This window comes from Equus asinus, chromosome 16, assembly GCF_041296235.1.
Source record: "Equus asinus isolate D_3611 breed Donkey chromosome 16, EquAss-T2T_v2, whole genome shotgun sequence".
NCBI classification, from domain to species: domain Eukaryota; kingdom Metazoa; phylum Chordata; class Mammalia; order Perissodactyla; family Equidae; genus Equus; species Equus asinus.
The window spans coordinates 43,737,921-43,801,697 of NC_091805.1; the positions used below are offsets into that span (position 1 = coordinate 43,737,921).

The window sequence follows — 63,777 nt, forward strand, 5'->3', positions numbered from 1 at the left end:
AGTTAAGATTAACGACCACCTGTTTGCTATTTATCAGCTCATATGGCATTTTCACAATTTTTAAAAGAAGGTTGAGCATATCAGGATGATATCATGGGTGATACTAGCCATTAAAGGTACACTACCTGTGATATGCAGAAAACCACAGCAATTTCACTAAAAAGCACGATTTGTTCTAGAATTAGATCTCATATCAAACATTTATCAAGAACATCTTATGGACAAGATACTGTGCAGAAAACCTAGTTGTACTGAGCAACTCCTTGCTCTCAAGTTTACCAAATACAGAAGGCAGATTTGAGTTGAGAAGTTCATCACTCCCACCTTTCACATGTCTACAGAAATTGTGAGGTCTTTCTATTATCAAGTTCATTATTTAGACAGGCTAAATGTCTGTGTGTGACTAACGGCTCCAAGCAGAGCATAAGGAGGAGGTTTCTGATGAGAGTGCCTCTCTTTTGCTGTGGCTGCAGAATCGGTCTGCTCCCAGCATCTCGCTCTGCATCATGGGCACCTGCTACTACTCTTTTCGCTCTAATGTGTGTGTTCATCTTTGATGTCCCAGGAACCAAGTGCACTGGGTCTCCTTTGGGCTTAGATCCATGTTGTCTATAAAATAATTGCAACATCTACAGTCTTTGGAATGCATTTGGAGAAACATTCTCAAGAATTAAAGAACTGAAGTTGCATAAAACATGTTTCCATCTAAATGCACTGAACAATAAAAGGGTTCCCAGGACCTCAGGCATTCCTCCAGGAAAGGACTACTACACCACAGAGGAATTGGATTTTTGCCTAGCGGCCTTTGGAATGACCTGAACTTTATATACTTTTTCAAATAGATGCCCTGCATAGTGACCTGGCAGCAGGAGAATTTTCCCAGTCTACACTATGGAAGTCATCTGACATTTATATTCCTCTGCAAGATTTCATATATTCTCCACCCCAGTGAGCTCAATCTTCAGGGCCAATACTAGAGGATTTCTCCCACTTGAGCTTTCCCTTTGCCAATGGCAGTGATATCCCGCCCTGAGCAGCAGGTCCTTGCCTTGGAGACATGAAATTCCTTTCACTTCTATTAAACTAATTTTGACAGATGTTATCCATGTGCCAAAAATTGTATTTAGCCACTGGAAGTTAAACAAAAGAAGAAGAAGATCTGGTCCCTGATCTTGAAGAGCTTATAGACAATTACTCTATAATATAATGTCTTAATCAAACAGCATAGACTGGGGACCATTGGAACTCAGAAGAGAGACTTGTCACCCAATGTGGGGGTTTGGGAAAAGCTTCTTGGAGAAGATGACAAATAACCTAATTCCTAAAGGAAAAATTAGGAGGAGTCACTCCCAAAAAAGTGGGAAAGGTGTTCTTGGCAGAGGGAACAGTATAAGCAAAGGTACAGCAGCATAAGAGAATGACCTGTGATAAGAAGTACAAGCAGTGAGGCATTAGGTAAGAAGTTATAAAAGAAGTACAAGGTGCAAGATGGGGACAGAGGTGAACAAGGCAGAGTAAATCTATAGAAGATGGGACATGGAGCACTATGATAACCTGCTAAAGAGTTTGGACTCTATTCAGTACCCAATGGGGACCCATTGATGAGTTTTGCATTGTTTATGTAGGGAGTTGTTTGAGTGGATAGTATTTTATTAAATTTGCCTTTTAATGTTTTATTATCTTTGAAATTAATATTCATTTTTTTAAACCCTAGGAACTATAAATACAAATAGGCAAAACAATTTTGAAAAAAAGGAAAAATGGGGCCCAGCCCCATGGCTGAGTGGTTAAGCTTGTACGCTCAGCTTCAGCGGCCCGGGGTTCACCAGTTCAGATCCTGAGCACAGACCTACGCACTGCTCATCAAGCCATGCTGTGATGGCATCCCACATAGAGGAACTAGAACGACTTACAACTAGGATACACAACTATTACTGGGGCTTTGGGGAAAAAGAAAAAAAAAAGAAGAAAAACGTTGGGAGTTTCACATTTCCTGGTTTCAAAACTTACTACATAGCTACAGTGATCAAAATAGTATGGTATTGGTATAAAGACAGATATATATAGACTAGAGAGCCCAGAAACAAATCTTCAGCTATATGGTCAAATGATTTTCGACAAGGGGGTGAAGACCATTCAATGAGGAAAGAACAGTCTTCTCAACAAATGCTGTTGGGAAAACTGGATATTCACATATAAAAGAATAAAGTTGGACCCTTACCTTATACTGTATACAAACACTAACTCAAAATAGATGAAAGATCTAAACATAGAAGCTAAAACTATAAAACTCTTAGAAGAAAACGTAAGGCAAACCTTCATGACATTGGATTTGGCAATGATTTCTTGGATATGACACAAAAGCAGAAGCAACAAAATAAAAAATAGCTAAATTGGACTACATCAAAATTTAAAACTTTTGTGCATCAAAGGACACTATCAGCAGATTAAAAAGGCAACCTATGAAACTAGAGAAAATATTTATAAATCATATATCTGATAAGAGGTTAATATATAGCCTATATATATATATATATAAAGAAGTTTCCCATTTCAACAACAACCAAAAAAACCCACCAAATTAAAAAATGGGTAAACTGAGTTGACTAGACATTTCCCCAAAGAAGATACACCAGCAGCCAATAAGCATATGAAAAGATGCTCAAAGTCACTAATCATTAGGGAAATGCACATCGAAAACACAATTAGATACCACTTCACATCAATTAGGATGGCTATTACTAAAACAAAGCAAAACACACAAATGAAGAATCCAGAAAATAAAAAGTGTGGGTGAGATTAGAACCCTTGTACACTGCTGGTGGGAATGTGGAAAACAGTATGGCAGCTCCTCAAAAATTAAAAATAGAATTATCAGCAAAATAGATCCAGCAATTCTACTTTTGGGTATACCCAAAAGAATTGAAAGCAAAGACTTGAACAGATTTTGTACATCCATGTTCATAGCAGTGTTACTCACAACAGCCAGAAGATGGAAGCAGTGCAAATGTCCATCGGCAGAAAAATGGGTAAGCAAAATGTGATATATGCATACAATGGAATATTATTCAGCCTTAAAAAGAAAGGAAATTCTGATACATGCTACAACATGGGTGACCCTTGAGGATATTACGTCAAGTGAAATAAACCAGTCACAAGCAAACAAATACTGTATTATCCCACTTATACAAAGTAACCTAAAGTAGTTAATAGTCAAACTCATAAAAAGAAAGTCGAATGGTGGTTGCCGGGGCTGAGGGGAAGGGGGAAAGGGGAATTAGTGTTTAATGGGTACAGAGTTTCAGTTCGGGAAGATGAAAAAAAATTCTGGAAATGGATAGTGGTAAGTTTCACGACCATGTAAATGTACCGAATGCTACTGAACTGTACACTTAAAATGACTAAAACGGTAAATTTTATGTTATTTAAATTTTTCCACAAAAAAAACCCCCCGAGGAACACAGAAAAGCAAGAACGCTCATAACCTTTCACAATATCCCCCTATTCCCAATCATAACACTCTGGAGTAGTAAATGGGGGAAGAGGATGTAATTCAATTTGTGCTTGAGGTAGTTTACTCCAGCTGTAGGAAGGAGGATGGATTTAAGCAGGACAAGATAAAAGGCAGGGAAACTTGCTAGGTAGTGACAGTAAGAAGGCAAAATTTAAGGAAAGCCTGGACTAAGGAAGTGCTGGTTCCCCGCTAAAGAAGAACAGACATATTGGAAATATATTTAGGACCTAAAATAAGCAAGATTAGGTGAGCCACTAATGATGATGATGGAGAGGAATGAATCCAGGTACCCAGCTTTAGAAATTTAGTGAATAGTGCACCATTACGTGAGACTAGATATACAGAGAAACAGAAAATATGATTAGAATTTTAAATTCTAATTAATTTTAAATCCTAACAAATCTGTAATTTGTTAACTTGGTTAAAATTCTCTTTCCAAGAATTCTCTTCCCTGTATGTTTCTGATCAGGGTGGACCATAAGAGACATTTACATGAACTTTGGAAGGTGGAAGGGGAGCAGCAGCCATAACGTTTTGATGCACGAAAGGTTGGGGCAGGAGCAGAAGGCATTGGTGGAGCTCACACATGTTGTCACTTATCTACTGGCTCATCTCCTTGTCACAGGGCAGCAGCAGTCCTCCAGCTGCTGCATCTCCTCTTGGATCATCCTCGAGCTTTTCTGACTCCTGTTCCAGGTGAGTATTTAGCTTCATGACAAAGTGTCAGCTCCTCCTGTAGAGGTGATGAGAAACTGACACAGTTTCTAGTCCATCTTCGTGGGTTCCAGCTGGAGTCTCCAGGTTCCAACTCATTCCTACTTCTCTTCTCTACTTTACATCCATCTTCCCTTCCTGACTACCTGCCCTGCAAACTTCATGCTCAAGCATCAGGCACAAAGGCCACAGCCTCACAGAGACCGTTTAACCACATCTCACAGTTGTGTAAGGTCAAAACTCTAGCGGTCTTGTTTCTTTGATCGAACCATGCCTGATAGAGAATTTGATGCTGCACATGATTCCGGGGGTCTAGTTGGGTTGGATATGTTCTCTGAATAGCTTCTGGATTGTCTGGAATTCATGCTGTGGTTTTATTACATTTCAAGGTATTAATAGCCCTGTTTCCAGTGGTAAAGGGGACGCTAGCATTACACGGCAATCAGAGGCGAAACAATTACACAGATTACCATACATTGACATTTTTAATCAAATACCTACAGAACAGGGGTTGGCAAACTTTTTCTCAAAAGGAACAGATTATAATATTTCAGGCTTGAGAGACACAACTACTCAACTCTGTGGTTGTAGCTCAAAAGCAGCCAGCCAGACAATAAGTATATGAATGGGTGTGTCTGTGTTCTAACAAAACTTTATTTATAAAAACAGACAGCAAGTCAGATTTGGCCCGGAGGCATAGTTGCCAACTTTTGCCATACAAGGTAAAGCTTTGGATGAACAAATATTTGCTGTCATAGGATACTTAAGAGACAATACAAGCCATAATAAGATTGGCTGGAGAACCACTTCCAAGTGTGCTGGAGAACTTAGAGAAAGAAAACGATGAGCTCAGGGTTCTACAGTCTTAGCTCAAGGTCCATACAGGGGCTCTGAAATCTTCTATGAGCACCCTACAAGAATCCTAACTGATACAGTGATGAGAGAACTGAAATCAGTAGGTAATTTGCAGGCAAACTTTAAAAGGAGGAATAAATTTGCAGAGGAAACAATGTGGGACATGCCAAGTTTGAGGTGCCTGTGAAATATTCAAGTGGAGGTGCTTAGCAGGCATACACATGTGCGTCATCATTACAGTCATGAGGATAAATGAGATAACCAGGGAAAGGAGAAGGAGGGAGAAGAGCAGTGGGCTAAGGCAAAACCTGGGGAACCCAACATTCAGTGGATGCGCAGGGGAAGAGGGACCCATAAAAGAGCCTTAGAAGTCTAAGACCCCAAGAGAGCAGCCTCACAGAGGCCAAGGAAACGGAGAGTTTCAAGCAGTAGTGAGTGACTGCTATAAAACTGGGCCTGGCTGAGGTTCAGAAAAGTGTTAAGTCAAAACTGAAAGAGACGGGAAAATGCCTTCAAAAGAAACAACTGGAGAGAAAAAGCAAGATGTGAATTTTCATGAGGTCTGTGTCACCAGGAGCGCGGTCATTCAACTAGCATTCCCTTCTTTATATAGCCGTTGAACTTGGGGACGATGCACAGAGTTTAGACAGAGAAGTGGATGTGTGGCTCCTTTCCAAAGGGGTGAAAAGACTGTGCCGGATGAGAGCGGGAAGCAGCAGGAAGTTGCCTGACGGCCTCCATTTGTTTGATGAAGTCCTGGGCACAGTCGTGGAGAGAGGAAGCCGAGGGTAGTGTAGAGAGCTTGAAGAGAAGTGAAGTTTTGGACCAGTCACCTGAGGGTCGGAAAATTTTATTTAAAGCAATACAGACTTCATGCAGCACAGCCATGTGAATGCCTTTTCGTCCGTGACACAGAATGTGAAGGGAGCATTTCTCTTAGGCGCAAACTTACAATACCGGACATGTTTGTCCACATCCAGACCGGTTCCTAGATTCAACATTTGTCATGTATATTTCTTTCAGTAACCATGAATAGCGAAAGAACAAATAAAAATGTTTCTCCTTTCTAGCAGCTCTGAGAGCATCCTTTTGAATTCCTAAATCTCTAAGGAAATTCTCTGAACACTCATATAGAAGAGCTAAGCAGACCTGCATAGAGACAACGGTATAGACTCCCACAATATCTTACCAAAGTGTTACCTGCAGATTTCTGTTTATTTCACTGTGAAACTTCCTGGGATTTGTTCTAGAAGAAGTGCAATCAGCCCTCTTGAGTTGCCAAGTGAGTAACTGCGTAGCTGCGAATGTCTGCTCCTTGACAAACTCAGTTTCCTCCTGATAGAAGAAAACATAAACACATAATTTAGAATGCGATGGGAAACCGAAATCAAAAGTTTATTTGCAGATTTCCCTTACTGGTTTATAATATCAAACATTTCTAAAGAAGTTTCTTTTGCTAAACACACACACACGCACAACAGAAGTAAGAGTTCTTTGGTAACTCAACTGTGAAATGCAGTTTTTATGAGTATTCTTACCAATGAACCAAAAAATGTCGAACTAAAGTGATTCTGTGTGAACGCAGGTGTATATATATATTTAAACTTAAAATCAGAGAAGAACTTGATTTTGAAAGAAAAACTGAAGAATTTCATTTCTAAGAGATTCACTGCCAAAAGGGAAAAACCATACTGTCTGGTTTCCCTGAATACCTTCTCCCATGGGTTCTCCACTCAGCAACCAGAGTCATCTCTCAGAAACGTAATTGAATAAAATCGCTCTTTGGCCTAAAACTCCCAGTGGACAGTGTTCACCAAAATGTTAACATGATCATTTCTTGGTGTCCAATGCTTGGAGGAAATGAAAAGTGGATTTTCCTCCCTGAAAGACTGGGCCCTGCCTTGAGGAGGAGGAGGCAAGAAGCCCCAGTACAGATGGGGCAAAGCTTCAAATAAAAATAGAAGTACCCCTATTCCTACATCATCATCCGTCTTGCCAACCCAGAGTGGGCCATTTTTGAAGTTGGGTGGGGTTTTACTTACTTCAAAGCCTGGGGCCTTCTCAGAGACGGAGGGCGAGAACAGGCTGTGATCTGCCAAGAAGAGGCCCTCTTCCTAGCAAGGGCTTCATTCTCCCAGTCTCTACTATACTCTACATGGAAGGTTCCCAAATCTTATTTCTGCCCCTGAACTCTCACTAGACACCTATCAGAGGTCATAACGTCCAACCAAATGCAGGCTTCAATTTGAAGTCAACATGTTTAAAGTCAAATTGGCTATTTGTCCTCAAATATCAGGGTCTTCTTTCTGACTTATTCATCTCTGTCAATGAAATGATTCTCTTAATTACTCAGACTTGAAACCCAAAGGGGATTCACTCATCTTTGATTCCTTCCTTTTTTTTTTAAATTGAGATCAAATCCACATAAAATTCACCATTTTATCAATTTTTAAGTGTATAATTCAGTAATTTCCAGCATATTCACAATGTTGTACAACCATGACCACTATCTGATTCCAGAACATCTCCATCTCCTACAAAGAAACCCCATACTTCTCAATTCCCTCTTCCCCGGACCCCCTGGCAATGGCTAATCTACATTCTGCATCTATGGATTTGACTATTCTGGACATTTCTGTAAATGGAAAAATAGAATATGTGGCCTTTTGTGTATGAAATTTTTTACTTAGCTTATGTTTTCAAGGTTCATTCATGTTGTAGCATGTATCAGGATTTCCTGCCTTTGAAAGCTGAATAATATTCTGTTGTATGCATATACCACATTTTGTTTATCCATTCATCTATTCACGACACTTGGGTTGTATTTCCATCTCTGGGCTATTTCAAATAATGCTGCTATGCACGTGGATCTCTAAATATCTGTTTAAGTTACTACTTTTGATTCTTTTGAGTACCTACCCAGAAGTGGAATTGCTGGATCACGTGATAATTCTATTTTTAATTTTTTTAAGAAACCACCATACCATTTTTCATAGCTGCTGCACCATTTTACATTCCCACCAGCAGTACTCAAAGGATCCAATTTCTCCATATCCTCACCAACACTTGTTATTTTCTGTCTTTTTTGTTTTGTTTTTCTTTTTTGATAATAGCTATACTGATGGGTTTAAAGTGGAATAACGCCATCTTAACAGGAATTTATTCATATTTTATTCTTTTTGAGGGTTATTATAAATTAATTTATAATTCTCTTTTTTTTTTTGAGGAAGATTAGCCCTGAGCTAACTACTGCCATTCCTCCTCTTTTTGCTGAGAAAGCCTGGCCCTGAGCTAACATCCGTGCCCATCTTCCTCTACTTTATACATGGGACGCCTACCACAGCATGGCATGCCAAGCAGTGCCATGTCCACACCCTGGGATCTGAACCAGCAAACCCCAGGCCGCTGAGAAGCGGAACGTATGAACTTAACCACTGCGCCACTAGGCTGGCCCCATATAAATTAATTTATAATTCTTAATTTCATTTTTGGATTGTTCGTTGCTAATGCATAGAAATCAACTGATTTTTGTATATTTATCTTGTATCCTTCAACTTTGCTGAACTCATTTACTAGCTCTAACAGTGTGTGTGTGTGTGTGTGTGTATTCTTTGGGGTTTTCTATATTTAAATTGTATAGAGATCATATCATCTGTGAATAAAGATAGTTTTTCTTAAATTAGGAGTCTTTTATTTCTTTTCTTGCCAAATTGCCCTAGTGAGAACTTCCAACAGAGTGTTGGGTAGACATGGTAAGAGCGGTCGTTTTTGTCTTGTTCCTGATTTTAGGAGAAAAGGTTTCAGTCTTTCACCATTAAGTAGCCTGTTAGCTGTGGGTTTTTCTTAGATTCGCTTGAGCAGATTGAGGAATTTCTCCTCCATTTCTGGTTTAGTTGAGTGTTTCTATCATGAAAGAGTGTTGAATTTCATCAAATGCTTTTTCTGTGTCTATTAAGATGATCCTGTTTTTCCTCTTCATTCTGTAAATATATTACATTGACTGATTTTTGTATATTGAATCAATCTTTCATTTCTGGGATAAATTCCACTTGGTCATGATTTCTGTTCTGTTAACTTAGTGGTCAGCTAATGAATGTACAGAGATTTTCTTATAACACCTGGAACAAAAGAATCTTCCAGTCTTTGCAGACGGATTCTTTTTTTTTTTTTTTTTTGAGGAAGATTAGCCCTGAGCTAACATCGGCCTCCAATCCTCCTCTTTTTGGTGAGGAAGACTGGCCCTGAGCTAACATCCATGCCCATCTTCCTCTACTTTCTTTGTGGGACGCCTACCACAGCATGGCTTGCCAAGTGGTGCCATGTCCACACCTGGGATCCAAACCGGCAAACCCAGGGCTGCAGACGCAGAATGTGCGCACTTAACCGCTGCGCCACTGGGCCGGCCCTACAGAGGGATTCTATGTGTTTATTGGGGCATGCCTTCAACACTCAGCCAGGAAATTCAGAACTCTGCCTTGGCCCTTGCTTCTAGCTTGTGCAGGTCAACTAGAGGTCCAAGCTTAGGACTTTTCTCTGGTCTTCCTTGAGCATGTGAACAGCCCTGGGCCTTCTAGATTGCCAGAAATATGTCAGAACTTTCCAAAACCCTGATTCCCTAAAAGCATCTTATTCCCCAGCCTTTTCTCCAAAGGTATTTGATTAATCTATTGTTTGCCCTAACTGGTGTCAATTGCCTTAGAAGCAAAGGCTAAAACATTTGCCTGTAAGTGTTTTCAACAGATGACCCTGGGTAGCTGCTCTAGGGCTAGGCAAGTTCCAAGTTAAGTGAGATAAAACATTCCTTTTGAATGACTCCAGGGAGTCACAGGCAGATCAACCAAGGATAAATAGTTGCAAGTGGTGTTCATTCTGCTTCCTCTGGTACTAGTATAGAATGCAGGCTTTGATTTTCAAGGCTACCCCTGCGCTGGGGAGCTGGAGATGGGACTAAGTCAAGTTAAAACACCACAAAACATGCTATTCTTACCAAGATTCAGCTGTTTTGCTAGAATATGTTCTTCCAGAATTGCTGCAAGCATATAGTTAGTTTCCAGCATTCTGAAAAAGTTGATTCTGACAGTTTTTGCCAAATTTTGAGTTGCTTTTATGGAGAGGCGGGCTTCTAAAGTACATCGTTCCACCATTTTCATTAAAATCAAAACTCCCCTTTTTTTTATCCCCAATATCCAGGAAATCACCAAAGCCATCCAACCATTCCTTTAAAAGCCCCTTTTATCTGTCTTTTCAATAACCACCACCACCAGGCAGGCATTGAGAGGCAGGTCATCATACTAGTTAAAAGCACAGATTCTGAAATCATATATTGGCGTTTGAATCCCAGCTCTGCCACTTCCTGGATGCGTAATCTGGAGTAATTAATTAAAACTTTCTATGCCTCAGGTTTACCATCTGTAAAATGGGATAATAAAAGTACCTATTGTTATGAGGATTAAACGAGTTAACACTTCCCAAGTGACTAGTACTAGTCCTGGCACATAATAAACACTAAAAAATTGTTAGGCACTAAACTCATCTAGCAATTATTTATTGAAGGCTTATTTTACACTAACCTTTTGGACTATTACAGTGAACAAGACTGACAACAGGTGTTCTGTCAGCTTCGGTTGCTATAATAAATTATCATAGACTGGGTGGCTTAAACAGCAAACATTTCTTTCTCACAGTTCTGGAGGCTGGGCAGTCCAAGATCAAGGTGCCAGCAGATTCGATGTCTGTTGAGGGCCCTCTTCCTGATTTGGAGATGGTATCCTTCTTGCTGTATCCTCACATGGCAGAGATCATTTTTCTGGTGTTTCTTCTTATAAGGGCACTAATTTCACTCATAAGGGCTCTACCCTCATCACCTGATCACTTCCCATAGGCCCCACCTCCAAATACCATCACACTGGGGATTAGCTTTCAACAGGTAAGATCCTTGCTCTCATGGAGCTAACATGAAATGTCCCAAACACTTCATACTCACATGGCTGTTTTTCAGATTACTTCCGTTGGGAAACAATTTTTCACAGCTTTCTCATGTTGGTCTCCATCTTGCAAGCAGAGGCACAGATGGCCTTATTTTCGCACTGTCTCCCTCTAGAGCAGAGAACAGCTCTGTGTATTGTCTAGTACAATGAAGATAATATCTCCTCCCAGGCAAACTCAGGCAGATATTTTTGTAGCCCATATAAGAGATTTGAGTTTCTTTCTTTCTTTTTTTTTGAGGAAGATTAGCCCTGAGCTAACTGCTGCCAATCCTCCTCTTTTCACTGAGGAAGACTGGCCCTGAGCTAACATCCATGCCCATCTTCCTTTACTTTATACGTGGGATGCCTACCACAGCATGGCATGCCAAGCAGTGCCATGTCCACACCCAGGATCCGAACCAGTGAACTCCGGGCTGACAAAGAGGAACGTGTGCACTCAACTGCTGCACCATGGGGCCAGCCCTGAGATTTGAGTTTCTTAAGCTTGAGGTTCCTCAGCTGTGACACAAACCTACAGTGTATATAGCATTCCCTCTGCATCACCTCTGGGGGACTTGAGGAGCAAGGAGAATGGATGTGAAACTGAAACACATGCCATTTGCTGTGCCATTAATAATCAAGTCCTTTGTCTCTGACTCGGGAGTCTTGTGTCTTCTTGCAGCATCATGCAACACACTAACTTTTTTGCTTGCAGGTGGTGTAAAATGTCAGCCCCTTTACAGTTTTTGATAACTTCTATCCAGTATTCTGTTACAAAGATATCTTCCTTAAACCTGATTTCTACCTATTGTAAGTAAATTTCTTTATCTGGCTTTCAGGCTCCTCCACACCTATCCAACTGAATTACCCATTTCTTCCTGAAGAAGACTTTCTGCTTCATGAGCCAGGATTTTCAAACGTATATTATCATGCTCATTTCTACTTCTGACATTGGGCTTATATCTCCTCCCCTTTGGATTTCTTCCCTGTTCCATGTTCTTCTGCTTAGTCAATTCAATCCATTTCTCAAGAACTATTTCAAGTCCAAAACTGGCAGGAAACTCCCCATTGATCACCCTTTCTGTAAACATCTTTAATACTTAAGAATCAGTACACATAACAAAGAATTAGTGTATATATTGCATTGGTTTCTAATGGTTCCATATGAGTCTGCATTGCTTCCTCATTCTGATTGTAAGCAGGAAAGAAGAGTGCTGGGCACAGAACAGAAACTGAATATGATTGATGGAAGTCCTTAAGCGCATGTGCGCTGAAGGCAGAGTTCCCAGATTCAAATACCTACTACTTATTGGCTATATGACCTTGGGCATATTACTTAACTTTTCTATGCCTCAGTTTCTTCATCTTTAAAATGGAAATAATGGTAATACGTATCTCACAGACTTGCTGTGAGGGTTACAATAATACACATAAAGCGTACACCAGAAATCAAGTTAGACACATCACAGCATTTAGAGCTGTGATAATTCATGGAGGCATGTGGTATTACAGAGAATTTCACATCTGAAAAACCTTTCTGCTGTAAACCTCTCAAAACCACCAGGTTAAATTTAACTAACATCTCCTGTTTGACAAGAAAATAAAGGTCAAAGATGAAACTGCAGCACGAACCTGATGAGGAGGGCACACGCTAAAGCTGGGGGCTGTTCTAGAGCATTTGCTGACCCACAGTGTTCTATTGCATTCGCTAATTCACAGTCATCTACAGCACTTGTTTTAATGGCCACTTGGAGGCAGCACAATAAGTCTCAAGTCCACGTAAGTTCAAGAGTAAGATCAGAGACCCAAACGTTTATCCAGGAGTTGCAAAGGATTAAACACAGAATGAATAGTTAAAAGAGACCCACATATACCTCTCAAAAGAATGTAGTGGAAAACAATTAATGTATCAGTCATGGCATTTGATACAAGGTCCAAAAGTCTCCTTTGTGAATTTTTAACCACATGTGAGAACTCAAATAAGTTTGGGGGCTGAATCCAAATTTTCTTCTTGTTCCAAAAAAACCCGAATCAAAAATTTAGTCAAAGTAGTCCCAGATTGGTAGCACCCAAGCCTCTGGCAAAAGCAAACACAAATTCTCTAAGAATTCCTATAAAGTTCCAAAGAATGTTAGCTCACCATCAAAAATCTCGAAATACATGAGGACACAAAATTTCCTGAGTGAGAGACAGCAGAAACAATATGAAGGGAAAAAAATCACCTGCCAAGACTTTAAATATAGGTATCAATGGTTACAGAATATCAAATAAGTATGTATAATATATTTTAAAAGTAAGGTAATTAATTTAAAGTATAAGTAAAGAATAAGAGATATAAAAAATGACCAGGGGGCTGGCCCAGTGGCATAGTAGTTAAGTTTTCATGCTCCACTTCAGTGGCCCAGGGTTTATGGGTTTGGATCCTGGGCACAGACCTATCACTGCTCATCAAGGCATGCTGTGGTGGCACCCCACTTAAAACGGAGGGAGATTGGCACAATGTTAGCTCAGCGATGATCTTTCTCAAGCAAAAAGAGGAAGATGGGTAAGAGATGTTAGCTCAGGGCCAATCTTCCTCACACACACACACAAAAAGACCTGACATATTTGGAAAACAACTAAATAGGTCTTCTAGAAATGAAACAAATGTAAAAATTGCATTTAAAATTTGGTGGACAGGAGCCGGCCCGGTGGCACAGCAGTTAAGTTCGCACGTTCTGCTTCTCAGCGCCCCGGGGTTTGCCAGTTCAGATCCCAGGTGCGGACATGGCACTGCTTGGCATGCCATGCTGTGGTAGGCGTCCCACATAGAAAGTAGAGGAAGATGGGCACAGAGGTTAGCTCAGGGCCAGGCTTCCTCAGCAAAAAAAGAGGAGGACTGGCAGTAGTTAGCTCAGGGCTAGTCTTCCTCAAAAAAAAAAAAATTGGTGGACAGGTTAAACAGTAGACTGACTCAGAAGAAAAATTGGTAAAGTTAAAAAAAAGCTGAAGGGGCTGGCCCTGTGGCCGAGTGGTTAAGTTTGCCTGCTCCGCTGTAGGCGGCCCAGGGTTTCGTTGGTTTGAATCCTGGGCGCAGACATGGCACTGCTCATCGAACGACGCTGAGGCAGCATCCCACACACCACAACTCGAAGGACCCACAATGAAGAATATACAACTGTGTTCCAGGGGGCTTTGGGGAGAAACAGGAAAAAATAAACAATAAAAATTAAAATTAAAAAAAAGCTGAAAAGATTATACAGAATTAATATTACAAAGATAATGGAATAAGCAATATGGAGGATGAAGTGAGAAAGCTAAATCTGTGTCTACTTAGCTCTCTAAAAGAGAGTCTACAAAGGAAGGAGGAGAGGCAAGATTTAAAGAGATAATGGTCTTTTCGACAAATGGTGTTAGAAAAAGTGGATAGTCACATGCAAAAAATGACCCTTACCTTTTACCATATACAAAAATTAACCAAAGTGAATCAAAGTCCTAAACAGAAGAGCTGAAAGTATAAACCTCTTAGAAGAAAACATAGGGGGAAACCTTCATGTCATTGGATTTGGCAATGATTTCTTGGAACATGACGGGTAACAAAAGAAACAACAAATACATTGGACTTTATCAAAATGTTAAACTTTTGTGCATCAAAGGGTACTATCAAGAGAGTAAAAAGGCAACCCATGGAATAGGAGTAACTATTTGCAGATCATATATCTAATTAGGAATTAATATCTAGAATAGATAAGGAACTCCTACAACTCAACAACAAAACAACCCACTATTGAAAAATGGGCAAAGGACTTGGATAGACATTTCTCTGGAGAAGATATACAAATGGCCAATAAGCATATGAGAAGATGCTCAATATCATTAGTCATTAGAGAAATGCCGATCAAAACCACAACGAGATACCACTTCCCAGCCGTTAGGATGGCTGTTATCAAAAAAGGCTGGCCCCGTGGCTGAGTGGTTAAGTTTGCACGCTTTGCTTCAGCAGCCCAGGGTTTTGCTGGTTCAGATCCTAGGTACGGACTCAGCACCACTCATCAAGCCATGCTGAGGCAGTGTCCCACATGGCAGAGTCAGAAGGACCTACAACTAGAATATACAACTATGTACTGGGGGCTTTGGGAAGAAGAAGAAAAAAAAAAAAGAAAGAAAACCAAAACCAAACGGAAAATAACAAGTGTTGGTGAAGATGTGGAGAAATTTTGGAACCTTTATGCACTGCTGGTAGGAATGGAATATGGTGCAGCCACCATGGCAAACAGTATGGGTGGTTCCTCAAAAACGTAAAAACAGAATTATCATATGATCCAGCAATTCCATTTCTGGGTATATAGCAAAAGAATTGAAAGTAAGGACTCAAACAGATATTATACCCCATGTTCATAGCAGCATTATTCACAATAGCCCAAAGGTGGAAATACAACCCAAGTGTCTGTCAATGGATGGAAAGGAAAAACAAAATGTGGTATATACATACAATGGGATATTATATTATCCAGCCTTAAAAAGGAAGGAAATTCTGACACATGCTATAATATGAATGAATCTTGAAAAAAGTTATGCTAAGTGAAATAAGACAGTCATGACAGAATACATGCTGTATAATTCCACCTATACGCAGTACCTAGAGTAGTCAAATTCATAGAGGTGGGAACTGAAATGGTGATTGCCAGGGGTCGAGGGAGGGGGGAGCTATGTTTAATGGGGACAGAATTTCAGTTTTGGAAGATGAAAAATGTTCTGGAGGTGGATAGCGGTGATGGTGGCACAACAATGTGAACATATTTAATGCTACTGAATTGTACACTTAAAAATGGTTAAAATGGTAAATTTTGTTATGTATATTTTACCACGATTTTTTGAAAACTTGACAAAATGATAATGGTTAGTAATTTTCCAGAACTGACGAAAGACACAAATGTTCAACTTAAGCAATCACAATGAATCCCTGGTAAGAAAAAGAACCAGATTTCTAGACACACTGGAGTAAAACCACAGATTCACAAGAGAAAACGTTAAAACAAGTCAAAGCAAAAGGTATCATCCACAGAGAAATGATATTTCGACTGACTACAGATTTCTCAGCACCACAATGGAAGCCAGAATAGAGAAGTATAATGTCTACAAAAGACTGAGATGAAAAATTGTTGTCGCTAGCGCATGGGGTTGATTCCCACTCCTGGTGACCCTGTGTACAGCGGAGTAGGACCCTGTCCAGTCTTTCTGCGCTATCCTCTCTCCTTCCGGTGCTGTATCAGACAATGCTCCACTGCTATTCACAGGGTTTTCACAGCCAGTTTTTTTGGAAGTGAGTGGCAGGTCCTTCTTAGTCTTTCTTAGTCTGGAAGCTCCGCTGAAACCTGTCCACCATGGGTGACCCTGTTGGTATTTGAAATAGCAGTGGCATAGCTTTCAGCAACACATGGCTGCCACAGTATGACAACTGACAGACAGCTGGTGTGGTTCCCGGACCAGGAAATGAAGCCGGGCAGCGGTGGAGAGAGCAGTGAATCTTAACCACTGGACAGCAAGGGCTGGCTCAGATGAAAAGTAATTCTACCTAAAAATGTATATCTTATTTTTTTTCCCAAGGATTGGCACCTGGACTAACATCTGCTGCCAATCTTTTTAGTTGTTGTTGTTGTTGTTCTCCTCAAAGCCCCCCAGCACATTAGTTGTATATTCTCGTTGTAGGTCCTTCTGGCTGTGTTATGTGGGACGCCGCCTCAGCATGGCCTGATGAGTGGTGCCATGTCCGCACCCAGGATCCAAACCAGTGAAACCCTGGGCCACCAAAGCAGAGGGCACAGACTTAACCACTCAGTCACAGGGCCAGCCCCTGTATATCTTATTTTTAAAAATCTTACACACATAAGGGGAAAATATACCTCATGTCATTTTGTACATAACTGTTAAAATAGCACATTCAGTGTTTCACTATAGTTGGTTATGTGTCTGTCTCCTGCTGAAAAACATGAGGTCAAGAACTGTGGCTTGGGGCCAGCCCAGTGGCTTAGTGGTTAACTTCTCACATTCCACTTTGGTGGCCCAGGGTTTGCGGGTTCAGATCCCAGGCGCAGACCCCCACACCACTTGTCAAGCCCTGCTGTGACGGTGTCCCACATACCAAAAAAATAGAGGAAGATTGACACAGATGTTAATTCAGGGACAATCTTCCTCAAGGGAAAAAGAAAACAAAACTATGCCTTATCTTTGATCCCTAAAACCTACCACAGAGCTCAGTAGTTTCAAAACTGCTGATTGTATGGATAAATTAAACAAATAACCAAATAAATAAAACATAAGGCTAATCATTTTTGGTGATGTACGATAACACATCTATAACTGTACCCATCAAATTTTCTGAACAAAAATCAAGATACATGGTCTAAAAATGGGGCAGATGATTTGAAATTGGAAAATACTCTCAAAAATATGATGGCTCATACCTATATCCCACAACCATCCCATCAACGTCTCAGGACTAATTTCCAATATCCCCTTCCTCTACCCGAACCCACTGCCATTCAAGGGAGATTTATCAGTTGTCAACCGAAGAAAATGAATTCCTTTTTTATTACTGTTGAAGTCTGTGCCTGGGTCAGGAAGCCATAACTCTTTCACTTGCTATTGATAAACTGGGAAATTAAAGCCAAAACTGGCCTTGAATTACTCTTTGCTTTCTTTGCTTTACTTCCAATTCTCAATCAAGTATTTTGGGAAAATCCAATACTAGCATGTGCCTAGTGGTGTGCTGGCAGCGATTGTTCCAAAGGGACAATTGATTAGGCTCTCACTGTGTACTAGGTACCGGGTTAAGAACTTTAGATGCATTATCTCTTTTAATTCTCACAACAACACTTTATAAACGATATCATTGTGATGTCAATATTGTGAATGAGAAGACTAATACTTAAAGAGATTAAGTAACCTACCCAAAGTCCTACACAGCAAGTAAGTAGCAAAGCTAGGATTTAAACCCAGGACCAAATGACTTTGAAATCTGTGCTCTTAACAACAAGCAGCTTACAGTCTATCTGGGGAGAGAAGAAATTCGCATATGAAATCACTGGAAAACAGTATTCGTTGAAATGCCAAATGTAGCTTCTTAAATCACAAATTATGATGGTTCTCCAAGGCCAGATTGAGTCGTTTTTCTGAATCCTTGGGGACCTTCAAGAAGAAAGAGCCTGAGTTTTATGACAAAATAAAAGTTTACAAGAGCCCTGAGTTGTATACAACCAATAAATTCAATGATTGAATGTGTAGGGTGGGCAGACAGGAGAACTCACGGCAAAACGACCACAGCTCTAGTAACTTGTATCACAAATACCGTACAGTTTACAGAGCACTCTCATATATATCTTGTCATGTCATCTTCACAACAACCCTGTGAAATACAAATTATCACTATTTTACAAGTAAGAACAAACTGATGACCAAGTGGTTTGCCCCTGTCACAGAGTCACATTCCAAAGCGGTCAGTAAGCGGACTCAGACCTAGATCTTTGCCTCCAGCTCTTACACCCCCTGTGAGGCCTCACAGCCCCTCAGACCTGGGGCAGCCCAGCATCCAGTCTGACTGCTTTTCTCAGGAGCTTTCCTACCTGCCCCTTTCTGTTTCACGTGTCCTGCTGGAGTCCCTTCCATCAGTCCAACTGGCAGTCTCCTTTACCAACTGCCATGGAAGCTTCCAGCAGCCACATTCCACGCATCCAACCCTTCTGCCTTTAGAGAATCAAGGGTTCCCTCGTTCTGGCGGCATGAAGCCTCGATCTCTTAACACTCATGATTATACTTCTTCTGCAGCAACTTTTGTGCTATAAATCAAGGAAAAGCTGATCATTGGGTAACTTTCCAGTGAACATTTTGAAATTTGAAGTGGGAGAAATGTTGAAATTTCTGGAACTCTGCTTCTGAGTGCCTTATTATCTTTTTCCTTTCCCTAAGTTCCCCTATGATAGCTAGGCTAAACTTCTTGCACTCAATTTTTTTTTTTTTTTTTTTTTTTTTGCTGAGGAAGATTAGCCCTGAGCTAACATCTGTGCCAATCTTCCTCTATTTTGTATGTGGGTCACTGCCGCAGCATGCCTGATAAGTGGTGTAGGTCTGCGCCCAGGATCCAAACCTGGGCTGCCGAAGCAGAGCAAGCCAAACTTAACCACTAGACCATGGGGCTGGCCCCTCAACAAATACTTATTGAGCTCTGATTAGGTGCCAGAGACTCTTCTAGTTTCTGGAAATACAGCACTGAACAACACAAGAAAGTACCTACTCTCATGAAACTTGTATTCTAGTAGGGAGAGTCAGATTCATGAAGTAAATAGCATGCCAGGTAGTGATGGGCACCGTGATGAAAAATAAAGTTAAGGGGTTCGAAAATGACTGGCAGATTGAGGCCTATTTTCAAAAAGCGGGCCAGGGAAGGCACTTTAGTGAGATAACTAAATGCAATGAGGAAGCAAGCAAAGCCGACTGGCTCTCCAGGGGAAAGGCTTTCCAGGCACAGGGAACATAGTGCTGAGGGCCTGAGGTTAGCACATACGTAGGGCATTCAAGGAATGGCAAGGAGCCAGGGTGGCTGCCCCAGAGAGAGCAAGGGGAGGGTGGCAGGAGAGGAGGTGCTAGAACAAGTCAGGGATCCGATTTTACTGTGCTTTGAAAGGCCGGGAGAAAATCCTCACTGTTCAGGCATTCAATCTCATTCGAACAAACCAGCGGAGCAGCTATTTTAGGCCAGGATTGCTGGGTGCTGAAAATACAAAGAGGAATAAGAGAAAGTCCTAACTGCCAAGAAGCTTAGAGTCTAATGAAAAGCAGAGACAAGTAAGTAGGCAATTACATCACAGCGCAATAAGTACTGTGATCGCGATGAGCACAAAATACTGTAGTAACCTCTGGGAGGGCACCCCAGGCAGACTGGGGATGTCAGAGAAAGTGACACGGAAACCTTTGCTGTCCAATAGCCACAATAACCCCACTAGTCACATGGGGTTATTGAGCACTTGAAATGTGACTAGTATGACTGAGGAAATGAATGTTTAATTTTATTTAATTTTAATGAATTTAAAGTTAAAAACTGAGGCAGTGTGAAATGTTTTTCCATTAAACACAACTTCATTGTTTTAGCAGGACTGCATTCCACTTTTGCTGTTGTATCACGTAAGATATTATTGTCATGCGATAGTGCTCACGTACTTTTTACTTTTTAACATGTGGCTACCAGAAAATTTATAATTAAATAAATGTGTGGCTCATGTAATATTTCTATAGGAGAGCACTAACCTAAACTGAAAGTGAAAGAGAGTCCGGGCAAAGTCGAAGGAGAAGCTTCTAGACAGAGGGGGCTACGTGTGCCAAAGCCCAGATGGTAGAGAGAGCTGGGCACCTTCGAGGAATGACCAGTAACTCAATACGACGAGCCCTGAAATGCCAGTGAGGAGTTGGGGAGACAGGAAGGAAAGGCAGTCAGCAGCCAGGTCCTGAGGACTTTGCACGTAGTACCACAGAATCTGAGCTTTATCTGGAGTGTAATGGGGAGCTAGCAAGGGAGGCAAGCATGGAAGCTGCGTGATCAGCTTGGAATTGTAGCAAAGGTCACTCTGGCTGTCGTGTGAAGGATGGATTGAAAGCAGCAAGAACAGAAGGAGGAAGACCAGTTGGTGCTGGTTGCAATAATTAGGCAGGAGACCAAGGCAGCGATGGTAGAGGCGAAGAGAGAAGTGGGCTACTGCGAGACATTAATGAGAGGTCGGGTTGGCTAGACTTTCGATTGAGCAGGTGTGAGGAGCAAATGACCACTGGCCCCCAAAGCTGAGTGTCCAGCAAGTGACTGAGGCCCTAAAGGCACATAGGGTGCAAAGGCTGACCCACGGGACTGTGCTGCGCCTCTCTGTGATGACCATAACAGTTGGAGGGAAGAAAACTGTCCTAGAATCACACTTGGGGCATCTTATTTTTTTTTTTAATTAATACGATTTTTGAAAGTCAGTTTATTCCATGCTGCTAGGCACACAGCTCCAGTATTTCCATTTCCTTTGATCAAAATATGGCTGAGTGACTAGATTATATCTCTCAAAAAGTGTCAGGGAAAGAGAAATGTATTTGAGGTGCTTCCAGTGGCAAACAGAGGGGAAGCAGTGTTAAATACAGCAGAGAGCCACACCCCATCTCAGTAGCCCAGGGGCATGCCTAGGTTTTATGGAGCCCAAATTATAGCTTTTTTGGTCGTGGGGCTGGGAGTGGCGGGAGGGGGATCTCTTTAAGGAAACGAATATTAAATTGTGACTTCAAAATTGCTGGGTATGTCCACATGCAAATAAGGGGCCCTGATGCTTAAGCTTCATTAGCTTCATGGTTTATCTGACTCAGTCTCAACAGCTTTAGGAGGCCATTTTTTTCATCCATCTAATGGGTTATGGGCACTGAGCAGGGTGCTGGGCATATAAACACGAATGAGAGGAGATGTAAGCCTTGTTGGCAAGAAATCCACCACTTATTGGAGGAGATAGATAAACAGGTCATCACAGAACTACATCAGGAATGCAAGGGTAAGAGCTCCGTCCATAGGGTATTGTGGGTGCAGAGAAGAGGGGCACCCAACTCACCCGAGGGAGGGGTGCTTTGGGTGTCCTGCTGAGGGATGTGGGTACTATTTTGTGTCCTGTGAAACTGCAATATTTGTCAACTAAAAATAGAAGGGCCTTGAATGGCAAACCCAGTTCTTGCTAAAATCTCATCACTGCCAGGATGAGTGGCTTACCAATAACTTGAGATCCTCCACCAAGTAAAATGACAGCCCCACTGTGGGCTGAACTGTGTCATCTCAAAACTCGTGTGTTGAAGCCCTACCTCCCCATCCTGACTGTGTCTGGAGAAAGGGCCTTTAAGGAGCTAATTAAGGTTAAGTGAGGTCAAAAGGGTGGGGCCCTGATCCCAGAGGACTGGTATCCTTATAAGACAGATAGATAGATCCTTATAGATAGATCTCTCTCTCTCTTTCCCTCCCTCTGTCTCCGGCAAGCCCGGAAGAGAGGCCTCACCAGAAACCAAAATCAGTTTCTGTTGGTTAATCCAGTCTGCAGTCCTTTGTTATGGCAGCCTGAGCAGACCGACCTCTAGAGCAAGTTCTCACTAAGCCTGGCCTCTGGGCAGAAGAGCCAGGAGCAGTGGGGCCTTGCTATGCCTCCCTCCATATTTCCAGGGGAAATGCAAGAACTGTGGTTGGTGACCCCTCACTGTCTTGGGCCCTATTCCTTCCTCCTGAAACCTTAGCCCCTCTAGGCTGCTCTTCCTCAGTCGTCCCCCAAGGGTCACGTTCACAGCTAGCAAAAGATTCTCTCCTCACAGATTAAGGAAGCAGCCTAGTATTGCTGAACAAGTGCTGGTAATGCTTAGAAATAGCCCAGCTTGGCCACTGTCCTCCATACAAGGCCCCAGGACAATCAAGCCCTGTCTCTGAACTGTGAAAGGAGGGGACTGGGCGAAATTATCCCTCAGCTCCCTTCTACCTCAGTGATTCCAGGATCCTAAGCTATTGTCTCTAAGGGTTCATGTTCAAGGGCCTCTGAGGCCTGATATGTCTCCAGATCCCACACGAGGGAATCATTCTCTAAGACTGGGAGGTACTTCTGGCCAGGAGGCCATCCCAGCCGTCTTCAAACCACCCTTGGGTGCATAGGTGACTGCTCCACCTACTCAGAAGTCTCAGAGTCCCCTGCTTTTTAGCACTTTTGAAGCCACAAATGTTTTTCTGGGAGATGGGAATTCAGAGGTCTCCCTGGAAGTTTCTGATTAACAAGAAATATCAAAAAGTCTTTTCCCAGTTAGAGAAGGAGGCTCGGTGGTGTTCTTTTTTGGAAAAAAATTAAAACAAAGCATAAAATGTCAGGAGGAAACTGCTGAGTGGCATGGGGAAGTTTCTTAATTTCCCAGAGGGCATGCAAACGTTTGCCAACCTAACCTTCATTTTGGCATGGGGCCTCAAGTGCTCTGCGAGCAAACAATGGCTATCACCCAGCTCTCGCGGCCGTGCCAGCACTGCAGCTGGTCAGAGTGGCAGACCCTCCTGAAAGCAGGCTCCGAAACCAAGGGCCTCTGAGGCCATGTGGAGGTAGGAGCCATCTCGTGCCTCTTGCTCTTCTCTGACAGCCCTACAGTCTGTGCACCTTAGAGTATACATAAATTGAAACTATATTGAAGTTGAGAGAGACTTCAAGGTCAAATCAAGGTCTAAGGAGATGTAGCAGTTCACTTGTTGAGCACTTACCAAAATGGCTGTGAATTGTGCGATTTTTTCATGTGCAATTGGATTGTAAACCCTGATAACCATCTATTATTTTTGTCTCTCCTACTCAGTGCTTCATATGTTCATTGCTGAGTGATGTTTTCTGACACCAAATGTGTGAGAGTTTTGCACACCAATGTTCTAATTCTCCTGCACCAACTGGGTGTCCAACAATTCAATTCAGTGCTGATGCTAAGTTAGCGTGAGACCCCACAGGTTGAGGGTACAGTCCCACAAGTCTGCCTTCACTACAGACGTCAGCCTAGGCTACCCACACTTGTGCTTGGCTAACTACAAATTTGAGGGTTCCCACAATCGCCCCCTCTCAGGATTCATAATTGCCTAGCACGACTCACAGAATTCAAGAAAGCACTCTGCTTACATTTACCAGTTTATTATGAAGGATACAACTCAGGAAGCTGTCACCTGGAAGAGCCGCATAAGGGAAGGTATGCAGTGCCGGGGACGGGGGTGTGTGGAGCTCCCATGTCGTCTCCGAGTACACCACCCTCCCAGCACAGCAGAGTGTTCACCAATCTCGAAGCCCCCTGGGTTCCACTGTTCAAGAGTTTTTATAACCCATCTCTAGCTCCCTCTCCTCCCTGGAGGTCAGCAAGTAGGGCTGAACGTTTGGTCTTTCTTGTGACCAACCTCCTTCCTAAAGCCATCTAGGGGTCCCACGATGAGTCATCTCATTAGCAAAAACTCAGGTGTGGTCCCAAGGAGCTCTCTATGAATAGCAAAAGACACTCCTATCGCTCAGGAATTCCAAGAGTTTTAGGAACTCTGCCAGGAACCTGAGACAAAGACTAAATATATTTTTGATGATCCCACAGTTGCACACAGTAGGTTCCTAAACATGTGTCAGTTAATTCCTTGACTAACTTGGAATGCAGGAAGCATAATTAGGGACTAAATATATCTAAGGAATCCCCTTTCCTCGAAATCAGAAAGATTACGGGAGACCCTTGATTTTGTGACAGGCCATTCTGCCAGGAGAACGTATGGTCCCAATTCCATAGACAACCTTGGCTTTGGTGAGAAAATCGATAAAATGCATACATTTTGGCTATTTTTTTGTTAAAAAGCTAAATTGCTTATTTAGGAGTTTCCATAGATTTAACTAATTATGAGGCTCCCTGACTACTCCTTATTCCCTCACCCCTTCATCGAAGCCTCGAGGGCTAACAGAATGACAAAAGGCAGAGCTGGAGGACAGTGCGCCTGGCACCTCTCCAGCTGAGGAGCCTGCCATTTCCATATGCGGGAGCTTGCCAGAAGCCTCATCTAAGCGAGTCCCAAAGAGACAGTGGGCAGCAGAAGATGCATCAGCACCAGGGAAGTCCCCGAGCAGGTCTGCAGGGCTGTGCTGCAGTTATCAATTATGCAACAGGATTTGGCTGCCTTTCAGAAGCTCCTTTCAGCATATTCCAAGGGCTCTGGCGTTGGAGTAGGCACTCTCTGTTCTCCCAACATGGCCGACCCACAGAGGACTTCCTGGGCCATCCTGGCTCCTGGCTGGTAGAGCTCTCACATGTTGTTAACTGAAAGTGAGATTACTCTCCAAGGAAGGACAGTTGGATATTTGGGACTCAGGAATTCCTGCGTCCTGCGCTGAGGAGGCTTGAGAGATTATCTTGTTCATTCATAGCATCATGCTTATGTGGAGAACAGCTGAGGCTTGAGATGTTCCATTTATCTCCTGATTCAGTTCCCGTCTGTGGAGACAATAGGCTGACCTGACCTGGACCGTTTCCACAGCAGCAGTAGAGAGAGGCCTGGGTAAAGCTGAAGCCTCACTGCCCCATCAATCCATCTTGATTCTGAAGCTGGGCTCTGTTTGTATGACGTCTGCTCCTTCCTCATCCTCTGTCTCAGCAAGGCACAAGGCAGGAAATAAGAGGGGGACCAACTGTGATGGTCTGCCTGGCGCTGAGGAGGTTCCTGAGTGCTAAAACCAGGAAAGCCCAAGTCCCAGGGAAATCGGGGTGAGTTGGTCACCCTAGGAAATGGCCAGGACTGACCTGAAGACACTATAGTCCCACCTAGGTGTCTGTGAGGCTGGATGGCTTCAGAGCCTGGTTTTGTTTGGAAAGTCATTATACTGTTCTCTTGAATTTGGCAATAAATAATGGTGTGAGGCTAGACAAAAATGAATATCTGTAACAGTAGAGAGGGTAAGCATATAGATTCAAGAATAAAAAATAATCCACAAAAATGGAAGTTTTACGAAAGCAGGAAGCATGATTTCTGTATCCCTATCACACACTGCAATGCAAAGCACACAGCAGATATCCAAGAAGTGTTTGCTAAATAAATGAGTAAGCAAACTCACGAGGAAACAAAAAATTCCAGCTCTGGCTCCGTCATTACTAGCTGTGCGACGTTAATCAAGTTGATGAACTTTTTAAAACCTGTGTTTCTTCATCCATAAAATGGGATGATAATAATTAGCCACTTTATGGATGTTATAAGCTGAATTGCATCCCTCCAAAATTTAGATGTGAAGTCCTAATCCTCAGAACCTCAGAATGTGACACATTTGGAGATAAGGTCTTTAAAGACGTAATTGAGTTAAAATGAAGCCATTAGGAGGCCCCTAATCCAATCTGTTTTAGAAGAAGAAGTTTGGACACAGGGAGAGAGACACCAGACACACGCACACACAGAGGAAAGACCACGTGAAGACACAGCAAGAAGAGAGGAGAGAGCTCTGCAGGCCAAGGAGAGAGGTCTCAGAAGAAACCAGACCTGCTGACCCCTTGATCTTGGACTTTTAGCCTCCAGAACTGTGGGAAAATAAATTTCTGTTGTTTAAGCCGCCAGGTCTGTGGTACTTTGTCATGGCAGCATGAACAAACTAATACAATATTTTTTTTTTTTTAAAGATTTTATTTTTTCCTTTTTCTCCCCAAAGCCCCCCATACATAGTTGTATATTCTTCATTGTGGGTCCTTCTAGTTGTGGCATGTGGGACGCTGCCTCAGCGTGGTTTGATGAGCAGTGCCATGTCCACACCCAGGATTCGAACCAACGAAACACTGGGCCGCCTGCAGCGGAGCGCGCGAACTTAACCACTCGGCCACGGGGCCAGCCCCCAAACTAATACAATATTGATTAAAAGAAATAACACGTGTAGATCACCCAGCACATGAATGCTCAGTAAATATTTCTTGTCCTTATTAGTATTTACTACCAATAAAGCTATCTGTGAAGGGCACTGAAAAAATACATAGTATGTACAAAAGCATACAAAAAGGATCAGTAGAATTATTGCCTACACTGGAGGATCTTGGGAGACAGAGAAAAGTGAGCCTGCCCTGCATACGGACCACCACACTGGCATCACAGAAGGGTCTGTGTGTCTGCAAACAATACTTCAGCCCAGAGCTTTGCAAACTTTAAGAAGCATATAAATCACCTGAGCATCTTCTTAAAATGCAGATTCTGATTCCATGGGTCTGGGGTGGAGCCTGCAAATCTGCACTTCTAACGAGCTCCAGAGTTGGTTCTCACGCTGCCGGTCAGAGGACCACACCAGGCAACACTGAAGAAATAGGTTGCTTAGTCCCAAGGGGAACTATAACTATTCTGATACACACGATACAAAACAAATTACATCAAGTGGCTAGAAAATACTTGCTAAACTGCATCCTGTATCTACATATAATGATTAGGGTCGGCAGTATGGGTTAAGTATGTATATAATCTCAGGTCACAGAGTTAAGGTGCTCAGGCAGGTGAAGCTACTTGGAGAATTCCTGGAGGAAGGAAAGAAGGCATTTGATTCAGCATCGGGAAATGAAGAACGATTTCTCTGTGGGAGAACCTCTCTGGGCCAAAGCAACTTTAAACAGTCGAGGTGGTATTCAGTTCTTTATTTCCCTATCCAAATAAGGACAGGAGTGGCATTTTGCTGCTCATTTGAAGGGGTGAGGGGAGGAAGGCGTGGGTGTGTTTACGGCACTGTTTGCTACCAGCTAGCTAATGTTTGGTCTCCTTATCTTAGGAGAGGGTAATGGCTGGTGCCAGCATGGAGGCCGCCTGATCTCAATCTGACTCTAAAGTTATTAACAGAGCTACCAGGAGGCAGGCCTCCGTGTGGGCCCGCAGCCAGAGCTTCAGGAAGAGGGCCTAAGGAAGAAGAACAGACTTGGCCTCTGGTTACTAGGTAACCTAAGAGGAACATCTTTTAATAGAGCCCCAAATCTGCATCATCAGGGCCTCCTGCTCTCACTGTGTTCCAGGAAGTACTCCCTTCCAGGTACCTGAGCACACACAGGTCAGATTTTCCTCGTCTCTGAGACCCAGGAAGTTCCCTAGGGCGAGCAGATGTGGATCCAGCAACTAAGGGAGGTTTCTGTTTTTAGTGTTTTTCTACAGTTGGAGGTGAGAGGATGGATTGAGAAGGAGTAGCAGAGATCTCAGCCCCTGAAAACTTGGATTAATCAACTGACATCTGGGTATTCTTTTGCAGGAATCCAAGTTTCTTGTAAGGTAAGTGGTCAAGGTGACCCCTGATGGTAATTTCTCTCTGAATAGATTTTTGAGGACTTCATTCAAACTGCAGGGTCAAAGACATTATTGTGTTTAGACCAGCAGCTTCAATTTTGGAAGCTTACTAGCTGCCTGATCAAGTCGCTTAACCTCATTAAAGTCTCAATTTTCCATATTTACAAAATAATAGCACTTATTTCCAAGTATATCATGGATTAAATGAGAGAGAAAGCATATAAAGTGTTTAGCCTTTATTCCAATTTCTTCTTTCTTCATTCCATTTAATCACATTCATCTCCATGATGGGATCTCAAGCCCCAGAAAGGCAGTAGGCACTCTGCTTACTTCCCTTCCTTGCTCCCATCCTAGAGTCTACCACAGTGCTTCTCAGTTAGATAAAACTTAAATGAGCATCTCCTACATGCCAAACAAAAGACATAGTCCTTGCCCTAAAGGAGTAACACAGTCTCTTAGAGGGAGACAGATGAGTCAACAAATAAATGTAATCAAGCATCCTAGATGCTCTAACAAAGATCTAAATGGGCAAAAAGCAACAAAGCAGAGCATGTTGACTTTTAGTTTGGAGACTAAGAGATAGAAAAGGGTTTAAGAGCTTCCAGGTTGGTGAACATGAGGAGATGTGGAGAGAGTGGCATATGGATGCTCTGCACCCTTTCCTTGTTCCTTGCCCTGTACATTTCTTCCATCTGGCTGTTAATAAACTAGCAATCTAGACTACTGGCTCTCTCTCCTTTACAAGCGCCTGATCAGCCCCAAAGTTTTTGCTGTGCACGTGGCTGGGCTCCAGAGGAAGCCATGGCCAGGCCGAGTGATCTGGAACAAACTAAGAATTTATGCTCACTGCACAAAGTACAACAACTATGATCATGGACCCATTACACTTTTTATCAGCAACCTGCACCAATCAAGAGAGAAAATCAAACTGGTCAGGACAAGCTTGTACACCAGTATCTGCTGCAGCCCTGTGGACGGGAGGGTCTGAAGTCCCATCTCCTCTCTTTAACAACAATAAAGGAAGGTATTGGAGTGTCCAACCCGCCACATCAGAACTCCTAGACTGACCGAGTATAAGTCAACAAGCATTAACGTGAACTACCATCAAAGGCAAGAAGGCACTGAACCACTATTGAAAATTAAGAAATGGAAACAATTCTGTCTAGCAGGTGAAGGGACTCCAGCACACAGGAAAAATAAAGCTGAGAAGGATGCATGCTAAAAAAGAAAAGAAACAGAAAAGGGTTCAGAGAGGATGTGTTTGAACTGAGTTTTGAGAACCGAGAATTAGCCAGATGTCCCAGAGTGTGTGTCTAAGTGTGGACTTGTGTGTGGGCACAGGATGGAAGGGGAGGGGTGGAAGGCATGGGTCAGTCCCCAAACAGAGGAACAATTCTAGCAGAAACAGGCAACAGCCTGGCCTCTTCAGGGATCTGGAAGAGGTTTTGTGTCGCCAGAGTGTGTAATGTGGGGGAGGAGGTAGAGCAAGAAATAAGGTTACACAACTAGATAAGGCCAAATCACAGAGGATCAAGCCATTCTTAGAGGTTTGGGCTTGACCATGAGGGCAATGAACAGCCAACAGAGAGGAGTGGCATGATCAGATGCGCAGGTAAGAGTATTTTAGCAAAACCTTTTTCTTTAGTTGCAAAAATGATTTCAATGGGAAAAAATTTAGAGAACACAAGAGAAAAATCACATAATAATCTCATTGCCCATACACAACTCATAATGTTCTGGAGTGTGTCTTCCAGAAGAAAATAACAGGGAAAGGGAGCTAACACTTATGGAGTACGTACTACGTGCCAGGTGCTTTACGGAGGTTATCCCATTTAACTTAACACTAAGGTTCGCTGTTCTATGTGGACTACAGCCAGTGGGCTGTGAAGAGGGTCTGGACAGGGAGGAACTGACTTAGCCTTGCGTGACTGGGTGACCTAAGATGAACATCTTTCCTAAAGCACCTAATATCTTATCACCAGACCCTAATGCTCACACTGTGCTCCACTGGGCAGAAGAGATGAGGCACAGGAAGGCGGGAGGAGAAGCAGCTTTGGGAAGAGGAGATGAGGACAGTAAGTTCTCTCTGAGATGTTTGTGAAACACCCAAGCAGATATATGGGTTTGGTACTCAAGAGGGAAATCTGGGCTGGAACTCAAGGTTTTGGAGTTGGTGCTTATATTCTACTAAAGCCTTGAGAAAAGGTGAATGTGTGCCAGGGAAAGAGAAGAGAGAAGACCAAGAACAGAGCTCTGGGAAATGACAGAATTTCAGACTCAGAGCAAAGGAGATGCCAGTAGGGTTTGTAAAAGAGGGTCAAAGAAGACCCAGGAAAGAAAGACACCCTGGAATTTATCAAGTGTCAAACGTCACAGAGGCCAAGCAGAGTAAGCAGTGGAAAGAAGATACAGGGTTTAGCCATTTATCAGTAAGAACTTTGCCAGAGCGCTTCCTGAAGGGGGTGAGGGGAGCCTGACGCAGCAGGTGGAAAAATGAATGAACAGGGACAAGAATGCAGCCTAACCTTTTGGAGAGCTTTGCTGTGAGGGAAGAGAGTTTTGTGTTTGATTGATTTTGCTTTGAAAGACTTGAGAAAATATCATATTTTTATGAAAGGTGCCAGTAAGGCTGAACATGGAGCCTAGAGAGAGGAATAACAAAGGGAGCACAGTGCTCAAGCAATTTTTCTCATCCAAGGTGCAGTCAGTGTCTGGAGATACTTCGGGTTGTCACATCTGAGTTGGGGGGTTTGTTAGCAGCATCTACTGCGTAGAGGTCAGGGATGCTACTCAACATCCCAAAATGCACAGGACAACCCCTGAAACAAAGAACTATCTGGCCCAACTGTCCAAAGTGTCAAAGTTGAGCAACCTTATTCTAAAGAAAGCAAAAACATATCGAGAACACAAGTGCTAGGATTAGCTGCCATCTGATGTCATTCAATACATATTTGTTTCATAAATAAGTGAATTAAAAATTCCCTCTGGAAACCCTATAGCTTAGGCATGGCATGAAGAATTTGAATGCTATGTAGATATTCAGTCTCAGAGATAAGACACAGGATCCTACTCTAAGTTTTGAATGAAATGATGCTGTCTAGAAAATTAAGGAGGGCTTGGAAGATGGGCCTGGCAGAAGGTAAACTGACATTTATTGAGTGTCTACTGTATGCCAAGTACTTAATATAGTACTGTGACTTAATATTCACTGCACTCCAGTGAGCAAGGTATTAGCTCCATTAACTGAGGAGGAAATAGCCTCACAGAAGTCAAGTCAACTTGTCCAAGCTCACCCATCAAGTAAAAAATGGAACCAAGATTTGAACCCAGTTATGCCTCACTCTAAAGTCCAAGTTCTCTCCACTATACTGTGCTGTCTTCATGCTATAATCAAGTCAAGTGACAGCTCAGCTGTGAAGGATGAGCAGGAATTTACCAATAAACAAGCAAGAAGAGAGAAATAGGGGCGTTCCAGGTGTTGTGGAGCATGTGTAAAGGCCCTGTGGTGTGAAACAGCCTAGCTAGTGAGGCTGTGTGACTGAAACAAATAGTACATGGCTAGGGCAGGGGGTGGGAGTGGAACCTGGTGCAAGCGGCAGATGAGTATTGTGTCTGCGATACACATAAGTCTTTTCTAGAAGTTAGCAATTCTTAATTTTAGCCTTTCCTAATGCTATTCAACCAACCAGAGCCTCGCAGTCCTTGGTTTTACATGGTTTTACGTGGTTTTCCTTTTGCCCAGTGCTAAATTTTCCATATTCCATGCACAGATGTATCTAAATATTGGTTTAGGGTTTAGGAAAGCAAAAGAGGACGTCTATGTAACCCACAACTCCCCTGACTGAGACACTCATTTTACAAGGCTAAAGGAGTTAGAGAGTAATTTGGGAATATTTAAACACCTGTTAGACAGCAGTGGGCACACAACTGCCCAGAACCTAAAACCAGGGCGGTCAGGGAGCAGCTTCAGCTTGCTAACTGCAGTGCCAGATAAATGTCATCCTCTGCTCAGGCTTTTTAATAGTTTCTTAAAAAATAAAAATAAAGTACTCAGTTGTACTTCCTAAGGCATTTCCTGTTTACAGGGTATGTGTTCTAACAGCTGTGTTAGAAAGCATGACCTAAGGGCTTTCAGATCAAACTGTCCTTTGAAGCTACTAGGTGCTAAGCTAAGGGATTTCTCCCACCCAGGCCAGAGCCTGGTCTCCTGGCCCCGATCCTGGATGTCCTGGGTTCCTGGCTCCTCTAACCATACAGTCTTGTAATGACTGCAAGAGGATGAACAGTGCATGGAGGCCTGGAGTCCACTCTGTCTTCACAGAATGTATCATTTAACTGGAAAGGCAGGAAAGAATGATTTTCACAAAGCATTTTACAGAAATTCCCATCTTTTCTGGTCACAGAGCAGAAGTTGCCAGGCACAGATCACCTCTGTTTCTTCTAACTCTCCCACGCTCACCCACCCCCAATGTCTTTCCCTGTTCTGGAAAAGTGTGAAAGGGCAGGATACATCCTAGGCTGCTGGACATAGGCCCAATTATTCTCTGGAACAAGGAGTCCACCCCTGATGGTGAAAGGTAAATGTATATGCTTACAAAAAAAAATCCCTCTTTTTAAATACAGTCGGTTTAAACACAATTTACCACTTTTAGGCCACTAATTCACTAATTCTCATTTCTGTATATTTGAAAATACACAGCCAGGGCTGGCCTGGTGGCCAAGTGGTTAAAGTTCCACGCCCTCCACTTCAGTGGCCCAGGTTCACGGATTTGGATCCCAGGTGTGGACCTACTCTACTCTTCAGCCATGCTGTGGAGGCATCCCACATACAAAATAGAAGAAGATTGGTGCAGATGTTAACTCAGGGCTAATCTTCCTCAAGCAAAAAAAAGAAGAGGATTGGCAATGGATGTTGGCTCAGGGTAAATCTTCCTCACAAAAATCAATAAATCAATAAATCAATAAAAAATAAAAATACCCAGCCAGCCTAAAGGAGTTGAATCTCATTTCACACAGAAAAAAAATTAATGCATAAAGATGTTCATCACAGCAGTATTTATAATAGCAAAAACCTGAAAACACCCTAAAGCCACAATCACAAGAGAACGGGTTAAAAAAAAGTATGACACCTTCACAGTGAGATATTATGCAACTATTAATAGTTATCCTTAAGAGTGTTAGTAACATAAGAAAATGCCTACATAACAATGTTGAGTAAGCAAAACAAGACACACAACGTATATACAACTGATATTTTAACTTTGAAAAGCATGCATAGAAAAAGGATCAGAAGGATACATAAGAAGATATACTATGGGTCAATTTTACTATCAGAAAACAGGAAACCTCTCCTATATTGGAAATGCTGAAAGAGAAAAGGAGCCTAAAAAGGAGAGAGGAGGAACAGCATCCCTCATAGTGTCTGGTACATCCTTCAGAGAAATTCACTTATAAATAGGAGGTAATTTATAACTGACTGGTGTGGCTGGTGATCAGAATGCCATTACTTAGTAAGAGTGGAAATAGTAGCAGCTATTATAACCAAAACAAACAAACAAAAAACAAATTTGAGTCTTATTCAGTTAAGATGCTCAACCTAGGAAGATGACCTCCAAACACTAGCAATAAAATTCTCACCACAAGAGTCTGCAGCTTTCCACTGCAAAACTAGAAAATTATCTTTCATCTTTATTTGCACACCCTCTACTATATTTTCTTACTAATATTAGGAGCTGTGTACAGTAAACAAAGAGATTGCTTCTAAGATGGTGTGGACCGGAAGGAATGGGGCTGGAAGAGATAACGCTCTGGTTACTCCACGGCTGTTTCATCAGTTGGACAGGATGGATACCACTGCGCTTCTTGGTTTAATCCTCCCTTTCAAGTTTGGACACCTGCTTTCCTTAACTATCCCAGCTCCAGGGAAGGACTAATAGTGAAGCAACTTAGTTTTTTAGGTATTGAAAAAAACTATATCAAATAATAGATTGCTATCGATATCTATTTTAAAACCGACTTATGTATCTTGAAAATTTCTTGGGAAAAATAAAAAGGGACATAGAGTGTCTGCTCTATGAAATATTTAAGCTATAATATTAACTATTTAATAACCAGCAAGGCCAGTCATTAAGGAGATTAAATAGATAAGATGGTGGGCATAAATCAGAAGCATATTGTCAAAGATTAGTAATTATTAAACCCGTTTATTGTCTTTCCAATAGGAAAAAAAGCAATCATAGAGTTTTTAATGGAGGTCTGGCCATTAAGCCATTGTGTAATTTTTATCTTTTCTTGCTCCTTTTGCCACAAGGCATGATAACACCCTCTTTAGTAAATACATTTCCTCTGCCTCTGAAAAGCTGTGGGGCGTAATCCTGGGCCAGACACCTACCTCTTGCGACTCACTTTCCTCATTTGGAAAGGAGGGTGTTGGTTCTTGTGATTCTGACATTCTCTGTTTCTCTGAAGGAAAATGTTTTGATAGTTCTAGGACATGAGTTATCATATATCATCATTCTAAGACACATTTAATTGTAAGACACACCATAATTTTATGTATTACTAAGAAAGAAAAAAATCCTGCCAACTAAACTATGACCCAATGCCTTAAGCATAACCGTGTGACCCAGGAATCACTCATACCAGCCTCTCACAGCTTTGAAATATGGGACAATTCTCCCTGCCTTCATTTGGCTTATGTTAGGCAGTTCTTTCGTGTATATATCAGTAACAAAACATAACCCAATTTAATTTGCTTGTGGATATTTTGTCTTTCACAGATCCCATAAAACACTTGGTTCTTGATTTTTGCAATAAGATATGGAATTGTGGTAATTTCTCCAGTGATAAATGCCTGCTTCTGGCATTCACTAATATGAGATTCATGTCCCACTATTTCCATGCCTTCTGCAAGTACAATTACTTTTCATTTCAATGCTAAATCACAGTGTAATTTTTTGTAATTTCAACAGCAACTAAGGTCAACATGTTATTACCAACAGTGTACTTAACTCAATTAAAGTAATGACAACATGAACAGCTATGACTAAGTCTGAGTCTAGGCAGACGATGACAACTACATCATGACTGCGGCCTGGCTGACATCAGTGTAAGATGCATCCCAATTGATTTCAGAGATCTTAAAAAAAATTGGAGGGGGAGCAGGTAATGTGCGTCTTAGAACTGATGAATTGAGATATGTCTTATTTACCTCCAGTGATGGCCTTCTGGCACACAGTGAACGTTCAATAAATATTTTTAGGTTATTGAAGGATTGGCATGAAAGGGTGGATGAACAAACAAGAACAAATGAGTAGCTAATTGGGAATGCTGAAAGGACACCTCACTGCCTTCTTTCAGATTGTTTCTTGTTTGGTGGCAAACTACCCTGCAGTCTTGAATCATCAGAGCTGGCTGGAATTATGTGTCTCCCAATCTTCACCTAGGACTTGGCATCAAGCTCACAGTCCTTCCCTGTTCTCCCTGCCCCCAGCTCTTATGCCTCTATCAAACTGTGAAACTCCCATGTCTGTACGGAAGACTCATGTCACATGATCTTATATTTCCTTGGCTCCTCAACCCCAGTGGCCTATCCTCTTATCCTCTCCAGCCACCTACTCCCAGCCTTCTTCCTCCTTGTCCTTGTATTTCAACCATTTTATAACATTCCACCCTTGATTATTGACTCCCTGCCTTCTGCACTTCTGCACCCAGGCAGCTACAAGCCATCACGCCAATTCCCTTGCTTCAGCTTCAGGGAGCTCTCAAGCTCCCGCTAATCTGCTCCATCTATCTTTTCTTCCCAATAGCTCTTCCACCCTTTCCATTTTTTCCTCAAACCCTCAACATCTTCACTCTCAGCAAATCATCTTACTTTCTGCTGCGTGAGAAAATTAAACCTATCAGCTTGGAACTCCCTGGGCTCCTTCCTCAGTACCTAAAAACTAAAAACTCTAATTCTCTCCTTCCCTCCTGATGCAGGGTAACTTTTTCTCCGGTTCAAGGCTAATCCCTCCACCTCGTCTCTGCTTCCCCCTCAGGAAACTCTCACGCTATTAATCATCCCCTCTCTCTCTGTTAGTCCAAACTTCCTCCTTACTTGATCTTTCCTGGTAGCACACAAATAGGTTCATCTCTACTCTCTTTAAAAACAACTTCCCCCTTCCACACTCCTCTCCTAGTTCTAGCCCTTTCTTTCTCCTTCAAAGCCAAGTTTTTAAAGTTCACCTATTATTGTTGTTTCCACTTTCACCTCCCATTCGCTTGAAAGTCTACTGCAACCCGGCGAACGTCCTCACCATGCCAATAAAGTTGTTCTCTAAGGTCACCAGTTACCTCCATGTGGCCTATTCATATCTCACCTTACCACTCTATGGAACTTAGTACTGTGGAATACTCCCTCCTTGACATTTCTTCCCCTTTGATTTTTGTGATATCATTTGTGATATCCTCCTTTTTCATATGTTTTTATGTTATTTTTTGATCAGACAGAAGGCGGCTCTGTCTTCAGCCTTTGGTCCCCCAGCCTACTTGTGAACTCTCTTTTGTGGTCTTCAATCAAACATACTGCTTCAGCTTCCATACATGACCCTCAGCCCCAGATCTGTACCAAATGTATCCAACTCAAACTTCTCTCCACATCGATGATAACAGGTCTGCATTAAACGCATCTTCCTCTGTAAACCTGCTTCTCTTCCTGCCTCAATGACCATCCACACAGTTGTTAAGCTGGAAACGTGGCCATCCCCTTGGACTCATCCCTCCCTCATCCACACACCTGATCAGTTATTTAGGCTTCTAGAGTCTGTCTCCCACCATCTCTTGAATTCATTTCCACCGTTTCTACTTTAGTGAGGCCTTTGACATCTGTCACTTGGATCATAGTTGTCTGCTCATTGCTGCTTCTTCAACCTACCTGCCACACTACTGCCAGAATAATCTGTCTAAAATGCAAATCAGATCATGTTATTTCCCCGCTTAAAATACTTCAATGGCTTCCCAATAGTTTTCAGGATAAAATTAAAACACCTTAACACACAAGGCTCTTCATGATATGCCCCTGCCTACATCTTTGGCCCTGTAGAACACTCTAACACTTTCTTTTCTCTGATCATACTTGACTATATGCACAGGATGTTTCACGCCCCTGAACTTCCTCTTGGGATGCTCTCCTACCCTCTCCTCTTTGGTCTAGCTAACTAAGGATGCTGCACATCCTTCTCAGACATCTCTGCCTCTAGGAAGCCTTCCTTAACTCCCTGATTAGGTGCTGCCCCTCTGTTTTACAAGAACATCCTCTGCATACCTCTCTTACCTCTATTGTCATTGCTGGTTTATTTATATGTCTTATTCTAGAATATATGCTCCATGAAAGCAAGGACCACGTATTACCTGGCTTAGGCTATCATAAATATTAGTAGAATGAAGTGAATGAACAAATGAATCACTGAGCTTTTAAGTCTAAAAATAAGGTCAAGTGAATAAAAAGTTGATTTATACTCCAGACAGAGGAAAATTGTGGATAAACTAAGTAATGATAATAGTGAAAGAAGCATGAAGAAAAGCACTTAAGTGAAGCAGATATCTGCATTTACTCATATCTTTCTCTAAATTGTATCATTTCCTTAAATAAGTCTGTTATTATTAATGTTTTGGTGTCTTACTGATAAAAATTGAATTAATTTTTAAGTGAAAAAACCTAATTCATTAAGAAAATATCTTAAGCGGCACTCCCAAGGAAATAAATTCAAGTAGAGCCTAATTACTTGGAACACAAATCCAGGCAGCACAGTACATCTTGCACAGTTTTGATTTTTCTCACCCAAAATTTTAACTTGGTATTTAAATTTCTCCAAGGTTTTATCCCAGACTGTCTTTCACCATTCTCCTGTACTCAATCGATATCCCAGTCAAACTGAACTTCTAAACGTTCCCTGAAAATGGTCCACATTTCCCAAATGCTTTATTTCCTCTACCTGGGCCTTCATTCTCTCCACCAGGAATCTCTTTGCTCCATTTCCAACTATTTAAATATTAAGTGCAACTTCATGCATGAACACTTCTCAGATCCCTTTTGGAGGGATTAATTTCTCCTCTTTCAGGACTCTCATATCATTTTGTACCTCTTATTATATTCAGTTTTATTTTTTTAACTTTTGTGTAGCAAAAATTAGGATAAATTATCATATTTGATTTTATATTGAAGTTTTGTTTAACATTTTTTCAACGTCTTAAAGACTGTATATAACTTTTAATGACATATTTCAAGCAAATATATTTTAAGTAAAGAGAATAATACAATACTCTATCCACACTGGTACATGATAGTTCTAAATCATGCATGTTAACCAGCATGTATTATTCCATTGTAAAAGTATTCCACAACCTACCTATCTACTCTCCTACTTCCAATTTGTTGCTATTTTGAAATAATAAACATACTTGGAGATGATCTCTTGTGAAAAAGCTTCTCTAGGATATCTTCCTATGAATTATATTCTTACGAATCTTCAGCTTTACTGGTTCTTGCCCTCAGCTCCCTGCAGTGCCAGGCGCTATTCTAGGCTCTGGAGATTATGCCTGTGAACAACAGGAAGTCCCTGCTCTCGTGGAACTTACATTCTACTGGGAGGAGGGAAACCATAGCAAGCTGTATGCATATAAGCTCCCACGTCCTCATCAACCCTCAGACATTTTGTCTTCATTTTACAAATCTGATAGGTGTAAAAGGATACCTGCTTGCTTTAATTTGCATATCTCTGATTAGTAACACACTTAACCATTTTTTCTTATGTTCACCAGTTTTAGGATTCCTTTTTGTGAAGGATCTGTTCATATCTTTTGCTCATTTTTCCCCGTTGAGTTGTCTTGTTCTCAATAATGTATGCGATATATTTATTCATAATGCAATCTTTTTTGGTTCTATACATTGTACATATACACTGCTAGCTGCTGGTTTGACTTCTCACTTTGAGTCTTTTTGTTGTAAACAAGTTTTAATTTAAATATAATGAGGGGTCAGCCCCGTGGCTGAGTGGTTAAATTCGTGCACTCCGCTGCAGGCCACCCAGGGTTTCATCGGTTCGAATCCTGGGCGCAGACCTGGCACTGCTCATCGAGCCACGCTGAGGCAGCATCCCACATACCACAACTAGAAGGACCCACAACTAAGAATACACAACTATGTACCTGGGGGCTTTGGGGAGAAAAAGGAAAAAAATAAAATCTTAAAAAATAAATAAAATAAATAAATAAATAAATACAACGAAATGTGTCAATCCGGGCTTTTATGATTTGTGCTTTTTCTATCTTATTTTAGAAGTCATTTCCTTTCCCAAAGTCATAAAAATATCCTCCCATATTTTCTTCTTCAAATTTTAAACACATTTTTTTTAAGGTTTTTTTTTTTTCCTTTTTCTCCCCAAAGCCCCCTGGTACATAGTTGTACATTCTTCGTTGTGGGTCCTTCCAGCTGCGGCATGTGGGACGCCGCCTCAGCATGGTTTGATGAGTAGTGCCATGTCCGTGCCCAGGATTCGAACCAATGACACAATGGGCTCCCTGCAGCGGAGCGTGCAAACCCAACCACTCAGCCACGGCGCCAGCCCCTTCAAATTTTAAAGTTTGTCTTTCACATTTAGGAGTCTAATCCACCTAGAATTAATTCTTGTAAATGATATGAGGTAACTATGTAGTTTTATTTTGTTTTCTGTGTGGAAACCAATTGTCTCAGTACCATACCTTGACTGCTTGGTAACACCACCCACTTGTCATAGGTGCATTTCCGTATAAGTTTGGGACAGTTTCTGGGCTCTCCGTTCTGTTTCACTGGGCTATTTGCATAGCCCTTGGTCAACCTCACACTGTCTTAATTGCTATTGATTTGCACTAACTTGATATGTAGTAACACAAGTTCTCCCAACCTTGCTTGTCTTCGAAATTGGGTGGCCTATTTATGGCCTCTGAATGCTCCACCTTCTGAATTTACATTGAGCTTATCAAGTGCCACTCAAAAAGCCAAAGCAAAACAACACTTGGGGATTTTGACTGGAATTGCACTGAACTTATAAATTACCTTCTGAAGAACTGGCATCTATATTGAGTCTTCCTTGCACAAAACAGAGTGCTTCTCAGTAGCTGTTGAGGTATTCTATGTCTTCCAATATGGTTTTATTTCCACAATTGTTGTACACATCTTTGGTTAGAGTCATTCCTATTTTTTTAAAATTTTTTGCTGCATAGGAAATATTATTTTTTTATTACAGTTTCTAATTACTTGTTTCTCCTATACAGGAACACAGCCGATTTTTGCCTTTTGGTTTTGTTTGTATGGATTTTGCTAAACTCTTTTACTTTAATAGTTGTAGATTGTCTTGAATTTTCTGTGTAGATAATCACCTTGATTGTGAATAACAACAGTCTGTTTCTTACTTTCAGATCCTGACACATCTAATTTCTTTGTATCCTGTGGTTGCTTGCTAGGCCCTCCAGCACTCGATTTAATAGAAGTAGTGATGGCAGACATCCTTGTCTTGTTCCTGACTTTAAAGGGAATGCTTTGGGGCCGGCCGGGTGGCGCAGGGGTTAAGTATGCACATTCTGCTTTGGGGGCCCGGGGTTCGCCAGTTCGGATCCCGGGTGCAGACATGGCACTTGGCACACCATGCTGTGGCAGGCATCCCATGTATAAAGCAGAGGAAGATGGGCACGGATGTTAGCTCAGGGCCAGTCTTCCTCAGCAAAAAGAGGAGGATTGGCAGCAGTTAGCTCAGGGCTAATCTTCCTCAAAAAAATAAATAAATAAATAAAGGGAATGCTTTTAACAAACATTAACCATTAAATATATTAAGTATATTATTTGCTGTAAATTTTGGATGGATATCCCTTAACAAGTTAAGGAAGTTCATTCTGTAATGAATTTGCTAGAATTTTTACCATGAATTAAATTTTATCAAATGTTTTCTCTGCATCCATTGAGAAGATGATTTGGTTTTTTTCTCCCTTAATATATAAATGTAGTGAGTTATATTAATAAATTTTCTAATGTTTTAGTATTGTATTCTGGGATAAACCCAAACAGATCATAAATATTAATTCTAATGCATTGCTGGATTTAATTTTCTACTATTTTGTTTAGGATTTTTACATTTGCATTTACGAGAGATTGGTCTACAATTTTCCTTTCCTATCTATCCTTGTCTGGATTTGATATCAAAATTCACCAGCATCATAAAATAAGTTGTGGTCATCTTTTTCTTTTTCTGTTCTCTGAAATAGATTTTACAAGATTATGATTATCTTTTTCTTAAGTGTTGGTTAGAATTTGCTTTTAAACCCCTCTAACCCTCACGTGTTTTGTTTTGTTATTGTAGGTAGATTTTAAACTACCAATTCAAAAAATAGCTATATCTCTCTAATTAGATTTTCTATTTCTTCTTGAGTCAGTTTTAGTAAGTTTCATTTTTCTAGGGAACTGGTCATTTCATATAAGTTTTCAAATTTAGTTGCGTGAAGTTTCTAGCATTGTCTTATTTTTAAACGATTCTGTTATATATGTAGTGATTTTAATCTGTCAGTTTTATTAGCCTTCTGAAAGCACCAGCTTTTTGTTTCCTTGATCATTTCTATTGTAACTTTGTTTTCTGTTTAATTTCTCCTCTGTATTATTTTTCTTTTACTTTTTTTGTGTTCTGCTGTTATGTTATGTTATGTTTACTTTTTTTGTGTTCTGTGTTATGCTGTTGTTCCTTTATCTAGTGTCCTGAGTTGGACACCTGGTTCATTAATTTCTAGTCTTCTTTTTTTCTAAATAAGCATTTTAAAGCTTTTGTAAATTTCTCTCTGCAAATTTTTCTGCAGCTTTTTCTGCATCCCACAAGTTCTAAAATATATTTTATTACTTAGCTCTCTATATTAGCTAATTTTAGTTATGATTTTTTCCTTTGACCCATCAATTATGATTTATTCCTAATGTTACTTAGAAGTATTTTTAAATTTACTAATGTATGGAAACTAGAGTAAACTATTTTTTAATAGATCAGAGGATGTGATCTATATGATACTGATTTGTTGTTGTTTGGGCTGAGATGGTGGAATAATGCTACCTGGATCCTTCTATCTTTCTGTTGCATCATCCTAATACATGGCTTCCATCATATACCTTTTTTGCATTTCTCACTATTTCCAGCAAAATGGTTTGCATATAATCGCTGTTAGGTACAATCTACTATTTTAGCATACCATGCTGCATAAGAATGAATTAAGAGCCCAAACTCAAAAATCACAAGATTTACCATGAATCAGTCCTCCCTCTATTCTTACCAGTTTCTTTCTCTTATATAGAGGTCAGACTCCTGTTCTAGAAATGCCCATCAGAAGCCTCAGCTTTATCACATGCCTGAGCTCTGGACCTGAAGTGCTAGCTCCAACATTAAGCATTTGAGGAATATTTGTTGAATTCAAGAATGCATAATTAGAAAGGAATGAATACTCCCAGCATGCTAATCTTGCAAGCCCCAAACTAGAAACGGATGGGAAATGTCACAAACAGTAACTCAATACTCTTACTAAAGAGATTGGAACTAGAACAAGGCAGGCTTACAATGCAAGCAGAAGCCTCATGCACTGCATAGTCTTAGGGGGAAACAATTTAAGGAAAATTAATTTCTAAACAATAACTTTCTGGAAGCCTCTCTAACATATATATTTATGAATCTTCTGGCTGACCTTCCGGCTGACCTGTCACACATGATTTTTCCCTTGTTCACAACATAAGTGGTGTCTTTCTGCTCAGGACAGCAGCAACTCCACAGTGGATTATTGTCCACAGAGCAAATCTAGATAGTAGAACCAAAGGCACGTGGAGTGGGAGTGGGAGACTGAAGGTTAGGGCAAATGACTTGGATTGTATTTTGTAGGCGGTGCTTGGCTGTCCCAGAACTGCACCCTTCCACCTTGCTTTGGCCGAGTCGACACAGCTTGGGTGTGGTTGCTCATAAATATTCCCAAAGAGCAATGACGATCCTTGTGAATTCCTGAACACGCCATCTCCGTTGTGGAAGAACGCTGGGGTGTGTGTCCAGGCCTCTCAATGAAGTTTTAATCAAAGCCCTGTTTCCTTCCCATTGTTGCTTTTGGAGTGGCCTTGTTCTCTGAGCCCAAGCTTTGACAACAGCACCTCCACTGAATTTTTCCATAGCAGCTCCTGGATTTCTGCCCCACCCCCTTCCATCTGCACGCCCCCATTTCCTCTCTTCTCTGTTTTGGCTCTGTGTGGTTCTTCTCGGTAAAGTGGCTGAAGAGTAATGAACCCAAAATACCCAAGTAACAAATCAGTCAGCACCCTTCAACAGCAGAGCTCTGCAATCAGCGGGTGTGTTGGGGGGTAAACAGCAGAGGAGGTGGCTGCCCAGAAAGAGAGAGAGGGAGAAAAATAGAAACAAAATGAACGAGTTGGCAGAGGTGGCTGACAGCAGCTGAGTGGGCGGAGGGGGCGGGGAACTTGGTTGGCTTGCAAAGGTGAGATCAGCGCTGCTGCTGGGCCCGCCCTGGCTGACTCAGGCTAAGCTGGGGCTCCTCAGGAACTGCGAACACTGGGCTGTCTAGTAAAACTCAGCTGGACAAGTCACCTGACTGCTGTCCTCTTCTCTTTACAAGTTCTGAGTCCTAGGGCTTGGAATTCTTTGTTCAGGTTGCTACAAGGCTGCTAATCAAGATGAAAAATGATACTGCTCCAGGGTCATTCCTTTTCTGGTCACATGATATCCGGGTGACAAGAATCAGAGCACGATTTAAGTTACTTCTTTGTACTTCTCTGTTGGGATTTTTTAGAATGCATCCTTTTCCCAAAACCTTATCTTGAAGCATAATAGTGGAGCTAGATGGCCAGCTCAAGGCTATGGCTAGAACATGGGGTGAACACGATGGGCAACTTGGGCGATGGCTTTCCGGAGAGATCGGGGATGCAGCCTCATCAGGATCAGCTTGGCTTAGAAGCCACTGGGCATGTGTCCTGGTAACTTAGGACATAACTCCTACTTTTTACACTTTTCTAAGTGAAAAAGGAGTAAGGTATGCTGTATCCTTGGAACATGCCTAATGGTCCGATTTCATGGGGGTCAGCCTGGCCAGCCCACAGTCCTTCTTGAAGACTTTTAAAATGTCGCAAGAAGCCAGAAAGGAAAACCCTGTGTGCAAGGAACAAGGGCTAAGATGCATCCAGGAATATTAATGTTGTATGGCTGCCAGGAGAATCTTTTGGAAAAAAAAATATATAAAATGTCCCCGAGAAAGGTTGTCTCAGATCATGAGGATGACAGGATTTACTCACAAGCTGTCTGGTTCTCGTTTTAGGTCAAAACGAGGAAGTTTGGGGACTAGCTTAAAAACAGAGGAAAAGAAAATAAGTTGATTTGGGTTTTCAAGCCTGCAGCCAGGTTCCGCTTCACTTGACCTTGCAGTGGGGGCTGGACTCCGCCTTCAGTTTCACCCCCACAGCCCTCCCACCCCTATCCCGCATTAGAGCACAACCAGATGCCATGACTTTGAAAGAGCCAAGCTTGATCTCAAGAGGAAGTAGGGAGACTTAAATCTAACAAGGCTTGGCAGCTAGAAATAAAACAACAACAGACACTATAAAGAAAGACCAGAACCCAAGACTTGATCAAGGTAAACTTTCTGGTCTCCATTAAGTTCCTTAAAAGTGCTGCTTGGGGTTGGCCTGGTGGCATAGTGGTTAAGTTCACGTGCTCCACTTCCCTGGCCTCAGGTTCAGGGGTTTGGATCCCGGGTGCGGACATATGCACTGCTCATCAAGCCATGCTGTAGCAGTGTCCCACATACAAAAAACTGGAGAAAGATTGCCACAGATGTTAGCTCAGCAACAATCTTCTTCAAGCAAAAAGAGGAAGATTGGCAACAGATGTTAGCTCAGGGCCAATCTTTCTCACCAAAAAAAAAAAAAAAAAGTGCTGCTTCTGCTCGCTTCGAGTTACACTCAGCTGAGCCAACTGGTAAAATTACTGAAAATCCTCTTGGAAAACAATTCACAAAAATCATCTCAGGGAAGTCCATACTCTAGGCCCCAGAAGTCTTCATTTCAAAATGCTTTTTAAGATGATATAAACAATATACGCTTATTAGAAAAATAAAAGTAGAAATACAAAATTAGCCATAATTCCAACACTCAAAACGTTATTTTAGAATGTTTCCTTGCAGTCATTTTATAGGCATAGATTTATTCTTTGAACACAGTTGTTCTCGTTCCGTACATAGAATTTTGCACACCACTTTTTGCTAAATATATAGTATTGTTTTTCCCTGTCATCATATGGAAAATTATGTAATCAGGATTATTAATGGTTGACTAATAATCCATGGAGTTAACTTAATCATCCTCTATGTTTTGGACATTACATTTGTTTCCAGTTTTTAAAACTATAAGATTTTATTTAATTAATGTATAAAATTTGGAGGCTTTTGCATCAACCCCATCAGCTAGCCATGTGGTAAATCCTACTAACATCTGGATCAATAAACTGAGAGCTTCAGGACGAAGCTGTAGGACAATCAGAGGGAGCTGCCAGTCGGATTCCTTGGGGAATCTAGTCCCTCTTGAGCCAAAAGACTGACAGATTTCTGGCACAGGAGTCTTGAAGGACATAGAAATTGCTTAAGGCAATGTCACCAGTATATTTGCCTGCCAAATGTGGCCCACAAGTTCCATGTCCAGCCCAACATTTTCAAGCATCCTGGAGATAACAGATAATATTTTCAATGAGTGAAAAGAACATTAAAATAAAAGACATTGGCTACACTTAGTGTGACAAAGCTAAGGATCTCATTTTAAAACGTTTATAAAGTGTCTTGCCATCTCTTATTCTGATGTCTTATTGGAGCAGTCTGATTTCTTTGGAGTTTCCCTGGTTGGGTCACTTGCTAGAGAGGTAGGTTTTGAGCTGCAGAGGTAGGGCAGCAGAAGCAGAAAGAGTTGGCACCTGTCAGGATGAGCAGTGTTAGCCACGGGGATAATTTATCATTTACCAAATAGCTCCTAGTAGTATGATGGCATTAAATATTTCACGCAAATACCGTTTTCTTTCAAAGGCAAGTCCTATGTCACATAGAATACAGTTCCTGAGCATAATGGAGGAGAACGTGCTCCATGCTAAGCTCTTCTTAGAGATTATTTCTTTTAAGAATCTCAACAATTCAGAGTTAAGTGCTCTTTTCTCCATTTTGCATATCAGGCAATTGCAGTACAGAAAAGTAAAATAACTCACCCAAGCGGACATGGCTGATAATGTTTGAGCCAAGATTAGAATATAGGGCTCACTTCAAAGCCTGTGGTCTTTGCATTACATCATGCTGCTTCCCTTGTTAAATCTAACAGATAAACATGCTTGTAATAAAAAATGGGTTAATAAGTAATGATTAAAGGTGGGGCTTTCTCTGAGATCCAGAAGTCACCATTATGGGCAGGCAGGATCATCCATAGCATTCTCTTGAGAGGCCCTAAGGACAACCGATGAAGACTAGCGGCCAGCCACGTCGACTGTGGGTACGGAGCTCTTCCGTGGGGCAGTCTTAAAGACCCCACAGAAGCTCTGACAACAGGAGGCCACAGGGAGCTCCTACCTCCCATTTTCTCCAAGCCTAGTCCTTGGGCCATATTATGGTTGATGAAAATGGAAACTATTGGCTTACTGTGCTTTTTAATACCTGTAAGATAGAATGATTAGATTATAACATAAGTGCCTGTTTCCCACTAGACTTGAGTTTTGTGAAGTCAGGGACCAAGCCTGTTTTCTTCATGGCTATATTCCCACTCCTAATACAGTGCTTAGTCCATAGTACATGCTCAATAAAATTTTTTGAATGAGTAAATGAAACTTATTTATTAAACTTACTAAGTCTGGGCTAAAGGTGTGGGCTGGAGTTAAGGATTGCTCACGATCAACTCCCCAGGTATAGGTATGTTTCTCAGGATGTGTAGTCTGAATGGAGATGGCTCAAATCAGGATTAGTTAGAGAGCATGTGCAATCAGTTTCCGTTTTTTAATATCCATAATAAACTCTTGGTCATAAGCATGAAGCCATCTGACATAGGAAGTGAAGAGCTTCCTTTTTTCCCCTGCCCTTGCAGCATGGAGTGAAGATAAACTTTCTCTTTTTCTCTCCTCCTTGATTCCTTATCAAACCCAATTTAAGCTGGGCTTAGGAAGAGAATGCCTCCTGCAGAGGGTGCTTACAGCATCCCGCTTGTTCCCCAACAGGAAAATTGGGGCTGAAAGTATACATTAAGCCCAGTCATTAAGCAATTAATATTGTACCCAAGAAACAAAAAGCAAGAGCATTACAAGGGGATTTTGTCATAATCCTACATCTCCCAAATGTGTAAACTCCAGGGAAGTCCAGATCCCCAGCAGGAACCCATCTGCTATGTTTTGAGTGTGATACGCTTCTGTTTATATTTGCTCATTTCTCTCACGGCGTGCCAGGAGAGAAAAAGTGATATTTAAAAAATTCATCTGCTAGTATTTATGCAACACATTTCTCTCCAAGTGTGGGTTGAGCAATGTGAGTAAAGCAGATGCAAATGCCTCCAACAGACTACAATGTAGCTTTTATAAAGAGAAGGGAGAGATATATATGCCTGGAAGGTCTGAAGATGAGAAGACAGGAACTGTCCTCTGATCAGCCTCACACGACAGGGAGAAGTTCTGGGTCTTGAGTCCCAGATTTGGAGGCCCGTTTGAATCTGGCAGTGAATCTCTTGGGTTTCTCCTATGCACTCAATTTGGGGATTATAAAAGCTTAAGATTCCTGGTTGAGGATATGACAGTAAACAATTATCAGAGAGCATGTTACTGACAAAAAGAGAAAGGGGAAGAAACATCGGTTGAGCCTCAGTTATATGCCAAACTTTTTGCTAAGTGTTTCACACACATTATTTCATTTAATTCTGACAGCTATCCTATGATATTTTCATCCTCATTTTTCAGACCAAGCCTTACAGTAGCCATATAACTTGCTCAACATCATACAACTTAGGCTATTTTGAAAATCCATATTCTTTCCCCTGCATCATACTTAAGAAGCTTCTAAGGCTTAAAATCTGTTGTCTGTTATACTTCATATGTGTTTGGCATCTAGATAGCTAAGCTTTGCTGAGTGCTTACTATGGGACAGCCGAGATCTAAGTTCGTTATACATGTTGGCAGAGTTAACTGTGCAATCACCCTATGAGGTTGATACCACTGTTTTCCCATTTTAAGGATGGGGAAAAAACAGAGTTTACATATACACAAAGTTATTCAAACTACAAGGAAATAGCAGAGCCCAATCGGGCTCCCTAGTCTGTGCACAAGCTCTGTGCTAGTCTGCCTCTCCTTTGAGGGTTTGCTTTTAAGCACATTCTAGAATGCCCCCTCCCCTTCAACTACCCCAAGCCTACACTGATATAATGGGGACAATATTCAGAAAACACAGTATTGTAATTCCCCTCTAAATCGCTCCTCCAGCCCACATCCCAGGGGCCCTGCCTGCAGGTGTAAAGCCTCAGATGGGTCAAGACGGTTACATACAACAAGCTTGAGGAAACGACCTGGATAATCTACACCCTTTAGAAGTTCAAGAACCAGGCACTCTGATTTCAGAGTTTCCCCCTTAGTATAAGGAGACTATTCCTCTGCTTGTGACAGGGGCTGGCAGGCCTCCTCTGCCAGCCTGACTCTAGAAGAACATGGAGCGGACAGCCACACGCCAAGGCCGGAGTCCCCTTGTCCTCTGCCAGCCTCTCCTCTCCAGGTCTCTGCCTGAAGAATGAAATAAATTAAGAGAACGTCAAGGGCAGGAGCGCTCCTTCCTGTTCCCAGGAAACCCCTCGTTGGGGCACCGTGTTTGAGAGGGTGTAGCCGTGGGGTGAGGGAGCCAGGAGCCACGTCTCAGAACCACGAGTACCATTTACAGAGAAGCAAGCAGAAGGGAAGAATCTGAAAGACTGAGCCTTAACCCAAAGACGCAGAGTTGACTCTAAAGAAACTGTTTAAATAATTGAATGACTAAGTTTTAAAACCTATTGAACTAAAATTAGTTTTTCCCCTCTTGCTACCCAGCAGGTGGAGGCTCATAAGGGATATCAGAGTGATTTAGAGAAAAAAAGACACTGTGCTTTCTTAACACATCTGAGTGGAGTGAGTAATTCTGCAATCCTGGTTTACACATGAAAGGGGAGGCAGATGTGAGTTTCGCAGTCAGAATCAAAAGCTGAGGCTGCTGCAATCTCGCTGTCTCCCGTCTTCATGGCCATAGAGGCTGGGATCCCCAAGACCTTTCTTTGAAGATCTGGTCTCTCCCCTGAGGGCTCCACATACTTATATTTAGACCATACAAGAACATGTTCATTAACCTCAACCACCATCGTCAGTGTGGGTAAACTGCCTTCTCTCTTTGGTGAGGTCGATGATGAGGGTGGGATCCTTTGTGTTCAAGGAGTAGAATTTCAGCCACTTCCTATTGCCTCTGGGTGTCCAGGACAATGACCACACCAGAGGGTGGTGGCCCACAGCGGAGAAAGGAGATCCTAGTCTACAGTCACCCCTCATTCCCATCACAAGAGGAAGATGCTGAAGACCAGCTGAGGAGACGGAAAGAGAGGAATGAGGCTGTGTCATGAAGGACTGAGGAGTTAACTCAGTAGACTTCTCTAGCAGGTTAACACGGGTGTGGGTAAAGGGACCTAGAGCTTTATGTGGCAGAAAGTTGCTTTTACTCTAGAAATGGGAAATGAGGAAAGAAGAATCTCTTTCTCCAAGTTCAGAAATGACCCTTCCTCTCTATGTACAATCTTCCCTGATGACAGACAGCAGAAAGTATAGTCGAAAGTTGCCCAGGTTTGGAAGTTCAAATCCCAGTTTTGCCACTTCTTTTCTGTGTAACCTTGGGCAAGTTACTTAACCTCTCTGTGCCTTTCATCTCTACTTTCCTCTGTAAAATGGAGAAAATAACAGTACTTTCCTCACAGGATCGTTGAAGGATTAAATAACACATCTAAAGCCTAAAGAATAGTTCCTGGCACATAATAAGCCCTCAATAAATTGGGCTATAATTATTTTTATGATGAGGGTAAGAGTAGTATGATTTTGAAGGTCCTTCCAGTTTAAGGTACCCCTAAATTGATTGACAAGTGATTAAGGGTAAACTCTATTTGGATTTTTCAACAAAAAGTGGTAGAGAACCTCCCTCCAGAGGCCAATTGCCTTTCGCAAAGACCTGCACCCCACACACCCTGGAAAGAACGGTGTTCACTCGATGAATCAGATCCTTCAGCCAAACGGGGTTTTGAAAGAAGTTGGACATCCTGACCCTTCCTGTCATTAAGGACGTTCTGATAACTATGTTGTATAAGACGACAGTAGCCGACTGCTGTCTTCCTCCTGTAGCCTGAGAGCAGGATCAAGTCAGTCTTCCTTCAAAATGGGCAGTGGAGCATGATAACGATGTTCATGGCAAGATTGTGGAGTCAGGAAGCCCTGGGTTTTAAATTTTGGCCTCATGGCTTCCTAAGTACAAGAGCCTAAGAAAGAAGTCTTTAAGAATGGGGATAATAATACCTATGTAGTAGGGTCTTGTGAGGGAGGATTAAATTAAATTATTTATAGAAAGTACCCAGCATAGAGTTGGCACTCAGTAAATGTCAGTTCCTGCTCCCTCTTTCCACTTTTCCTGCTGAGAAACAGAGTTGGACTACTCTGTGGGGAGGGGATATTCATCGAATGAATGACTTTTATTTTTCAGTTTATTTTTCTCCCACTTTTCTGAGGCAAGAGATCATGAGGACGGGAGGAAACAAGCACCCATTGGTCTAATCTTTTCTATCTAGTGGAAATGGTCCATCTTCCTCTTGTGGCACTTTAAAAAAGATGATCAAAGTGCAGCTGATACTGAATTATCTAGCTACTCTAGGACCACCTTGATCAATCTAGGAATAAGGGTCCTGTTCATCTCTATTGAAGGTGGGAACAAATGAGGCCTCAAGAAAACCTACCCAGGGTGGCCTCTTTCCAAAGTTTACGGGATGTGTGCAACACCCAAGGGGGCAGGACCAGTGAGGCCAGGCGTCAGGCTTGGCCATGGTGCTGTGATGTTTCATTATCAAGGGAAGAGGTACTGCAAGTCCTGACAGCGTCTTATCAGAGTCTGAAGGACAAAGCTGAGTCTCCGAGGCAACCCCTTCTAGTCATATTAATTCACTGTCAGAGCCCTTCTCCTTCCCCTCCAGGACCCACTCAAGCGCCCAACCCTCAGACTCACCGAGGCTTCACCTTCCATCCCCAACCACCCCACTTTCTTCAACTGCCAGAGAACTTTTCTGAGGTGAAGCAGAGGCCAAGAACCTGGGCCCCCCTGGACGGGAGTCATCTCAGGTGCTGACACACACAAGTGCTAATCTTGGAAAGTACCGCTGATGAATCAAAAAGCCACTTCCCAGAGATGACAGAAGAGCTCAAGGCTTGGTTCCTGGAACACCACTGATTTGGTCCAGAACCTTGAAGCCTTCTATGCCTCAGTTCCCCAGCATGTAGAAAGGGTAATGACAACAAAGGAAAATTGCTACCTACTGCTCAACCTGTCATCACTATAAGTTGGAATGACTTGACCAACTTCAGAATGCTGTGAAAATTAATTAGTATTTACGGTGTATTCTGAGATGAAAGGTGCCAAAATTAGACAGAGCTGAGGCAAGGGGCAGGGTGTTAGCTGAGGTGTGATGAAGATTCAACAGGATGTTCCTTTAGCCTGTAAATTAAACTTTAATTTTTATCAAGGTAGAAAATTTCAGAAAACAATTATTTTACTTTTTCCTTCATAAAATACTTTCACCTCTTTCCTTCCATGTCTGGGGCACAACCAGTTGTGTTGGAATACAAAACCCACTCCTCCCAGTTGAATTGCTGAGGACTGCAATTAAAAAAAATAGTTAACACCTTTTAGATTCTTCTTCATACCAGGCCACCTAAAGGGATAATATCTGGCTTTTTTTTTTTTTCCTTTCCTTCTCTTTTTAACAAAACAAGTAAAATTTGTAGAACTGAGATGCTATGAGATCCTGTTCAGCTTTTGCCCTGAAACGTTGTCTTTGCCTCCAGCCACATTTTCAGACAACCTTCATTTCAGACTCATCTTGGAAATGAAGGCGTTTGTTTGCTACTGGGCCACTTATTCTTTGCCTCTCTGCTCAAACTTCAAGAGCACAAAAGGAAAAGAGTGCAACCATCGTTTGCAATCTGCCATCCCAAACCTCTGATGTAAGAGATGCAAAGCAGGCTAGAGTGGGCCTTGGCTTCTCTGATGAGAAAAGCAGTGTAAAGAGGAGGAAGTGGGAAGAGGCCCTGCGGCTGCGGTGGAGCCTCTATCAGCAAAGTCAGCACCTACAGACTGACGAGGGCAGCAAATGAGCTCCCGCCTCGTGCTCCACAGTGACACTGCCATATCAGTCAGCATCAGGGGCTGGCGGGCCAAGTGTCTGCACATTGTCTGTGCTCCTAAACACTGTCAGTGACAAAGACATCCTTTGAACTCGGGTGACTGGGGACTATAGCCTCTGCCTCATTCCCATCTCCTCAATGTCCAGACCCTCACCACCACACTTTGATCCAAATTCTCCTTGGGGGGCCCTGTGACATGCTGATTCTACTTGAAATCAATTCCCAGTGGCCAGGATGTCCACAGTTTAGCTTATACTGAAAAAAAAAAAGTGAAAAAAAATCATCATCAAATAATTAAAAATGAGTCCCACTCCTGACATAATTTTGCTTTTTTGATTTGTTTACAACGTTGTAGTTTCTACCTACTTCCCATCTTGCATCGTCCTTGCCTTCTTTGGTACTCCTTTCTTTCTTCCTCTCTTTGGGCCAACCTATTGACAACCATCTCACAAAATGGCTGGACGGTGGATTCCCCGGCTTATACATTCATCCTCAAAACAATTGTTTGGTTAAAACAGTCTTGGGTCCTCTATCAAAAGTGATCAGCAATGTGATTTGAAGCATCCAGTCCTGTTGCCTCTCTGAACATACCTAGGACCATGTTTATCTCAATGTCTGTGACTTATCAACCTCTCTTTCTCTCTGGTTTCCATACTGATTGCTTTGGGGTTAGTTGGGGGATGAAGACCTACTGCCAGAAGTTCAAGTCAACAGTGATAATTCTCCATTGAACCTCAGACAGAAGACTGACATGGTTGCTTACATGCCAGGAATCAGCAATCATAGGACTGAAGCGATTTCCAAGATTCAGGATTTTCTGAGTCCTAATAGCTAACAGCCAACAGAGAAAGGGGACACCCCAAACCAGCCTATCCTGTGAGAGGTGATGGGCACAGTGGTCCACCAAGGATGGTGATTTGCACATTTTTGTGGTTCGCCATCATTCTGGCAGGATAAAAATCCCCAAGGGCCAATTTACCCCACTGATCGCCACTTACCAACGCGAGAACAAACAAACTTACATTTGTTTATCGAGAAGAAAATCAAAGATTTGGCAGAGAACCGGGACAATGTCTTTGGATCCCCAGGGCCTAATGGTCTCCAAAAATATTTACTGAAGTCATTTGATTCCTGTGAAGGTTAATCCTACATAGTTTTCTAATCATTTTGGTCTTGGAACTGTCCTTGGAGGGTAAATCTCTGTCTGAGGGTCCAACCAGGTCATGGATCGTGGGCAGACTAAATTCTTGATTTTTATAAAATGTGCTGGGGAGGAGAGGAGCAGCAGGGACCCTGAGCTTCCCAAATGCTTAGAATTAATGGATTAAACCATTGATGATTTGTTAAAGATGTTTCTTTCTAAAAATTGATGGAGGAAAATGGAGGGTCCAAGGTGGTCACCAAGATGGCCAGCAATCCAGATGCTGTTACGGGTAAACTCTTGGCATAAGAGAAAAGAAAACTGAGCAATAGGATTGGCCTGTGCGCTTCTGAGGTCATGTCATCAGTCTCCTGGGCCACAGCTCTCGCTTACTCAGAATGTGATTTGTTCAGGCAGCGCAGCTGGGGGCAGCAGGGCTCCGGCTACAAAAGCGTTGGCTGGTGAGAGAAAATCAAAATAATCCCCATTAAGTTCCCATTATCTTAAAAATTGGAAACCCTAATGAGAGGCTTCCGGAGCGAGCTGAGCAGCAGGAGGGCACCTCTGATGGACATGTCCTCTGTGAGGATGTCACTGTCACCATGGGCAAGCTGAGTGCCCTAGAGCCTCAGAGCAGTTTCCCTGGAAGCAGCCAAGATTGATTGGGCACCCCAGGACTCGGAGCCAGGATGAAGAGATGAGAAGCAGGCAGTCCAGGAGCAAGGCTGGCACCCTGAAGGAGACCCTTGGCCTGAGGGGTGATTGTGTTTAACCCTGCATTTTGTTAATTGCGCCTCAGAAACTCTGAACAGATTTAACTTTGATGGTCTCAGATTCTATTAAGTATGGTGCTGCCTAAAGGCAGGTAAAATGCCCTGTAAACGACCCCCTCACTTCCATGGTTCTCAAACTGTGTTCTCATCATATTTCAGGTGGAGGAAGCTCTTCAAAGAAGAAAGGAGTTGGGAATCCTTATTCCCCCAGCAATAAGCAACTGTAGAAACACTCCTCTCACAGACCTGGCAAATGGCTTCTAGTGTTTTTGGTCCAAACACTACATCTCCCCAGCTCTGTGTCACATCTTGGCGCTGCACGGCCCAGTAGTACCACATCATCTCGTGGCACTGAGCCAAGAGTGTGCCCGGCGGCGCTTAGCACCATACAGGAAGTCTGAGGGGCCCTGCAAGCTCCCTCTACCACACTCCTACTGGAGCAGAGGAGGAGATTATCAGGCGGCAAAGTCATGGTGTTGCTATGATTACTCTGATGTGTAATAAATCTGTGTGGTGTGATAAATTAAGGCAAGGCTCTGTTCTCACTTTACACGCTGCCAATAGTTTTATTGTAACAGCTCGAAGTCGCGAGTTTTCCTTTTTAGGCAGAACAGAGGAAGCTGTGAAATTTGAAGAGAGAACAAAAGGATACTTGAATGTAGTTTGCAAGACAGGTATCTTACATGAGCGGGCTCATCAGGTCATCCAACACGGAACATTTCTGTGCTTAATGGCGTTGGGAAACTTGGAGGCCTTACAATGCCCACAAGAATTCATTTGAATTCATTTTCATATCAATGTGTGTGCATTCTGCAGAGCTGACCTCTCTAACGAGACTTCCAGTGCTTTCTTTCAGTGATAAACCTGAGCTGATGGTATGATCACAAATTGGTTCTGAAACTCATTAAAGTCAGCAAATGAGCATTAGTGAGATAGTTGCATAGGCTGAAATTGTGATAATCTGTTCATTTTGGCAATTGCAGCTCAGGCGGTGAAGAGAGGGCTGGTGAGAAACCCTACAACTCCCAGCAGGAAGACTGTGCTCCGTTTCAGAGGCCTGTCCAGAGGTGCATGTGCCCTGGCTTTTCTTCCTGTACACCATGCACCTCGCTTCTGCAGGAGGCAAGGGAAGCGCTTGAGAAAAGCTCCTCCTCTAACCTTTGCCAAGTTAAAGCCCAAGGGAGGCCTTCAATCACATCCCCAGTATACCTGACATTTAATGAATTTTTTTGTCAGGAGTCCTCCTCTTTGGTGGCAAATTCTATTTCTATCCTCTGTTTTAGAATTCAGCTCTTACTTTTTTTACTCAAATGTTAGTCAATCAAGATTTATTAACCCTCTGGTTCTAGAGAAGTCCTTTTATCTTCTTTTGTCTCACCTAGGCTTTTAGTTTACTTTCCCCCAAACTAGACACGCTGAGTGCTGATGCTCTGTTTTATGCGTCAGTGTATCACTGAACGCTTATGAAGCTGTTGATACTCAGTATATAAATGTTGACTCACTGCCTCATTCTACAACCACCAGCTCTACCATTCTAGTTTACCATCATCCCTCTATTGCCCTACAAAGGTACGCACTCCTTATGACCTTCCAGCCCAAAACAACTGACTCCCTTGGTAATCTCCTTGGTGAAACCCTAATCCTCACCCCTTCACTCCTCCTCAGAAAATACTGCACCCCTTCACTTGAGTCTCATTTATTAGCGGCAAACGTTGGGACAGGAAATTTCATCTTCTGAGTTTGAGCAGTCTCATCAATTCTATTTTTCTCTCCTATGTTTTTTCCCTAATACATTCTACCTCTGGTTAATTTGTAACAAGCCTAATCAGTACAAACTCTGGAAAAGCTGAAGTCATAATTTCTGAATCTGGTTCGAATTTGGGATTTTCTCCCTTAACTCAAAATTAATTTTGTAAATTTACTGGAAGCGTATTTTCCCCTTGCTGGCCTCAAACTAATATTTTTTACACACAAAGTTTGGTATCTGGCTCAACTAGTTATTAAAATGACAAGGAAATTTCCAACTCCTTTTTTGGCCTTTCCCCTATCTCACCACCGCCTGCTCCCCCAACACACATACAAACGCGTGCACACACACACACACACGCACACACGCACATCACTGGAGTTGAGAAAGATGGAGTCCTTGCTTGAATTCCCCTTAGGTTGTATCATTGTTTGGAAGTTACTGGTTCTCATCCAGGAGCAGACGTGGACAGAGTGAGGAGTTGCTGTTTCAGCTCAGCCGTATAAAGTAGCACGGACCCCAGGCTTCCCTCTTTCTGTACAGCTACTCCACTGTACGGTCTTCCTTCTAGTGAATAAACAGATTCCTATTAACAAATACTTATCGAGTGCTTATTTCGTTCCCAGTGCTGTATTGTCCATTATATTATCTCATTTAACTTAATTCTTGCCCTTTTAGGGAGTACTGATGTTTTCGTTTCATAAACCAGGAAGCAAACGTTCAAAAGGATTAGGCGAATTGTGCTGAGTGGTAGAACCAGATTTTTGGATTCCAGGTCTACTGTTCTCTACATTTCACCATGTTTTCTCTCGTCTGATTTTTAACTTTGTGCTAATAGAATCCTATATGCAAGAATTGCTACTCTTTGCACAAATTGTTTGCTCTTAAGTAACCTAGAGAGCACAGAAATCCCATTACATACTGACAAAAACCCCATTCTGGAGCTGACGTTGGCTCCTGAGTCTCATCTAGTAAACACTCAAGTCATACTTTATGAAAGTTTACCAAAATTTCTCAGTGGAAATTTGGAACGTAGGACATCTTCAAGATTGGGTTCAAGTGTTAGGCATCAAGGGAAGAAATAGGAAGTCTGATGATACTGGAAGATGCTGGTTATGTGTTCATCAATGCCATAGATAGCAGGTCTAAAAGTTGTATTAATTTAATTTGTTGTAAACAAAACGAAAGAACCATGGAAAAAAAGATCTTCACCTAGATTTTCTTTTTAAAAGGCATTTGGAATCATAAAGTCAATTTTTAAAAAAAAATTTTGGTTAGGAAATACCCATTTGTCTCTTTCCTATAAAAATAGCTAGTATTTTTTCCACATTTGCTATGTATCAGTTACCATTATGCATTTTTATGTATCATTTAATCTTCACAACTCTATGAGGTAAATGCTATTCTCATTTTACACATAGAGAAACTGAAGCTCAGAGAGGTTAAGTAATTTGTCAAGGTCACACAGCTGGTAAGTGGCAGGGTTAGAATTTGAATTCACACAGTGTGACTGCAGAACTTACATGTTTAACCACACTTAGAGTTGACAGATAAACTACAAATAAAATTCCAGATAAACAAATCTCAAATATTGCATGGAACATATTTATACTAAAAACATTATTTGTTGTTTATCTGAAATTCAAACTTAACTGGATATCTTGTGTTTTTATTTGCTAAATCCAGCAACCCTAACCACACTTTTCTGCCTTCTATAAATTCATATATCTATATATATTCAGGTTGCTTAATTTGTGGTTTCCACGTGCTTGAGTTTGGTTACAGAATAAATGATGTTAACTCACATCCACAAAGCTAGAGCAAACCCTCCTGGATTCCTCTTCCCTCCATTTATTGAAGGCAGGGCTGGTCTGGGACGGTCGTCCCCCTGATCAGGCAGTAAGTGCAAGCTTTCCTCTTCCGATAAGAAAAGACTTCGCTTACTGTCGGCACATGCTGGCCTCCTGTCTACATCGGGCTTTCTCTTCAGTGGCCAGCTGGGTCCTGCCTGGTGCTCATCCCTATCCAATTTCCTTGCTGCAAAAATCCTCGATTCTTTCTAGGAGTTGCTGAGTTGCATGGCTGAGTAGCTGCTTCCTTCCAGAGGACAGTGTTCACAGAAGGAAATGAAAAAGAATGAGCTGGCTACAACTTAGCAAACAGACCCTACACAGAAAGTCTGTTGTATAAAACATATAAATAGGCAATATGTACACCACCCAACAAACAACTCTGGATCATCTATGCGTGCGCTCTCCACTCTAATGCACAGTTCACCACCCAGATAACCTGAGCTGAAAAACGCGAAATTGCTTTTAACGGCATTTGTCTTTTAGAAGACAAATGTATTGTCCCCAAGATCACAGAATGTGTTAAAAAACAAAGATAAAAGACTTTGGAATTAGCTGATCTTTATTTTATTTTAATAATGTAGATAATTGAAAGGCGACCATCTATTTACAAGCCTGGATAGTTATAGAATTACTTCTGTAGTCAAGATTTTTTAACTCTTTTGAATAGCATGAAGTTTTATGAACCAAGGTTGAAATAATAATAATAGATAATATTTATTACAACATTAAAAAAAATTTGTCACTATGTGCCAAGCTGTATGAAGAGCACGTCACATGCCTGACTGCTTAGTTTTTACCAATACCCTGTGAAATCTTGTGATTTTATTAGTACCATATCACAGATAGGAACACTGAAGCTGGAAACTATTTGCTCAAGGTCACAGTTGGTAAGCGACAGAACCTGCATTTAGCCCCATGTAGTCTCACTCCAGAGACCATATGCTAAGTTACTGAGCAATGATGGCTTCACAGCATAAGGTGGAAAAGATGTAGCTTCTGTGGTGAAAAAGTAGCTTTTTTTAAAAAAATTTAAATCTCTTGCTGATTCTTTCACTCGAAAGGCATGACGTGTTCTCTTTGTGAAAAAGCAAAGACTATCCAGGAGGAGAAGATGGGTGGCAAATGGCCAAAATGGTTAGGATTAAATTGAATGCTGTATGACTGGTACCCACAGCTCATACCACATGTGACTCAACACGCGAGTTGGCCAGCACCTGAACTGGTCTATGCCCTGCTCAACTAGATAAGTCTACCAATCCTTTGCTTATATATCACAGCAATGTCAAGTTGCCACAAAGTGTCTCAGTGCTTACTCTCATTTTCTGTACTTATCTTAAAGTCAACTAGTGCTATGGTCTGAATGTTTGTTTCCCCCCCAAATTCATATGTTGAAATCATGACCCCCAAATATGATGGTATCAGAAGGTGGGGACTTGAGGGTTATGAGGGTGGAGTCATGACGTTGGAGCCCTCATGAATGGGATTGGTGCCCTTATAAAAGAGGCTCCAGAGGGATCTCTAGTTCCTTCCACCAGGTGAGGACACAGTGGGAAGGTGCCATCTGTGAACCAGAAAGAGGGCCGGAACCAGAACATGACAATGCGAGTAACTTGATCTCAGATTTCCAGCCTCTAAACTGTGAGAAATAAATTTCTATTGTTTATAAGCCACCCAATCTGTGCTATTGCGATGCAGTAGCCTGAATGCACAGACAACTGGTAATTAACATTTTCATGGACCAGCACACGTCTGTGGACCACACTTCGAGTAGCACTAATATAGAAAAGATCAGCTTAGCACATCATTAATTAAAATATACAAATATGCTAATTAGATTGCTGGCTTATAGTCTCTCTCTCTCTCTACACACACACACACACACACACACACACACAACCCTGAAATATTTATTGAGAACCTACTATATGCCTACTTTTCTAGGCTCTGGGAATATTGTTATGAACAAAACAGATGAAGTCCTGCCCTCATGGAACTTACATCCTAATTCAAGCAATGTTTTGATACTCGAAGACCTGGGTTCCAGTTTGAGATCTTGCCAATTAACAGCTCTGTGCTTTTGTGCAATTCATTTAGTCCCTCTGAGCAAGTTTTTCCCCTCTGCAAAATGAGCCTTATACCTACTTTAATGACATTGCTGGTAGGACTAAGTGAGGTATTGTGGAATTATTCTGAAAACTGTAAAATGATACACCAATGCCAGGTCATCATTTTTACCATGTGTCCTTCTGGAAGGCAGGGGACATATCTTTCCTATCTTTGTATCCTCAGCAACAAGCATAAGTGCTCGGCAAGTAGCAAGCATTCAGTTAAGGTTTGTTGAAAAAATGTGTGTAAGGTCCTAAATGTGTGGGGTATATTTTTTTGTATAAAAGATTCTAACTGCTCTTCAAATCCTTAAGCCACAGCACCAACAGGAAAAGTATTTTAGGCACTACAGGACATAGCATATGTAATTCTGCTCTCGGGTTACAGGTTTCTAAGAGTCCGAGGTCTAAAAATACATTTTCTAAACATTTATTAGATGGAGCCCCTTTTTATTGATTTGTATCACAGTCTGAATGCTTCTTAAAGGCCTCTTCCATAAATTGACCCCAGGAGCAGCTATGCTGGTCCTGCCAGTTGTAAGCATAGCCATGCTCTCGAGGATTACAAGCGAGAATTGAGTTGCAAAAGTGCCCGAAGTTTGGGAAGCATTTGCAAGAAATTCTCAGCAAACAGTACCAGGAAAAGAAAGACAGTCCGTTTCTCTTCAAAAGTTTAAATCTCATCTTAGGAAATCTCATGGTTTTGTTTTTGTTTTTAATTTTAAAGTCAGCTTATTAAGTTCAATGATAAAAGCTATGAGAAGAATATTTCCCTGAAAACTATTTTTTCTTAGGAAAAAAAGAAAGGAAAATCCGCACCCTTTCAGCATAACCGCGGATGCTGTGGCAGTCAGGGCTCTCTGCAGATGGGGAGAGTCCACTAGTCAGTCAAGCCACTCTCCGGGTCAGCAGGATTGTAGTCTGGGTCATCCCCATTATCCTCCAGCTCCAAGTCATCCACTTCCAGGAACACAGTCTCGCCTACCTCCACACTGTTTCCAGCATCCTCTAAGAACTGGATAGCAGATGTGTCAAGATTATAATCTGTTTCAAATGGCTGTTTCCCACTTTATTTGTCCCTGCTTTTCTTTCTTTCCTTCGTTTCTTTTTAATTTCCAAGAGTTCGGCATCAAACTTGGTCTTCCAACTTAAGAAATTCTCGATTGTAACAGGAGTGCTGTGAAATAATTGCCTTTCAGCTTCTTCGGTTTCTTTTTCTTTTTGTTTCTCCCAGAGTATAAAGACTTTCTCTTTGAGGGTTAGCGATCATACTCTTAGAGAGAGAGGCAAGGATGCTCTTCAGAGTCCATGAAAGTGTATAACTCAATTCAGCAGCTAGTTGAGGAGCACCTCTTATGTATAAAAAGTGAGACCGACCCTGCAAGAGGCGCTAACATAAAGTGATTTGCAAGGAGGAATATTTAGTAATGGGCATGAAATGATTACACAAAACTCACGATGAGGCAGCATATAATGCCACAAGGGAAGTAAAAACAGACCAGGATTTCAGAGGAGAGTAAACATCACAAAAGGTTCCAGGTAGGAGCTACATTATGAGACAGGCCTTCAAGGACGTCAACAGATTTGGGGTCTAGAAGAGGGCATGGGAGGCACTGTTCCAGGCAGAGACAATTTAGGCAAATGAGTTGGCTCATCTGTAAAAAGTTGGTAGGAATTATAGCAGTCAGTTCAATTTTGCTTGAGGACCAGCTGTATATACGTAAGGTAAGGCTGCAGAAGTGAGATGGAGACCCATCACTGGGCAACTGTCAGATTAAGTAGTTTGCAGCCAAGTCGACAGGGAACTGCTGATGATTTTTAAATAGGGTGGAGTCATGATCTGGCCACTGCTTTGGGGAGATGGTTCTGGCAAGAACACAAGACGGATTGAAGGGAAAGCAACGAAGCAGGAAACCAAACTGGAGACTACAGCCAAAGTGAAGACTAGAGGGAATCAGTGCCTGACCTAGGGTAGTGGCCACACAGACAGAGAGGAGGGGGCGGATGGAAGAGACACTGTGTAGGAAGGAGCCATCTGTCTGTCCAATATAGGAGCTCCCAGCCACATGTGGCTATTTAAATCTAAACTTAAAATCATTAAAATTAAATAAGACTTAAAATCCAGTTCCTCAGCTCTATTAGCCACATTTCAAGCGCTCAAGAGCCACATGTGACCCCAGTATTTGACTATGCAGATAAAGAACATTTTCACCATGGCTGAAGGCTCTACTGGGCGGTACAGATTGCTACATTTTGGGGACTAATCGGGTAGTGGGATGGGGAAGCAGGATGAAAGGTGGCTGAGGTTTCGCGGCTGAGTGAGAAAGGTAGCGCCATGAGCACAAAGGGAAAGTCAGGAGGAGGAGGAGCTGGACTTAGGAGGAAAAAAGTCGTTTAGTTTCACTGAAACACCAGGCAAGATACAGGGTCTACACAAATGCTTGGGTGTCCACAGTGACAGGAAAGAGTGGGTAAAGCAGAGCACCCAGGGGGCTCTCCCAGGGCTGGTGAAGGAGCCCCAGCTGTATCTAGTTGGCTTACCCCCTCCCATGCTCAGTTTCTCCCCAGCTTGTGCAGCTCCCTCCACCTCTCCCAAACCAATGGCTCCCTGGCATGCACTGTGCAACAGGAGCTCCAGGACTCTGCTGTTTCCTCAGTTCCCTGGTGCCTGCCTGAACCCTTTTCTCTCACAGATGCCTTCACTTCTTTTCTGCCAACAGACTCACTCACCCTTCCCCATGCTCAATCCTTGGAAAGTCCCCCTGCCTCCACGTATTTGATTGCTTCCTCTTGAACTATTCTTTCTCAGAGGGACTACCAAAGCACTGACCTCACTGGTTTTTCCTTGCCCTCTCTTCCCTCCCGGTTGAGATTCCAGGGTCTATTATTAGTACCACTCCCTGGCACCTAGCCCTACCCCTCTCACTGACTTTGATCAGAAAACCCAGCCCTGGTCAAACCCAACTCTCCTTCAACCCCCTCCAAGCATCAGAATGTGGCTGGAGAAAAACTACACATCTTGCTGAGTGGTCTCCCTTTAAATATAGGGCCACTAACTCAAGAGGACCCTCAGTGTTGTCCACACTACACTTCTCTAGTGACTCTTCCACTCTCCAAAGGGAATTCTTTTCCACCTTCTTCTATCCCATTAAGTAGCCAATAACCCCTCCCCACTCACAGCTTTTTATCATAAAGGAAAGCACAGCCCAGATCTACTTCATCAAACCCAGTGAGGCAGCTGGCACACATGGTGCTTAGTACATATTGGAAAAATGTACACTGTGTGTGTGTGTGTGGTGTAGGATTGCTAAAAGGCACCACTCCTCCAGGTGGAGAAATGAGAAAAAGGGCCCCTTCCTCCACGCTGATGTGGCCCCACTAGGGCACAGAGCTTAGCTGGCAGAACAAGGGCTGGATTTCAGCTCCCATCTGCCGCCTCTTGCTCCGCTGTGGCCTCAGCATGCCATACCAATGTACTGCCCAACCTACCTGCATTTGCACCCACAGACTTGGCCTTTTCTCCAAAAATAGTATGTGAACGTACTGTCCTTGCTCCTATCCAAGGCCAGCCCCTTCACTTCTGTGCTAGGTCCCACTGCTTCTCACCTACTTGAGAACAACCTTTCTCCAGCTGTCTCCTCTTATCTTCTGCACCATCACCTTTACCTCTCTAAAGCATCGTTCCAGCATACCAACATGAGGAAACATCTCCCCTCTTAAATACCCTCCCTTGATCCCCAGTACTCCTCTGGCTGCTGCCCATTTCTCAGTTGCTCTTTATAGTGAAGCCCCTCAAGAGCTGTTCAGACTTGCTGCAAACACTTCTCTTCCT

General features: G+C 42.1%; 1 long non-coding RNA gene across 2 annotated transcripts; it reads left to right on the forward strand.

The window, feature by feature from the left end:
• The first annotated feature begins 21,438 nt into the window (after window positions 1-21,438).
• Window positions 21,439-56,548, forward strand: LOC139040405 (uncharacterized). Of its 2 annotated transcripts, none has more exons than XR_011494902.1 (3): window positions 21,439-21,593; window positions 27,700-27,826; window positions 54,400-56,548. It is a non-coding gene; the product is annotated as an uncharacterized lncRNA (long non-coding RNA). The 2 variants fall into 2 exon arrangements; XR_011494903.1 differs by lacking the exon at window positions 21,439-21,593 and adding an exon at window positions 27,326-27,611.
• The last annotated feature ends 7,229 nt before the right edge of the window (window positions 56,549-63,777 follow it).